The sequence below is a fragment of the Eschscholzia californica genome, unplaced genomic scaffold, assembly GCF_041429995.1.
Source record: "Eschscholzia californica isolate CP2 unplaced genomic scaffold, dmEscCali1.0.p SCAF_6, whole genome shotgun sequence".
NCBI lineage: Eukaryota > Viridiplantae > Streptophyta > Magnoliopsida > Ranunculales > Papaveraceae > Eschscholzia > Eschscholzia californica.
The window spans coordinates 5337712-5401039 of record NW_028238483.1 but is presented as its reverse complement, the minus strand read 5'-3'; the positions used below and the strand labels follow the sequence as shown (position 1 = coordinate 5401039).

At 36.4% G+C, this 63328-nt stretch overlaps 3 protein-coding genes and 2 long non-coding RNA genes across 6 annotated transcripts in view; 1 reads left to right on the top strand and 4 right to left on the bottom strand.

Annotated features, from left to right (window-relative positions):
* The window catches only part of KEA3 (K+ efflux antiporter 3), a 16111-nt gene extending 8245 nt beyond the window's left edge, over positions 1-7866 (bottom strand). The window contains exons 1-6 of the mRNA XM_086647882.1: positions 7580-7866; positions 5884-6270; positions 4613-4714; positions 4037-4117; positions 3671-3772; positions 2226-2303 (exon numbers count right to left, since the gene is read on the bottom strand). Coding sequence (XP_086504008.1) covers positions 2226-2303; positions 3671-3772; positions 4037-4117; positions 4613-4714; positions 5884-6270; positions 7580-7615 — 786 coding nt within the window. The 5' untranslated portion in view covers positions 7616-7866. The remainder of the gene's footprint in view (positions 1-2225; positions 2304-3670; positions 3773-4036; positions 4118-4612; positions 4715-5883; positions 6271-7579) is intronic.
* A 3336-nt stretch (positions 7867-11202) lies between these two features.
* Positions 11203-12887, bottom strand: LOC147530963 (uncharacterized). Its single transcript, XR_015227201.1, has 2 exons — positions 12607-12887; positions 11203-11600 (listed from the first exon to the last, which is right to left on the bottom strand). It is a non-coding gene; the product is annotated as an uncharacterized LOC147530963 (long non-coding RNA).
* Positions 12888-36970: 24083 nt separating this feature from the next.
* Positions 36971-38849, bottom strand: LOC147530962 (protein DETOXIFICATION 48-like). The gene is made up of 2 exons (XM_086647343.1): positions 38627-38849; positions 36971-38529 (listed from the first exon to the last, which is right to left on the bottom strand). The coding sequence occupies exons 1-2, from the start codon at positions 38738-38740 to the stop codon at positions 37012-37014; spliced, it is 1632 nt and encodes a 543-aa protein (XP_086503469.1). The 5' UTR covers positions 38741-38849; the 3' UTR covers positions 36971-37011.
* SUT4 (sucrose transporter 4) lies at positions 38399-55309 on the bottom strand. 2 transcript variants are annotated; one of them, XM_086647344.1, is made up of 6 exons: positions 54653-55309; positions 51540-52282; positions 50966-51029; positions 50835-50878; positions 42061-42220; positions 38399-38529 (listed from the first exon to the last, which is right to left on the bottom strand). In XM_086647344.1, the coding sequence occupies exons 1-5, from the start codon at positions 55170-55172 to the stop codon at positions 42062-42064; spliced, it is 1530 nt and encodes a 509-aa protein (XP_086503470.1). In that variant the 5' UTR covers positions 55173-55309; the 3' UTR covers positions 38399-38529; position 42061. The 2 variants fall into 2 exon arrangements, with proteins under 2 accessions (XP_086503470.1, XP_086503471.1); XM_086647345.1 differs by lacking the exon at positions 38399-38529 and adding an exon at positions 41809-41908.
* Positions 55310-56501: 1192 nt separating this feature from the next.
* LOC147530960 (uncharacterized) lies at positions 56502-57935 on the top strand. Its single transcript, XR_015227564.1, has 3 exons — positions 56502-56591; positions 56700-56775; positions 57806-57935. It is a non-coding gene; the product is annotated as an uncharacterized LOC147530960 (long non-coding RNA).
* Positions 57936-63328: the final 5393 nt, after the last annotated feature.

Below are 63328 nucleotides of genomic sequence, written 5' to 3'. Positions count from 1 at the left end.
GGATTGAAACAATCCCCTCGCCAATGGTACAAACGATTTGATTTTTTCATGCTAAAGCATGGTTTTCGCAGAAGTGACTATGATTGTTGTGTATACATAAAGAAGCTTCGCGAAGGTGACTTTATTTATCTCCTTTTGTATGTGGATGACATGCTTATTGCTTCTCGAAGCATGGTGGAGATAGATAAGTTGAAATCTCAACTCAGTCAAGAGTTTGAGATGAAAGACATGGGCGCTGCAAAGAAGATACTGGGAATGGAGATTAAGAGAGAGCGGTCAAGTAAGAAATTGTACTTGAATCAGAAAGGTTACATCGAACGAGTAGTTTCTTGGTTCGGGATGCAGGATGCGAAGGCGGTGTCAACACCTTTGGCACCACACTTCAGGCTCTCGGGAAGACAATCTCCCACTACTACGGTGGAGAAGGATCATATGGATCGTGTACCGTATGCTAGTGCAGTTGGCAGTTTGATGTACGCTATGGTGTGCACTCGTCCAGATATTTCACAGGCGGTCAGTGTGGTTAGTAGGTTTATGGCAAACCCGGGGAAGACACATTGGGAAGCTGTGAAGTGGGTCTTGAGGTACTTGAAGGGTACTGTTGATACGGGTTTGTGCTTTGGTGGAGACACATGTCAGGTAAGCGGTTATGTTGACTCAGATTATGCTGGCGATCTAGAATGAAGACGATCTACTACTGGTTATGTATTTAAGGTACATGGTGCTCCAGTTAGTTGGCGATCGATGTTACAATCTACAGTTGCGTTATCTACTACGGAGGCCGAGTATATGGCTATGGCCGAGGGTGTGAAGGAAGCATTGTGGTTGTGGGGTCTTCTGGATGATCTAGGGATTAAGCAGGAGTGCGTGGATGTATGGTGTGATAGTCAAAGTGCAATCCACTTGGCGAAGAATCAGGTTCATCATGCTCGCACTAAGCATATCGATGTCAGGTATCACTTTGTACGAGATGTCATAGAGGAAGGTGATGTTTCTCTCATGAAGGTACACACAGATGAGAATCCCGCGGACATGTTGACTAAAGTGGTGACGTGTAGCAAGTTTCAGCATTGTCTGGAATTGCTGCAAATCGGCTCGTGTTAAGTTGCCCAAAAGGGCGTAATGGCGACAAGGTAATCTTTATCTGAAGGGTTGGTAGAACTACGGTAGGCTTGATCCTGTAAAAGGGTACGTAGGCAACCATGGTCATATGGTGCAGTCGGATGAAGTTACAAGAGGCAGATATATCTTACAAGGAGTATCTTGGTGTTCGTCCAAAATTTGAAGTATATCAAATTGTGTACGAGGTGGAGAATTGTGAGAGGGTATAGGCGGTTTGAGAAAGATGCAATTGGCAGTTTATGGCAATTGCCGGTTTAGATTGGTTTCAATTTGAGTTTCTAATTGGTTTAATTTTTTGGTTTCTAAAAAAGTTAGAAACCCCCCATTATGGTCGGTGGACAAAAGCTATATATAGGGGGTTTAGTATTGGAACTCAATATCAACCAAAAACAACACCAACACAAGCAAGAACAACTCTTCTTTAGAGAGCTAGAGAGAGAGCAAGAGTGAGAGAAATTTTTCATAGTTTTTTGAGCGGTGTTAAATTTCTTGGTCGTCGAAGATTTAGTATAGAAGGTTAAATCTATACGGTACCATCTTGGGACGAACTTGCGGGTTGTGTTAGTCGTCTTCATCTATCCTTCAATAAAGATTTCTTGTTCGCCCGAGGACGTAGGCTTTAAAGCCGAACCTCGTAAATTCTGTTTGCATATTTAGATTTTGACTTAGCTTTTCGATTAATCTTCATAATCGGATCAATTTCTAGGATAGGTTCGATAGCTTCCGCGACTTTTAGTTATAACAAAGCTTATTATAATCTGAGTTATTCAACAGTGAGAGAGAGGCCTCATGAATAAAGACTCATGCGCAGGAGTTTTATATCCCATCCTCCTCCTCTCCATTAACCAGGAAATTTTACTGCTTTTCTCAGTTTGGTTGAGCTTAGAAGCAATTGCTTCTAATTCTACTGCTTCTGACAGTGACTACTAAACAAGAATGGACGTGAAGAAAAGATATGTATCCCTCAGAAGAAAAGGTACTCGTATGAACCTTATCATTCAAGATTTCCAAGCCTAACGTGTGTAAGGTCATATTTCAGAAACATCATAGCGCAGTAAAACAATCTCAAACTTAACTGGTCTATAAAGTTAATCTTCGTGTACCTGAAGAACAAAAGCGGACGAAGACAATGATAGAGCAGCGCCAATCACTATAGCTTCATCAATAGTTCTGATGTTAACCTGTATTCATGTACACCAAATGAAAAGGAAAAAAAATTGTATGAAGCCAGGATTCCAGAAAGCACATTGCTTTTCGCATGTGTCTAAAGGCCAAACCTTAAATGTCAATATAAACCAAAAGATAATAAGAACACAAATAGCAGTTCAGTTGATATAGGTCATACAAATTTTCACATACTTAGTGTCTGAAAGTAAAAGAAAAGAAATAAGAAAAACATATCCAGGTTTGCTTGAATTGGCTAATCATCTATGTAATACTAATTGGTAACTTGACTAGTTAATCTCATTGTTACAACCCATCTGTTAAATAATCAGACATGGACAATGATTCCTTTCAAGAGAGGCAACTCACGAATGTTTTTTTATGTCAATCTCCCTGTTAATATTCCGGCAAGGATGAAACGATTGGGCCAGGGAAAGAATAAATTATTTGACTAGGGTCATTTATGAATTTTTTCGACTGTGTGGTTCACACACGTTCAAAAAAGGGCATCCTAATTAGACATTAAAATAGGGGGCATCCCTAATTGGACATAAGCGTTGAGGGGGTATCGCTAAATTACCCCTTATTATTAAGGTCTAAATTTATTATAGAACAAAGAGAATACTACAATTCCATCAGTCTCGGATATAGTGATCTGAATGATCGTTCTTTCTTGTTTTTAATCCATTTTTCCTTCAACTACGCTTTTTGAACAACTTTAAAACCCTGACTAAAGGCTAAAACAAACAGATTGTTAGACTATTTGAATCGTGAGATTCAGTCTGATCCACAATCCAATTAAGCTTATGAATCCTACCATCCGGAGTAAAACACAATCTTTTAGGCGATTTAAATCGAATATGTACGATTTGATTCAGATTGCACAATCTGAATCGTAATTCGAACGATTTTGACATCAGAGAACATATGTGACTTGTGAGTACTCACAATTGACAAGTAAATTACACACTTTATTTCGGATGTCAGATTCAGATTTGAAAACAAAAAAACAGCACCTTAGACAAAAAAAAAAAACCTAAAATCAACCCGAGTCAACCCGTCCGAATTACTTTGTCAGGCAAACAAATGAACAATGTGGAGAAATTTGATTTACAAGTGGCACGTTATTTTCGAAAATGACCTAGAAGAGTTGGTTCACATTTTACTGGATTTATAACCAGGACGGACTTTAATATATGCAATGACCTCAAATCCCAAGAAAAACAAAGCAATTGAATCTCCAATACAAAGAAACCTCCGTGACACTCAAGTTTGCTTCACAATACGAAAATAAATAATGACCTCAGATCTCTATGAAAATCAAAAAAAGAACCAACAAAAATTTGAAAATATGATTGTTAAGAGGTAAGGTTCTATTCCTTACCAGGTCAGACCTTGAATGGAAAAGGAACTCCAAAATTCTTGTTCCAATGGCCCCATTTGGCGGAAGTTCAAAAGCTGTAAAAGCAAGGGTGGATAGCACAACCTTCATGGAGATAAAAATTTAAAACTAAATCAGCACTAATTTAAAAAACTGGCATGAGCATAAATGTATAAATAATTATTGGGTTCGTGCGCCCAAGAGCATGCTCGAGTTTAGCTTTGCACGGCTCACCATCAACTTGAATGAGGAATTGTAGCTTTGTATGAGATGGCACATACATAGCCGCTTATATGTATAGCTTTTTGTGCTTTAAGTGTATACGTATATTATATTAATTCCAAGAACATAATTTCCAAACTATAAAACCTGAGACAATCCCATGCCGAACGCGAACTTCGCAAGTGCTTTTAAACGCGCAAGTGACAGCTCTAAGCCCATCTCAAATAGCTGAAGACATAACAACATAACAGGCAATAAGTCAGAATAAGAATCTTCATATAGTCTGTATATTAGACAGATCCAATCTCCAATGTTTATTATGTGACTAAAGTCACTGAACAACGAGTTTAAAAACAAACGACCAATTATCATCTCCACAGTTTCAATTACACCTTTTCTTACAGTTGCAGGAGCTTTTGAGGCTCCTTAACACTACGCAAAATATTAATTCAAGAGTCAGGAAGGTCAACAAATGCAACAGCCATGATCCTCATTTCCCCAATATAAAAAATGTTTGAGGGACTTAGGACCCTTTTTCTATATCAGGGTGTAATATACTTTCTAAATTATCTGAATATTATTTTGGAAATAATCCGTGCAGGGCCAGAAACAAGATTCGCATGTCGGAACTTGAAGGAAGACCTGTGTAGGCCATGAAGACGTATAAAGCATCAAATTCTCTGAAGTTTATTTGAAAGCATAAAATAAGTTGGATGAGCTCACCAAGAAAAGAATCCCCCATTCAGAGAGAACCTTAACATCTGTGAGGTTTCTAATCAAACCAAACTGATTTAATACAACACCAGCAAAAAAGAACCCCAGTATCTGCAATGAATCAATATTAATGATAATTGCACAATATGAAACAAATTGTAAAGATATCAAGCCTAATTAACTTCAGGACAAGTTATCTGATAAAATTAAACTGCTCAATGCTAGAATGTACTCCACAATAGAACTTAGCACATGAACAAAAATTACCTGAAATACTAAAAGATTTCAAATAAGACAGCCAAAATCCAGGCATATTATCTACAATTTTGGCAAGGGGCCAAGACGTTCGGCAGGGGACAATATTTTGTATACTGACTAGGTTCCCTTATTGGCAAAGCATGGGAATTGGAAGGAAACATTATCCAGAATGAATTTGGAGTGACAAGTTGAAATGCTCTCTATTGGATCATGGATTGTACATATAGTCAACTGAAGAAAGAAGATTTTGACAAGAGATCAAATAGAGTTGTGGAGCAAAATGTTGGCCATGAAAAGACATGCTTCTTGAACGAGTACAGCTTAGTCAAGTTGAATTGGATTGACAGAGACACACAAAATTTAGAAGAAGGGATGGTTGTGATATATTAGCAAATCCTAACTCTCAATAGTAATTTTAATATGGAAAGTTGGTGTGGGTGGTAGGGCTTCTACAGCAAAATACTATTACAAATCTACAGTTCTAAGCTGCGTATTAATTGCCCATCAAAGACAAAAAGAGGCTTAAGTGCAAGGATATGCATGTGAAGTTGTGAACATATGTTCCAATAGAAGAAATGGCCCAAATATGGTGTTAGGGGCTCAGATGAGTTCATTCACAACATAGTCAAATGAGCCTTCAATAGTAGAATAATGAATACATATAAGTAAACTCTGATATTCTACTCGGATTTTGTGTCTTCGGTTTTGTAGGTCCAATGACGATTTTTCTAGGAGTTTGGAGGAGGAAAAAAGAACTCTTAACTGTGACTCCTGAGAAACCTCGAGAGCAATTTTTCATTCAATGAGAAAATAGATAATCAATATAAAAGGCAGATATAGATATATTAGTACTATAGATAATATTTTTCAAATCGACCGTATAAGATTTCGACGATATATCCAGAATATCAACTACGTAGGTAAAAAATTGCTTGTAATTTGATAACAAGAAAATAAGATTCAAACAGCAGGATTCATTATATACATATATATGAGAAGGTGGGGTTATAAGTAAGACTTACAGGGCTAGCTTTGATGATCCTGAATGCAGGGACAACCAAAACGGTCACTCCCAAAAACGTCAAAGTATCAAATCCTAAATCATTAATGACATCAACAGCACCAGCGACATCAAGTTCGGCATATGCACGGACTCTTCGCTGCTGGACCTGTTTACGGTGGTAAAAAGAACATTTCTGGCCAAAGACGTCAGGAGTTAAGAGAGCTCTACCCCAAGATCTATTCCCTGAGATAAAAGAGCAATTGATTTTTCTATGGTTTATGGTGTCTGGTAACCGGCCAATTTGCTGGTTAAACGAAGAATGAACATAAATAGAATGCCTGCTCAAATTTGAATGAACTTTCGGGCATGTCTTTATCGAGCTAATTTGATGCATTGTAGTGTGTCCCTGCAAGTTAAGATCATAAATATGCTCTTCTTTAGAATAAAGTAATAAATGTACCGCCAAGAATGACAACTACATGATAATTGCAAATGATACTAAAGTAGTGATTGTTTTTATCTGACTTGTGATGTCTAGCTCATCTCAATGGCTGATTTTGAGTCCATTTAAGTCAGACAAATCATATTCAGGCGAGTCAGATTCAGACAAGGAGAAAAAAATGCCACCTAATAATTGTAGGTGGAACAGATGAAAATCATACATAGATACTACTTAGAGAGATTAAAATTTACGCAGAAGATACAGAATTTACATACGAACCAACAAACTCTACTTAAGTTTCGACTATTCTAAGATTAAATTACTCAGGTCTCAGTATATACCAAAAACAATATTCTGCCAAAAGAAAACAGTAAATAGTTATGACCTGTGTAACATCGGCATTCTTTTTTATTATTTTTCTAATGGTGGATACTCATATACTTGAATATCCATACCTGTAACTCAGATACTTGGATACTCAGTACCAAACACTCGGATTACTTGGAAACTGAATACATGTCACCTGGATATTCCTATTCGATAGTGAGATTATTATGTGAATCCTTCCAAACTTGCTCACAGTCATGTTAGGACCATGGAATAGCTGTCCAAATTAACGTCTTTTATGTACAATGTAACAACTATTGATCACTTGATCCAAAAAGTAAAGAAAACATGTGGCGAAGGCAAGAAAATATAACGAGTATGGCTGTGTGCTCGTTTACCCGTACTTGCATTCTTTCACTTGTTAACGCATAAATGCTCTATACTTTGTAGTCGTTATAGACGAATGTGATCCTATTGTTGGTTGCTACATATATCTCACACATATGTGATACACTCACATTTACTATGACAGTAAAAAAAAAAAATTCAAGTGTTAAAAGCAAAACCTGGCTAACACAACACTCTCTCGCCGTACCCCTCCCCACAAGAAGTGATATTTTGTGGCATACCAACAATTGCTCGTCTATGTTGTGTTGCACCCCTTATTTTCATTCGGATATCTTGTGTTCAACTCTAATGGATTTTGGTATTTCGTATTAGATAATCAAACTTCTTACCTAAAAGCTTATGCTTGTAGAGCTTTACTCTTTTAAACCTTAAGTTCAATATCACAAGTCTAACAACAAATGAAAACCAAGAACAACTTTGAAAAACCCAAAATTTAATCTAAATAAATAAATAAAAATCCATCAATTAAGAAATCAATAGAATAGTTTACAAACTAATCTCTGACATTAAATTAAAAATAGGAGTTTAATTAAATTACCTCAAGGTATTGGGTGGCATAAGCCACTGAAGCCATACTGTTGTTAACTTAAACAGACTGATAATTCCAACAACTACTACTACTACTACTGGTAATTCAAATCTAAAGCTCTTGAAGAAATTTGAAGAAACAACTACTTCAGAATTGTTGATGTATCTATCTATAAAGATCAGAAATTTCATTTTCTGGTGAAAAACTCAACAGCATTTGGTCTTCAACTCTGAAGAACCCTAGAAAACAAAAGAAAAAGAATGAAGGACTTTTATCCACTTTAATTGTGTTTGATTGGGGAATTTTATTTCTGTTGTGGCAATTTGTATGGGTAGAAAAGGAGGGAGACAAGAGGCCACAAGTTCTTGGCAATTTTCATGCGGCTGTGGCGTGTGGGGAGGAGATACTGACGTCATATTTTCGTTTCCTTTCTTTGTTTTCTTAAAATTTATTAAACAAAGCTATTTACTCGTTAACGTTATGTTTTTTTTTTTTTGTTGACGGGAAGCAAAAGAAAGGAAAAAAAGAAAGAAAAAAGGAAAAGAAAAAAAAAAAACAAACAACACACTTTTCGGAATGGTCGAATAGGGTTACATTGTTCCGTGATTCGCGATTTTATCAGCTTTGAAGTTGCCCTCTCTAGGTAGGTGGGAGTATCGAATGCCTTTGAGTGTCGTTTCTAGAAGTCGAATTTGAGCTATAATTGCCATCGATTGCCATTGAACATGTTGGTGCTGAAGGTTAATGTAATCGATAATGTTTTTATTATCACTTTCGATGCAGAGATATTCCATTTTGTTTCTTGCCGCCCATTTGATGCCGCATAAAATTGCTTTTGCTTCACATTCTTATGCATTTCTTCCTTGATAGTGGCTGCCATAATTATGATAAATTTGCTTTGAGTGTCATGTGCGATAATTCCTATCCTTGCGAAAGAACAGTATAGGAAGGTGAAGAAAAAGCAGCACTTCATAGAGTTTTGTAGGCTCGTATGCATGAAATCAAGAAACTACCTCTGGAAGGAGATTCCATCAACATTAACAACTTTTTGAATGGCTTCCCAAGCATGATTTTGGACAGCAAACCATGCTCTTAAAGAGATAAAACAACAAATCTCTTCTTTTGATAGTATTAGTTTTTTTATGTTAATAGGAAGTACAATGGCCCAACCAACTCGCTTGCTATTAGCATAAGAAAATCAGGTCTAACGCACTCTACTTGTATTCTTAACTGCTCTCTCTCATCATAACATCCTTGTAACTAACTTTGTTTTTTAATCAATACTTGTGTTTGTCTTAAAAAAATCATTATGTTGGGTCTAATAACTCGAAAAATAGCCAACAACTGGTAACCTAGTTGGTCAGTGCATCTACTCTGCAATGCGGATGTCACATATTCGATCCCATGGAAGTGCAAATCTAGAAATATTGAACTTAGGTATAAATAAAGTAGTATTTGTGGGCTTTAAGGCCATTTCATTTCGTTAGTTTTAGGCCATTTAATTTCGTCGAATTTGTCAGTTATCGTGCTTACCACGTCGATACGATTTATCAATGCCTTTCTAATGACTATTGTAGTCAGTCTTTAAAAAAAACTCGAAAAAGATGTTTTTTTTTAAGTATTGTTAATAAATGTGATGTTAAAAAATATTATTAACTCGACGCTGAAAAAAATAATAATTATAAAATAAAATAACAATTTCTTTGGAAAAAAATTTAGCGAAAAATCTTTAAATAATAAATAAAAAAAATTTCTTCTCACCACAAACAAGAGATAAATATTTTTATCTCTTATTAGGAAGAAGAGAGTTTTTTTTTCTCCAATAGTTTACACTTATATTTTCTTGTTTATATATAAGTGTTATTTAGCAATTTAAGACATATTTTAGTTAGTTATTTTGTCCGATATTTTTATCAAGCAAAATGAAGTTTTTGTATAGTAAGATCTCTTTTTTTTTGTCCCTGTTTCGACGTAAGCAATTTATTCATGAGGTTGTGCCATGTGGGGAGGGGATGCTGACATTAGATTTTTGTTAAACAAGAAAATATTTCAGGATGTAAATTTTTAAGTGGAGTATTCCTATGTTACCGACAGTGTTATTCCGTCGGCAATAACCTTCATTTTTGCAGTTAATTCTTTTTGTCTTTTTTCAGCTTCCTCTCCTAACTGTTACCACCATATCTTCTCCACGTCTGTAAAATTCATCGACAAACTGTCGTTATCGGTGACCTTTAATTTTTTTTTTCAAATTTTTTTTCCTCCCTCATCCTCCGACCATTTCCATCGACAATTGTTGTGCACTTCTTTCATACTAAAAATGGACAATGGTGTTAATTATGAAATTGAGAGAAGTGCACTTGTTTTCCCGCAAGTGCACGGTGTTTAGTTGTAGTACATTCAATGGCAAATCCGGGTACGTCGAACCCAAGGGAGCTATGGTTAAAATGATGAGAAAGTGAAAACAATTTGTTAGTATATATATATATATATATATAATATATATATATATATATTATATATATATATATAATAGGGTACGTACTACTATAATATATAAAGGGAGAAAGTCTATAAAGCAATCAAATACAACATGGGTAATAATCACACTCCACTTACAATATTATTTAGGTGGTATAACTGACCATTTATAATAGATATAAATAAAGAAAGATAAGATTACACTAAAGAAAAATTAATACGACGTGGATAATTGCTATACTCCACCCATAGATGTTAGTAAGTTAGAAGTCCTTCAAATGGTCCAAGTAAATCTTCTTTCTTTGTCAATATTGCTTTGTAATCCATGGAGAAAGACTTTTATAGGCATTAAAGGAGTGTGCAAAGAAGGGGTGTTGAAGTACTAAAGATCACAAGCTAACTTGAGTCCAAAGAAAATTTTGAGATGTTTTTTTTTTAGGAACTTACCTTAAATTAACAACTTCTAAAGAGAGATTTATCTTTCAATGATTTATAATTATGATGTGGGTCTTGAAGGTATGGGGATCCTATACCATTGCATGGAATAATTTTCTATCTCTTAGTATTTCAAATTTTATTTTCATAAACAAGTTAAAACTGTCTAGTTTTCTTGTTTTGAACAAACCATAGTTAAATAAAATCTCTTGTTTCAAAAGAGATAATACTTTAGCGATTTTCGTACTACACGGCTCATGAGATACACCAAAATAAGGTTGCTCCACCGCATACTTTGACGGTTGAAAGGAACGTCAGTCAACTCTAATTTTAATTACTTTGACGGGTGGAAATTCACTGAAAGAGATGTTATTTGTATTGAGTTCAAAAGAGGGTTTGTGAAGTAAAAGACTTTGATGAAATGTGTTTCCAAAATATTGTACGGAAAGTTGATATGGATGCACCATAAAACAACTTTTCTTACATAAAACTTTTTAAAACCGAAACATGGAAAAACAAAATATTTATGACAAAATCTTAAGTTACTTGAAAATGTGAATTTAAAAGTATGAAAATTATTCCTTCATGATATTATCACCCCATAACCTCAAGTATGAAACTTAGCTTTCCATTAAATTGTAGAGTACTTCATTAATTTGACTCATGTTGTAACAAACTTGAAAGTAGCTAAAGAAGAAGAACTTTGGAAAGAATTAAACTTATGATAAGAGATTTTTCTTTCAAATGTGGTGTGTCTTACACATGAAATGAGAGTGGCTATTTATAGCCAATTTACAACAACAAGTAGTACAAATCTTACTCATCTCAATAGTATGCAGATAACACCTTATTTAATGCCATGTTTTTTTTACTTGATAAATTTACTTTTACTACTATTTTCTACCAGTTAACTCATATTCACTATATCTTATTTTTTTCACCAAAGTAGTTGTATTTTTACTACAACTTTTTTGTTTAAACTAAATCACCACCATTTGCGGTAATCTTCATTTGCTTATGATGAGCAATTTAATTCACTTGTCTATTTGGCGGTACAACGTCTTCATTAAGTAGATTTTTGGTAGATTTAACAACTTTATGTGTCTTCCGTTATTATCTGCAAAATATTCACTACAACAGAGCATTAATAACTAGTATGGACTAACATTAAGTATTTTTAGTTGTATTTTGTACACTTTTCAGTGTACAACACACCTCCAAACCTACTTTTTGGTAGTCCTCAAGCAAAATAAAATAAACCTAACTCATTTTCGCAGGCATCACGATTACACTTAGCATGTGTAATAAGTCGTTAAACCACTAGATTACCCAAGTGGACGAGTTGTGTCTCGTGAGGGTTTACAGCGAATATACCCACAAAATTCTAAATTTACATATATATACATGAATGCATTAGATGAAAGATCTACCAATAAAGTCAGTGTTATTAAAAAAATAAGAAAGAACTTAAAAAAATTCCTAACGTAATTCATAGAATTCATGCATGCATCATAAGTCAATCAGATGGAATAATTTATGAACAAGCTATCACCATAAACCTAACGAGTCTAATCAATACTTGATTCTAAATCTAGCTAACTGTCTAGGATTACGAGAGATGTAGATGTTCACTTTACTACCTCATGGGTTTTATCTGTGATGTTCTAGCTTACTCGTGTTTTTTTTGTAATGTCCGAAACGAAGCACCAATACAAACATGTTGTTTTTTTTATACAAATAGCCATAACAAGAGGCAACCCTTCCCCAACATACCTAGTCTAATTCATAAGTTGTTATTCCTTTTTTTTCGTCTTCTTCTTTTCAACAAACCATATGAACAAGTTAGTCAAGATTCATTTTTCTTTCACAAACCTTTCTGTTCATGGTAATCAAGAGACATACTCTGTTCGTCAAATGATTTAAAACATATGCATGGTAAAATTTCAGGGTCTAAGTTATGCATTTTTTTTAGATCTCTGATGAATAAATAAAACTACTACTAACATGAGATCTAGTTACGCATTCACGATATATATATATATATATAAGTTTAAAGCATTATTGAATAATTTGTAAATTTCCAAATGATAAATAAAAGCACGATGAAGATTAAGATAACGCACCAGGAAATTTCTGCTATGAATTCTGCAACATGATCTCTTGGAAGTGGTTCATCTTCTTGCTCATTTCTCTGACTTTGGATACTGTGATTTCTTCTTCTCTCCATCTGTTGATTATGGTCAAAAAATTTGAAATATTTTTGCTCTCTGAGGAAGAAGAAATTGTGAGAATGTCTTGGAATTTCTTCACTTAAATAGAGGAAAGAAGAAGGTGAGTCATAATGAGGAATTCAAATTCAAGATCTTGAATCTCTGCAAATCAATTTTCAACATTTTGCCTCTATGTGTATAATTTTAAAACAGGAGAACAATTCAGGGGTAATTCCCAGCAGACATGTGAGAGGCGTAATGAATAGAATTTTGAAAACTTCGTTGAGTAAGATTTTGAATCTTGATCCACTAAAACTTCTTGGAAACGATTTCTTTCGTATTCTTTATTATATATATATTATTTATTTATTTTACCACTGTTGAATACCTCCCCCAAACTTGAGTCTCACGTTGTCCTCGACGTGGAAATAACGATGGGGTTGTTCGTAGCTTTGTAACAATACATATGAGTCGTCGATTTAACTTAACGTTGCCTTTCCACATAAATTTAGCAAGAGTACGAACATCTTGGTGAATTCTCTAGAAGAATAATTCCTAGATCGTCATCAAGTTGGTGGTTGAAACCCAAATTTCCCTCTAGACTTGACGAAGAAAGAGGAATAGCTTGATGACGTGGTGGCCATGTATCTCGGATACAATTAGTGAGAGTGTGTGCCATTGCTATTAGAGACAACTTCTTCCACGATTCTTTTTTGACATCGAATGCTTGCACATGATTCAGAAGTTTTGTGATTAGCACTGGGAGTATTATCTTATGCTTATTAGTTCGCCATGCATCAATTATAGAGCGGATTAAGAAACAATTGATACAAATAGCACGAGTCTTTCTTTGTAAGTCAACTATAAATTCAACATGTCGGTTGAAGATTCGGGTTAACTTAGCAGTACCGAATACGTTGCTACATAACCATTGATGAAAGACAACTTGATTAATACACAACACTTGGGGGCTAAGACTTCTAGATGTGCTACAAATCGGTGTGTATGTTCCCGTAAGTTCTGTTAGGTTAACTGCGCTCCTGTAAGATGGTTCGTGAAAGTGAAACAAAGAAGGTATTCCGTAATATTTCCAATAACATCTGGTGTGATTATGAGTGTAATTCCCCGCTAATTAACGACTACGAAGTCGTTGGGACAATTAACTTCCGTAATTACATTGTAGAATTCTCTTACAATATTGGGCAATATATAGTGTCCTCATCGTAGAACAGAGCATTCCATCCTCGAGCTTTAAGTTCGTCGTAGTAATACGCACCAAATACAGGATCTTCGAACAAAGCGTGGAATGGTTGTTCATGAGTCAAGCTTGTGAAAGAAGTCATGAATAAGAAGCTGGATTTATTGCACGAGTATTTAAACAAAGTGAGAATCATCTCATACATAGATTGCACTGGGGGACACAAATCTTGCTAACACTGCAGTTCACAGAAGGTGACTATTAATTGTCATGTCATCTCTCTCTTTTCTCCTTTTCTTTTTTAACTTGTGATAATCACTTGGACTACTCTCCCAAAAAATTCGGGTCTGGATTGGTTCCCAAAAAGCGCTAAATTTAATGTCTTCGGCCAGACATATTATCTCAATTCCATGAAGGTTTAGTATCTCTTTGCCAAGTTCTTTTGGAGTCTACTTCAGCACGCGACGAACAATAATAAACATGGAAGGAACATATTTCAACCAACTGTAGCAATCCAGGACAGGTTTCAACTTCACAACGCTTACACCACCCTAGTCGCTTAGCTTTTCTGTGTCGGGCAAAAGAAGATTTTCCTTCCCCCGAATCTCGCATTTAAAGGAGGACATCTTTCTGTATATGTTGAGGTAATCGAGCCCAATAGCTTAACATAGATTGATTGTTGGGAACCCAAACCAACCTAGTGCCCTTCTGACCGGAGCTGGGTACTGGATCCATTTTTCTTCAGCCAGTAAGAAGTTTTGGGCTAGTCCTTCCTTCGTTTAAAACCACCAAAATAAAGAGCAGAGTTAACCGTCATTACTGGACAGGGCTAGGTTAGTCTGCACACAACACACAAAATGATTCAATTAGAAGATTTAATTCTTTACATATATGTTGGTTCTTCTAAGAGAATATCTTACACATCACGACTTCGTAGCTCGAGAAAAGGTTTAACCCGTTGACCATTGACTTTGAAGATGTTACCAGTGTTTGGATTCTCTAATTCAACAACTCCGTGCTCAAAGACAGATTTCACAATGTAAGGTCCCGACCATCGTGATTTCAATTTTCCAGGATGTAAATGAAGCCTAGAATTATACAAAAGTACCTTTTGAGCAGGTTCGAATGTGCGTCTCAAAATAGATTTATCATGAAATATTTTCATTCAATTTTTGTAAATTTTATTGCTCTAATAGGCTTCATTTCGAATCTCCTCCAGTTCAGACAGCTGTAATTTCCAGTGTTGTCCAGCTTTACTCATTTCAAAGTTTAAGTTTTTAATGGCCCAATAAGCTCTATGTTCTACTTCAACTTGTAAATGACAAGATTTACCGTAGACCAATCTATAAGGAGACATATCAATCGAAGTCTTAAATGCCGTGCAGTAGGCCCATAAAGCATCATGCAAATGCAGTGACCAGTCTTTTCGGTCTGGTCGCGCTGTTTTATCTAAGATTTGTTTGATCTCGCGATTTGATATTTCAACTTGGCCAATAGTTTGTGGATGATATGGTGTTGCCACCTTATGAGTGATGGAGTATCTTTTCATCAGTTTTTCAAAAAATTTATTACAAAAATGTGATCCTCCATCACTAATCACTGCTCGTGGTGTACCAAATATAGCAAAAATATTTTCTTTTAGAAATTTCAACACAACTTTATGATCATTGGTTTTTGTTGGAGTTGCTTTTAGCCATTTTGAAACATAATCAACAACAACGAGGATATAGTTATATCCAAAAGAGGGAGGAAATGGCCCATAAAATCAATATCCTAAACATCAAAGAGCTCCACGATTAGGATTGGGTTAAGGGGCATCATATTTCTACGAGTAATACCTCTCATTCGCTGGAACCTGTTACACGATTTACAATAATCAAAACTGTCTTTAAAAAGTGTTGGCCAGTAAAAACCACATTGTAAGATTTTTGCAGTTGTTTTCTTTGCATTAAAATGACCTCCACACGCGTCATCGTGACAAAAGGAGATGATGTCATAAAATTCTGCGTTTGGTACGCATCTCCTAATGACTTGATCGGCACAGTGTTTAAACAGATAAGGATCATCTCAGAAAAATCTTTTTTACTTCATGTAAAAACTTTTCTCGATCATTCTTATTCTAGTGAGATGGACTTTCTCCTACTGCCAAATAATTGACAATATCAGCATAACAAGGTAGTTCAGATACAACCATAAGTTGTTCATCAGGAAATGCTTCATTTATAGGTTCATTGACTATAGACGATCCAACTATTAATCATGACAGGTGGTCAGCTACCACATTGTCTGTACCTTTTTTATCTCGAATATCTATGTCAAACTCTTGTAACAAGAGGATCCATCTAATTAGCCGTGATTTTGCATCTTTCTTTGCAAACAGGTACTTAACATCGGCATGGTCAGTGTAGACTATGATTTTAGAACCTAGAAGGTAAGGGCGAACTTTTTCCAAAGCAAATACTACAGCCAATAACTCTTTTTCAATGGTAGAGTAGTTTAGCTGTGCATCAGAGAGAGTTCTACTTGCATAGTAGATGACATGAGGTCTTTTTATCAATTCTTTGTCCTAAGACAGCTCCTATAGCATAATCTGACGCATCACACATTATTTCAAATGGAAAATTCCAATCAGGGGGTTGGATTATTGGAGCAAATGTAAGCTCATTTTGAAGTGTTGTGAACGCCTTCTCACATGTTTCATCAAACACAAACAACACCTCTTTTGAAAGTAGATGACACAAAGGTTTTGAAACTTTACTGAAGTCTTTGATGAACCTTCGATAAAAACATGCATGTCTCAAATATGATCGAATCTCTTTTACCGTCTTTGGGCTAGGTAACCCAGATATAATTTCTATCTTTGCTTTATCGACCTCCATGTCTTTTGAAGAAGTGACATGGCTAAGGACAATTCCCCTTTTTACCATAAAATGACATTTTTCCCAATTAAGTACTAAGTTGCTTTCGTTGCATCTGAGTAACACAAGAGATAAATGATTAATACATTCATCAAAAGATGACCAAAAAACAGAGAAATCATCCATAAATACTTCAGAAAGCGTTTAACCATATTAGAAAAGATGGACATCATGCAGGGCTGGAAAGTTGCAGGAGCATTACACAATCCGAAAGGCATCCTCCTATAGGCAAAAGTGCCGCATGGGCAAGTAAAAGTTGTCTTTTCTTGATCTTCTGGTGCAATTGGTATTTGGTTATAACCTGAATACCCATCAAGAAAACAGTAATATGCATGTCCAGCTAATCTTTCTAATATCTGATCAATGAATGAAAGTGGAAAATGATCCTTTCGAGTGGCATTGTTGAGTTTACGGTAGTCAAGGCAAACTAGCCATCCTGTTTGAACTCTTGTTAGGACCAATTCATCTTCTTGGTTTTTGACAACTGTATTTCCTGATTTTTTCGGAACTACCTGAACTGGACTTACCCATTTACTATCAGATATGGGGTAAATGACACCAACATCTTATAGCTTAATCACTTCATCCTTAACAACTTCTTTCATGATGGGATTTAATGATGCATGGAGATTTTCTGAAAATCCTAGATATCATCAAATCAAGTTATTTTAGTAGTTTCTTATTTTTTAGTAGATAATTGTTAGTTTTAGCAGTTTTATATTTTTAGGGAACCTTTTGGGTTTTAGATTCTAGTATTTTATTTATTTAAAAGTTGTTATTAGAATTTGATTAGGTTTAGGAAACTAGTATTTTATTTATTAGAAATTGTTAAAAGGATTCCAACCTCTACTTTAAAAAATGAGTCTCTGTACTCTGTCTTATATAAAAGGATTCCAAATTATGAGTTATTTCGAGTGTTTGGTTGTCGTTGTTTTCCATTATTAACGCCGTATCGAAAACACAAAAATGATTATAAGAGTTTTCCATCTGTTTATTGGGTATTCTGGATCGTATAAAGGTTATAAGTGCCTAAATCCTATTACCAACAAAATTTTTATTTTAGGATATGTTTTATTCGACGAATATTACTTTCCCTTTCCTATTCCAAGTCTACAGAATCGAAAGAAAGAAATTTTGGTTGCTGAAGCCCCCAAATGGATGTTCTTAAATCTGAATACTTCGTCACCGATTAATAATGGTTCTTTGGAACATTTTTCTGATGTGGGTAACACTCTAAGGGTTACCTCTCCTTCGTCCTCTCTTGCTAACTCATCTATGGAACCCTTAGACGATGCAACTAATGCGGCAGATCCTACCCAAGCTATTGATTTTACCCCATCTTCATTGAACCATGCAACAACTAGTGACTCAGCTCGCTCGGTTCCTATGCAACATGGAATGGTTACACGGTCAAAATCAGGTTATCTCTAAACCTAAGCGAATTCTTTCTTTAGTTGCATCTCGACATCCTGTCTCTAAGGCATTCTTAGACTCTGTTGATACCCTACCCGAAGAGTTTTATTGTTGCCTCGAAAGATCGCAACTGGCAACTTTGAATCGAATATGAATTTAATATTTTCTGAAAAATCAAACTTGGAAATTCCTCGTGATGCGAAGATGAACTTAGTAGGGTGTAAATGGGTTTATAAAGTTATATCCAAAAGCGACGAATCCATTGATTGATATAAAGCGAGGTTAGTCGCCAAGGGGTATTCTCAGCAACATGGTCTAGATTTTGACGAAATCTTTTCTCTAGTTGTTAAACTAGTAACTATCCAATTAGTTTTGAGTGTTGCAGTTACTTCAGGTTGGAGAATTAAGCAATTAGACGTTAAAAACGCCTTTATGCATAGGTTTCTTCTGGATAAGGAAGTCTATATAGATAAGGAAGTCTGTATGGATTAAAACAGGCATTATTTAGCTTGCAAACTAGTAACTATCCAATTCAAATATATGCACTTCAGTCTACATGGGTTTCTTGATAAGGAAGTCTATATGCATCAGCCTCCTGGATTTGTGGACTCAGGTTTTCCAGACCATGTTTGCATGCTAAATAAAGCCTTTTATGGATTAAAGCAGGCTCCGTTGGGTTAGTTAAACTGTTTTACTACATATATTTTTTAATTGGACTTTGTTGCATCTCGTTCTGATAGTTCTTTGTTTATTCATCAAACTTCAAACTCCATAATTATTTTACTCTTGTATGTGGATGATATATTAATCACAGGTTCAAATGATATTGTAGTCTCTCATATTGTTTCTTCATTACACTGTCAATTCTCTGTGACAGACTTGGAGATTTGCATAATTTTCGAGGCATGGAAAAATCAAGTTTCTCCCGTGGGACTCTTAATAACACAAAACCGGTATACTACTGATACTCTACGAAAAATTGATCTTCTTGACTCTAAACCTGTTTCAACTCCAAGTCCGTGTGGAAAGAAAATGTCTTCTTTAGATGGTGAGAAGTTTGAAAATACTACGCTATATCGCTCATTAGTTGGCGCCTTGCAATATCTTTTTCTTACTAGGCCTGATATCACTATTCGGTTAACCAAGTGCGTCAACATATGCATTCACCGACAATTATTCACTTTGGTGCGGTCAAGCGTATTTTACGGTGCCAAAAGGCATACTTGGTCATGGTATTTTCTTTTCTATTCCCTAAGAATCTCATGCTAAAGAATTTAACGCACAACTTACCGCCTTCATAGATGCAGGTTAGGCTGGTGATCTAGACACTCGGCGTTCCGTTTTTGGTAATTGTATCTTTCTTGGTAATCATCTACTTTCGTGGGCTTCTAAGAAGCATCCGACGGTAGCAAGATCTAGTATCGAGGCTGAGTATCGAGCCTTGGCTATAACGACTGCTGAGTTAGCTTGGATTCAACATTTACTTTGTGATTTGGTATTTCAATGAAAAAGGCACCACAATTACATTGTGACAACATTAGTGCCACTTACATGACACACAATCCAATTCTCCATTCAAGAACAAAGCATATGGAGTTGGATTACCACTCTGTGCGGGAAAGAGTCCAAAGAAAAGCACTGCAAGTCAGTTATGTACCCACTCATCAGCAACTTGCAGATATATTTACCAAGGGTCTTGTCAAGGGACGTCATGAGCTTCTTTGTAACAAGCTTTCACTTCGCAATGCCAATAGTTTAGCTTTAGGGGGGATGATCATGATAAACCATAATCTTTACCGAAATCAAATGCTGCTTTATTTAAGTTATTCTGGGTATATTTTCAATTATCTTATAATCCATGCATGTATATCCTACAATGGTTATAAATATAACACTTGCCTATGTTAAAGGCGAGGAAGAATTCTCAAAATCTTCAGTTGTATCTTCAATGAAAAACTAAACTTATAAAAAACAAACTTCTATGACTAAACCTATTTGTAGAGAGATAAAACCCTAAAAATAAACCGTAGGATAACACTAGAGAAACTAACATCAACATTCAAAGAGCATCAGATTTACTTTCTTGGTCATGAGGGCGAAGAGATGAAGAAACCTTAAAATATGCTCAAGGAAGGAATTGGCTAGACGGTTGGGGGAAATTGTGTTTCCTCTTTCTGTTATGTTCTTGAGACAATTGAAGGAAAAATATAACACTTAGGGCAAAATCGACATTGTGGTATTTTACTCAAAATTCTTAGAGCAATTGTTCCGCGCCTAATTTTTACGGGAGTTTTCCTGTAATTATCACTCATTAACTACATAGTGGTCGTATCAGTTGCAACGCATTTGCTACGACCAAAGGGTCGTAACAAATAAATGATTCCTAAATTTCGAAAGAAGTATGCGTGTGAAACAACTACGACGGACAAAAGAGTAACAAGTGCACACAAAATTTATACCTAAAGGTCGACATTTGCTACAACTATTAAATAGTCATAGCAAATGCTTGCTTATAGCTACGGTTGGTATGGTCTGTAGCAAGACGGGCATAGCTAAAACTCTATTTTTTGTAGTGAGGGCTTGACACCGGAACTCACTTTACATCTAAAAGGATAAATTCAAGATAGCAAAAAGAACCTGCCAACGAAGATACCCCCTCAGTCCACGCAAGTCATGACAATAGTCGACGGACCTGTGGTAGGAGGCAACACGAGTAACGCTCATAGGTGGTATGTGAAAGAGGCAAGAGGCCCACCTCCTGTTTACAGATGGTCTGAAAGTGAAACAACACCAATAATCTTCACGGATAAAGATTTGTTGTAGATCATCACTCAACACGATAACCCTTTGATAATCACTACAACAATAACAAACTGAAGTGTAAACCGAATAATGGTTGATACGGGAAGTTCGGCAGATGTAATGAGCAGAACTTGCTTCTTGCAGCTCGACATATGCCCAAAGTTTGTAAAGACTTATAAGACGCTCATCTTAGGGTTTGGAGAAAGCCAAGTCGTTGTTGACGGAATAATCCCGCTGCCTTTGGCAATTGAGGATGGGAGGGCAAACCGAGTGGTTATGGTAGAATTAATTATTGTAGATCCACTCACATCTTACAACATCATACTAGGAAGGCGTATCATTCAAAACTCAGGGACTATTGCTTCTATCTCTCACTTAATGATGAAATTCTTAATCCCAGAAACTAACCTGGTGGAAACAATCAAGGGCAACCAAAGATCGGCCCGAGAATGTTATGTGCTTTCGACCAGAAGTGCGAGAAAATAAAGGGAAAAGCCGAAGATGCAGACCTTTAGGATGACTCTGATCAAAAATTTCGGCAACCCCGATAAGCAGGAGGAAGACCCTAACAAGAGTTGGACCCCTCAAGGTAAGATTATTAGTTTAAATTGATGTTCCTTTTAAATAAATAAAAAGAAGTAGTATGGTATATCTGTTTTTTTAAGAACTTTCAAGTTTAGTGTTATTGGTTTACAACATTTTTTCAAAAACTTTCAAATTTTGGGTCATTCGTTTTTTATAAAAAAAAAATTAAGAACTTTTAACTCAAATAGTCCAAGAACTTTTGGAGGTAAATTTCCTCATAAATTTGTTAAATTCAAGGTTCCACTTATGTTAGTGGATCTCTGAAATTGTAACTACGAGGGTGTACATAAATGATAGGGTTAATTCTATTTTGTCCACCTAGTTTTGGCTAACTCGTCATTTTGGCCCCATAAATGTTTGTAAGTTCCATTTGGCCCTTAAGAGTGATTTTTTTCTCAAATTTTTCTAGAAAAACCCTTATGGATCAAAATTGAATTAATCATAAACAATGTAAAAATATTAATTGCCACATCATTTCCCCTTCTTTCGTCTTGTGGCGCCCTAAGCCTTAGCAGTTGTCGATATTGTCCTCTCTTTGACCACCTAGGCCCAAGCCCACAGGTACAGAGTTTTGTTTTTGGCTAAGGCACCACGAGCCTACCTAAAAGGCCTCGGTACTTACTAAGTGTGAGCATACACCTATAGCCAGTCTGTAGCGCCCCAAATCCCAAATCTCAAGCTACCGCCTTGAAATCGAAGATTTGACACCTTCAAACTGGATCCACAAGCAACACCTACCATGAGTGCACAATAATTACCTGAAAAACAAAATAGCTGGGTTAAAACTCAACTGCAGTAGATTTCCTCAAACCTAAGTCTCGGGTAGGCAAGCTCAATCCCCAATCAAGGAAGCATTGCATTCATATTCATTATTGGCATTATCTGAAATTTAAGGGTGAATACTAACATAATATATCAGATTTCTCCAATCCCTCTCGAAACTAATAATTTATGTCCTTTGATTGACTATTAGGTTTTCCGGTTCTCGTATTATTTTAATCTAATACTAACCCTGATAATACAACGATCTTTCCTTTTTTTTCAGTAGATAGAAAATATCATGCCTTTAACTAAGGTAAACCTTTATGGCCACAAACTTGACATGTACGTCGACAACCACATTATGTCGAAAGACACAATCATCAAACTCTTGTTCAGGTATCTCAGACCAATACACAACAAACATTGACTCTTATCAAGACTTACAAACAAACTCACCAAACAATTCAAGTCAACAACACATGACAAGTCAGAAGGGATGATGCTCATAGTAGATCCTCACGTGGATAGCAATCTCAAACAAGCAAATAAAAATATTAATTAACAAATATAGGCTCACCACTAGAAGGTATCTACCTAGGAGATACATTGCCTAAAGAACAGAAACCATGTGAATTATCTCAATAAATTCGTCCATCGGAGACTGTTCTGACACCTTGTACGAAAACAACCATAACTTCTCACTCAAAAATCGGATTAATGAACCGTTTGAACTACTAAAAAGTAGACGAACAGAACTTTCCAACCATATAAGAATCAAACTTAGATTAATTATATATCTACACCAGATTTAATTTTAATATAAACCGACGTGCAGTAGACACTGTTCTGACACCTTGTACGAAAACTATCATAACTCTTCACTCGGAACTCGGATTAACGAACCGTTTGAACTACTAGAAAGTATACAAACATACCTTTCCAAACATATAAGAATAACACTTAGATTCATTATATATCTACACCAGATTTAATTTTAATATAAACCGACTGCAGTAGACACTGTTCTGACACTTTGTACGAAAACTATCGTAACTCTTCACTCGGAACTCGGATTAACAAACCGTTTGAACTACTAGAAAGTAGAAAAACAGACCTTTCCAAAAATATAAGAATCACACCGAGATTCTTCATATATCAATACCAGATGTAAGTTGAATTTAGACCAAAATACTGTCCTCTCTATATGTTTTATGAAATTTTAGATAAAACTAGTCTCTAAGCCATTTAATCGTTCTTTCATGTGATTAACAATACTATACCTATCATGGAATAAATTGAAAGAGCCTACAAAAAAATTAGGAGATAGGAAATATACCTCTTTTCGCCTTAGATGACTTTAAGACCACAACCATGGCTTGTTCTCTCACTAGAGAACTCTATTTCCATCACTTTCCTTCTTTATTCCTCATCCCTTCACTAAGGAGCGGCTGCACCCTCTTTCTTTTCTATAGGGTTTCCTCAAAAGTGAAGAGAAACATGGTTTTTAAACCCACCAGTATTTCATCTAAACAAAACTGACCTAAACTTTTATTATTTCCACCCAATTTGGTATATCAAGAAATAGGGGTGTTACACAGTCTCCGAACACTCTCGCGAGCGATGTGGGACTATCACAATCTCCTACCCCACCATTACTGCTAAGGTTTGAGGTGTTACACATCCACTTCGTCCCATCTCCCCTCCACCTAATTAATCTCACACTTTATCTACCTCACCCTTCTTCTCCGGTAGAAGGTCGTTGGTTGTTAACCTTCGACTGACGCCTTCAACCCTACTTTTTTTTAATTCTTTTTCTTCCTTTTGTTCTCATTCTTATTCTTTTTCTTCCTCTATTTTCTCTCTTTGTCCTATCTTTTCTCTTTCTTTTTCTTCTCTTCTCTTCTCATCTCTTTCTTCTTCTCTCTTTTCTCCAATGAAGGAGAAGATCTCCTTCGCTGGAATGGTCTAGTTTTGCCTAGAAACCATAATTTGACGAAATTAGATCTCGTTTCGTCTGGTTTCTAGACCTTGATAAAACCATATTTAAAAAAAAGACATTGATGAAGATGTCAAATATTTTAAATTTTAGGTCTTAAAATAATATTATAGCTTTTGTTTTAATCTCAACCATTACTTTAAACGACTTAGATTGAGAATGGAATCTTTAAAGTTCCAATAAGAGTTCCATGACTTTGAAGTTCTAGTTAAAATGTTGTCGGACTTTTAAGTTTTAGAACTTTCATCTTTCAAAACCTTGAAGTTTCAAAATTTCAAATTCCATAACTTTTATGTCTTATATCTTATAAAATTGTTGAAAACTTTGAAGTTTCAGAACTTTGAAATTCTGGTAAAAAGGTCTTAACAAGTAACACCCTTAAAGAAAAACTCTAAAAAATTTATGTGGCACTCGGAATTTCTAAAATTGAGCTTCGCATTGGAGATTTTTTTAGTACTTACAAGAGCAGCTTAGGCCTAAAGCAGCCAAAGAGGATGCTTTGAGCCCTAAATGACCAAGGGCCCGAAGATTGTGATGTTTGAAGGCACCGATAGTTCCAAGATTGTGGTGTTTGAAGGCACCTCTAAATGAACAAAGATAAAAAGAGAGTAAAGCATTGGGACTCAGGTTTAATTGGGCCCTAATATTTCCTATCCCACTGTTCTTCTACATATTCTATCTCCTCTTGCGTTTCCCTCTTTTACATACTTTCTCGCTTGTATTTTCCATCTTCTTTTTCTTGAATTTTTTTGTCATTCCTCTTTTTGTTCATTTCCTTTTTCCTATTCTACTTAAACCTTATCTGATTGTTAAGTATAGTCTCTACAATCTAGTTATTTCCCTATAAAATATTTTCCTTTTATCATGTCTCTCTTAATTTTATTTTCTTTCATTAACCACTTTTTAATTATTAAAGTAGATAATAAAAAAAATGTAATTTGGTCCATTTAGAGGAGAGAGAATGTCCCTGGTGGTGCGTTTTTCCTTTTGTCACCGGCTCCACCAGTTTGGGTGGTGAGTAATTGTTCTAGGCAGTTTCTAGATCTTTTCATAGCAGTTTCGAGTAGTTCAGCCGGTCCTCTTCATCTAATTCACATAATCAGACTTATTTTAAGTCTGATTTTCATTGTCATCTCGTCAGGAGATTCCATTCTCGAGTATAATACTCTGTTTGTAAGTTACTGTTTCCCTTGTTCTTAGTTTACTACTAGTTCACTTTAGTCTACGAGTTCAGACTTTATGGAACAATTTTTTTGTTCTCACGACAAAGGACCAGCCTCCGGTTATTGTCGATGGGGATGATTTATTCTCGGAGGAGCCGGAAATCATAAAAAATGGAGTAGCCTGGGTTCAAAGTTCAAAGAAAGTGGATATGGGTCAAATTATGATGTGATTATCCCGGGTTATCCATGGTCCTAACAAATTTCTTTTATCGGAAATAAATGATAACATTTTCTTACTTAAATTTGCTCTAGGCCCAGAACTTGATTTAGCAATGGAGAGTTCACCTTGGGTTATCTAGGAAGAAACGATCATTCTTCAGAAGAGTCTAAATGATATTACATCGGGGGAATACGTTTATGACTCAGCGGCTCCATAGACTCAGTTTCATGGAATTCCGTTGAGTCACTTCAACAACATTACTGTCAACCAGTTGGCGGGTTCGATAGGCAATTTTCAAAAGACAACTCCCAAAGAAGCACTAAAATGGTGTCTTTTCGGGAGGGTCAAGATCAATCATTCTCTGGACAAGCCTCCTCCAAAAAGTTTTTTTTTTAAGTCTCAATCTAAGTTAATTTCCATTGAAATTCGTATAGAGAAATTACCTAGGTTTTGTAACTCATGTGGTCTTCTTAGACACACTATTAGATTTTGCCCTATCCTTCTTGCGTTTCAGGATCTATTGAAGTAAAACTTATCGAAGGAGCAAAAAACACTTGTCTTGAAGGAAATATAGCCTAAATATCCCGACACATTTAAGGTCTTTTTCTCTGCAAGGACCCAAGGATGTGAGATAGGCTCTCTCGGGCTCGATCGACCAATCACAGTGGCTCCTACTGACCAGGAGAGAGATGGATCTAGGGGATACCCGGATAATACAATGCCTACTATTCAATTAGAACTAATTTGGGGACATACTTTCTAGTTTATCGCAGATTAAGAGGAACAAGATCCAGACAACATTCGGTGTAAGAGCAGTGGGGTTGGCCGATCCCATCATTTACGATCATGAACTAATCCAGACTAATCGGGGTGGCACATCAGTATCAACTCTGCCCACAACAACAACAACTAACTCAAGGGGATCATTAGAGTAAAGACCAAAACGCCACTGTAAAAGGACCGAGAGACAAGCCATCACTGACTCAATGGATGAATGGGTATTGGCAACCCAAATGTCGTAGGAATTATGAATCTATTTGCATGGAATTGTGGGGGTCTAGGGAACGCCACTACAAAATAGACTCTGTTTCAGTCCTAGGAGGGACTAGACCCTCACTGGTCTTCCTTTCCGAAACTAGATTATCTACTTTTACATTATTACCTTGTTTTAGTAAATATAACCTCATTAACTATTACCATGTACCTTCGGTTGGTAAAAGTGGTGGATTACTTTTTCATTGGACTGATGACTTAGACATTAAGGTCAACTTGACAACTCTTAATCTAATCCATATTATTTTAATCATGGTATCTAATCCAGACCCTTGGGACATTTTTTCACCGAGAGTACAAGACAGACAGTCAATCTGGAAGGGCCTTTCAACGAAAATACAAAGGATTTCTAATCTGTAGTGTTGTAAAAAAGAATTTAACGCTTTATCTAATAGATCTGAAAAATGGGGTAGGGGGAGGGTCAACTAATATTCATTTATGTCTTAATTTTAGAAATTTATTCAGGACACAAACTTAATGGGCTTGGAATTCAATGGCCCGGGTTACACCTGGACAAACTGCAAGGCCATCCATCATTTGACTTGGGAACGTTTGGACAGAGTTCTCTACAACGCTAATTGGCTTTGGAAGTATCCAGAGGCAGGGGTATTCATTTACCCAGATATAATAGTGATCATTCACCTATATTGCTTAAACTAACGGTTCTGGGACAACTATTAAACACCATCTCCAAATTCGAAGTGTACTGGACAAAACATGATGATTATGCCTCTACTTTTAAAACGGCTTGGGAGAACAGTGAAGGTAGATTTCCGTAAAAGCTTCAATTGGTGAAGAGTTCGACAAAATCGTGGAGCAAGAAAGCTTTTGGTGTCCTGATGAAATAGACTTATTATTCTATGGAAGAGACTTACTGATATTCAGTCTCTTACTCCCACCAGTGATACTCTTAACATTGAAAGTGACCTTCAAGAACAAATTCTAAATTTGGAGGAAATACAACGTACCAAAGCGGAACAGAGGGCAAAAACTAAATGGGTCGATAATGCAGACTGCAATACCAAAGCATTCCATCTATCAATGTTAACAGGAAGGTAATAAAATTGAATCCATCAAATCTAATTGCAGAATGGTCAAGTTACCACAAATGAAGAAAATATAGCACAAGAGTTCATTGGGTATTTTCAGTATTTTTTCAAGCAGGTTCAGTTATTGAGCCGCCAACTGAGATTCTTAGTGCATACAAGGCAATCTTGGAAGAAGAACTGGGTTACATCTCAAGAGTCCCGTCAGAAGAAGAAACAAAAGATGTTTTTATGGAGATGGGTTCAATCAAAAGCCCAGACCCAGATGGACTTCCCTATTTTTTCGTTCAATAGAATTAGACTATAATAGGAGAAAGTTAGTGACTTACATTCAGGCGGCGTTTACCTTAGGTTCAATTGACCCATTTTTAATCTAACAATTGTCGCTTTAATTCCTAGAAAACGAAACTCGAGTATGGCCTCAGACTTCAGATTGATGTCCCTTTGCAACTCAGTGTACAAATTCATCACTAAATTAATTGCAAATGGAATTCGACCATACCTAGAGGACTGTATAATGTGGATTCAAAACGCTTTTGTTCCGAGTCGACAAATTATGGATAATATTGTAGCCACCAAGGAGTTGCTGCAATCCATGAGTCATTCTAAGGCTAAGATGGGTGCATTCTCACTAAAGATGGACATGGCTAAGGCCTATAACAGAGTAAGTTGGACTTTTATGGAAAAAGTTCTAAAATCCTCAAGTATTGAAGGAAAAATGCTCCAACTTATCATGCCATGTATATTTACCTCTCGTTATAGGATCTAGGTTAATGGTAGATTGGTAGGTGATTTTACGACCTCTAGAGGCCTTCAGCAAGGTTGCCCCTGATCACCATACCTATTCATTCTATCATCCCAGTCTCTCTCACTCTTTACCTGTTATTACGAAAATTAAAGAACGTTTACAGGATATAAGATAAATCAAGTCAGTCCTTGAATATCAAATCTTATATTTACGGACAACTTGATTATCTTTGGAAGAGTTACCATACAAAATTTAAATACAACAATTATAATGATGGAGCATTATTCTTCCTTCTAGGGACAGTAGGTAAACTATGATAAATCTTCTCTGTTTTTCAGCTCTAGAGTGACAAACACCATTAGAGAACAGTTGATAAACTAGTTGAATGCCTCTTTAATGACTGACCAGGCCAAGTATCTGGATTCCTTAATTCTTAAGCTAGGAAACTGAATCCAGAGTCACCAATGGTTGCTCGAGAAATTCCAAAAGTCTCTTGTTGGCTGAAAACAGAAATTCACATCCCAAGCAGGTAAAACGGTTCTTATCAAGTTCGTCCTTGCGTCTTATTGTACTTACCCTTTCAGCTACCAATTATTGCCCAAACATGTAATTAATTAGTTAGAAAAAACGGAGCGTAACTTTTTGTGGGGACATGCGGACAATGAGCATATAGTACATTTTATTAGTTGGGATATTATTAGCAGCCCCAAAAATCATGGTGGACATGGCATTTAAACTTTACTACATGTAAACGAGTCATTACTGACCAAAGTGACTTGGAGGTTCCCCACTGACCCAAAAAAGGTGTGTCTTAAGCTCCTAAAATCTAAGTACATAAAAAAAATATTATTTTTGGAGCTTGGAGACCCCTACTGTTATTTCCCCCTTTTGGCATTATACACTGAAAATTAAAGCTATTATGAAAGAAAATGTCATTTGGCTTATTGGTGATGGCACCTCAGTCAAAATCCTACCAGGCCTCTGGTTGCCTAATACAACCACCAATTTACCAACTGTTATACATAATTTTCCTTCTAATATTTTCTGGGTTTCAGATCTCATGATTTCAGGCTCTAATATATAGAATGTTCTGGTGATAACCCAATATTTTGATGCAACCACAGTAGAAGCTATTGGCAATATTACTTTCCCTCAGACCCCACAGAGGGACAAACTCATACGGAGCCTCACAAAGGGGGTAAGTACACAACTAAATCATATTATACACAAGTGAAGAGTTTGCCAGAACTATCATATAATGCTTAATTATCATTTTCCTTGGAAGAAAAGTGAACTAAAACCCACTATACAGAACTTCATTTGGAAGATAATTCATAATGGGATCCTAACACTTAGTAATATAGGCATCAGGGTTCACAATATACCCCTCACTTGTCAAATCTATGGAATTGATGAGCTAGAAACAGAGTTTCATCTATTTGGTGACTGTGTTAAGTTCATAGAGTTGATATCACTCACAGGTATAGTAGATCTGCAACAAATTAATACAAACAGATCCGATAAGCAGACTCGAAAACATACTGTTAGAAGAAGGAAATAATAGTCGAAATTGGTATATATCATCTTATCTTATATGGGAATGGTAGAATACCATAAATGAGCTAATTTTTCGTCAAACTCCAGTGGATCTACATCGTTTCTGGTGGAAGACAAAGGAAAATTTAAGGTATGTATCACTATTACTTGAATCAGGAACCACTAACCCCTATTTAGTTGCAGTGCAATGGATTCCCCCTAATCGAAGAACGATTAAGATAAATTTTGATGGAGCTTATACAAAAGATAGAGCAGCTTGTGGAGTAATCGCTCGAGATTCGGAAGGAATGATCATCGGTACCAAAACCCTAACTTTCAATTCGATTTCGCCGTTGCATAGTGACGCACTAGGGTTTAGACTCTCTTTGGATCTGGTGGAGGAATTCTGTTTAGAGGACTTTATAGTAGAAGGGGATGCTAGGGTTCTCCTAGACTTAATCTTAACCGATGATCTTGAAATACCTTGGCAAATTTACTACGAGATCGACGGCTAGAGACAACGCACGTGTGACTTACACGCCCGAGTTTCTTATTGCCCCAGATTGGCAAATTGGGGTCCCATGATCTGGCCCGCTCGACCTAGATCCACCAAATTGTGATTAGTGACTTTCAATCCTTATTGTCAACTTTATTACAGTTTAGTATCTCTTTTGCTTTTAACGTCTTTACATATGGTCCCAATGGGAACTGAACTTTGTAATCTTTTCTCGTTTTAATGGATTTTCTTCTAAAAAAAATATATTATTTTCTTTCATCTATTAAACAGTTCAAATACTTATTACCTCTGTTACACTAGTTTTTGTTTATTAAAGTTTCTTTGACAATATTTAATTTAGGCAATCCTAGTATTTGATAACTATTACTGATTTAGATTTAATTTTTCTATTTTAGGTCTAAATTATAAGATGATACTTAACTTATTTAATTGAAATTAAACATTAATGAAACATATATGCATTTTGAAAGAGAGAAGACAAAAACCAAGATTCAATATAAATTTTATGTGGTAATGTTGGCCAAAAACAATTAGTAGTGCATAAAGGCAAAAGCATTGGAAGCTGAGCAAAAGCGGCGAAGTTGGCGATAACATTGGCGTCTTCTATTCCTGAAGACGACTGTATACTGGAGGGAGATGCATTATCTATTGTGAAAGCATGCTTAGGAAACCCGGATGATGGTCCTTGGAGAATTAGATCAATATTAGCAGAGATTAAAAGGGAAGCTCAAATCCTTAGAAATTGTTCGTTTTTATTTTGCCCGAGAACGGCAAACCAGGTCGCTCACTTGTTAGCGAAACATGTTTTTAATTTAAACTTATTTAAAACTGAGGAAATCACCACGACTCCTAGCTGCATTGTAAGCCAATTGGCGGCAGATTTAGCCAATATTCCTTTGAGTTCTAACAACGAATAAATAATGGCAATTACCTACGTTCATTGAAAAAAAGTTAGTGCATAAAGGCCAACTTTCTAACTTCACTTTTAGGCATCCTAAATTTGGGTCGGCTTGTATTTAGTAAGGATTTTTACACTCAGGTGCTGTTTGTTTTTTTAAAATTTCAGATCTGAAATCTGAATTGAACTCGATTTCAGATTTCAGATGTTTGATTTTTTATTTGAGAAAATCTGAAATGTAAGCTGAATTAAGTTCATGTCTGAATAAGCTGAAAATTAGTCCATATTTTTCAGACTTCAAAAGAAGTCTGAAACAAGGACCCAACATCTGAAATATGGTCAATGTCGTTTATACCCTCGTCATTAAAAATGTTCTCTTGTTCAACTCTTTCACCACCATTAGTAAGCAGACCACCACTAGGCCGCCACCGGACCGCCGCCGCCGCAAAGCAACAACAACAACAACAACAACACCACTAGACAAGAACACCCCCACAAAATAACACCATCACCACCACAAAACCACCTCTAGACAAGAACACCAAACATCACCACCACAAAACCACCACTAGACAAGAACACCGCCACCACCACAAATCCACGACCAGGTAACAACACCAGTAGTCGCACCAGACAATAACACCCTAACCCACGAGAAACCACCACCTTAAAACTTTTTAACTTCCCCGATCTTTCGTTAGAGAAAGAAAGAGATCAAGAGAGAGAGAGAGAGGTCTTGTCAGATCTTAGTAGAGAAAGGGACCGAGAGATCTCACAGACTATTCGATTCGAGAGAGAGGATGAAAGAAAGATCCAGTCGGACCTTTGTTACTGTTATAGAGAGAGGAACTTACCGGATATTGTTTACCGTCAGAGAGAGAGAGGGGCTAGAAAATAACTCATCGGATCTTCCATTACTGCCTCGCCGGAGAGACTAATATAGAGAGATTGGGAGAGAGAACGGTTGTAGAGAAATGGAGGAAGAGAGAGAGGATTAGGGTTTCTCATTTATGCAGAAGAGTTTTTTAAGGGTTTTTTGTTGTAAAAGAATTAGGGTTATTTTGAGAAACGTCTTTTTGCCTTATATATGTCATTGAGGGTATAAATGTCCAAACCTTAATTCAGACCTAATAATTCAAATTTAGAAAACAAACATCTGACTTGCAAAATAATCCAGTTAATTCAGATTCAGCTAATTTAGTTCAGCAAATTCAGATTCAGCAGTTTCAGATTCAGACATACAAAAAAAAACAAACAGCACCTCACCCATTATGTTAAGGAGAGATGTCAATACATTTGCTTCAGAAGTAATAGTGTTGGCACTCACTAATCTTATTACGTGGCCTACTACCCTCAAGTAGTTCCAAGGAAGATAAGAGGAACAAATACCTTACCATTTTAGGTATCTATCCCTCCAAAATACATTCCCTAAAAAGTGCATAATTATTTGACATATCAAGAAAATATTATTCCATTTATCTTTTTTCTTTTTCTACACTTTTTTTTTTTGTTGTTAATAAATTCTTTTTCTACACTATAATGCAACTTTACTTCAATCCCTTTAAGTTTATGGAAATTTTTCAACTGACGGCTGAAGTAAATATGGGTAAATCTTAAAGGCTATTTTCAAAATGTTATTGGCGCCTTCTGTCTTGACATTTCACTTTAAAATTTGCTTTGGGCCAATAACACTTAGGTAGTGGAGCAAGACTTTCGCGGACTCTTGAGAGTCCGCGAAAGTCTGAGGCATTCAAATCCAGACATTTGAGAGTCCACGAAAGTCTGAGGCATTCAAATCCAGACATTTGAGAGTCCACGAAAGTCTGAGGCATTCAAATCCAGACATTTGAGAGTCTATGAAAGTCCGAGGCATTCGATTGTAGACAAAATATGTCCCAGACTTTGGTGGACTTCATAGTTTGATGAATTTGTGAAGGATTTGAGACAAATTTGGAAGCCAAAATGTCTTTCAAAAAACAAGAGACATTTGAAGTCCATCATGTGATCAAACAACAATAATAATATTAAAATAATAAATGTCTACCAAATGTCCATCAATGTCCACAAATATTCACAGATGTTTACGAAAGTCGAAAAATATATTTTTGAAATGTTAGTATAAATATATTATTTCATGTGATTAAACAATAATAATAATATTAAAATAATAAATGTCTACCAAATGTCCATCAATGTCCACAAATATTCACAGATGTCTACGAAAGTCGAAAAATATATTTTTGAAATGTTAGTATAAACATATTATTTCATGTGATTAAACAATAATAATAATATTAAAATAGTAAATGTCTACCAAATGTCCATCAATGTCCACAATATTTACAGATGTCTACGAAAGTCGAAAAATATATTTTTGAAATGTTAGTATAAATATATTATTTCATGTAATTAAAAAATAATAATAATATTAAAATAATAAATATCTACCAAATGTCCATCAATGTCCACAAATATTCACAGATGTTTACGAAAGTCGAAAAATATATTTTTGAAATGTTAGTATTAATATATTATTTCATGTGATTAAATAATAATAATAATATTAAAATAATAAATGTCTACCAAATGTCCATCAATGTCCACAAATATTCACAGATGTCTACAAAAGTCGAAAAATATATTTTTGATTAGCACAAATATAATATGCATTACACATTTTGTCAATGGACTCAAGATCTTAAAATGTCCCCAGGACATTTTGTCTATGGATCAAATGTCTTGAAATGTCTATAAAGACATTTTGTCTACAAACTCTCAATGTCTTGAAAATGTCTATGAACACATGTTGTCTATAATAACTCATCCGAAATGTCTTGAAATGTCTACGGGACATTTTGTCTATGAAAGTCTGTGAAAGTCCCGCTCCACTACCCCCCCCCCCCCCTAGGCAGTGGGTCTTTCAAGTTAAAAGTTAAAACCCCACGTGTCACTGTATGTGTTGGTAGCCTTGTCATTTTTTTCCTTGCAATGGTAGCATTGTCTCTCACTAGGAAACTAGATTATTTGGAGGGAAATGATAGAGTGACTTAGAAATTGGTACTTAGAGGGTGACATATTTCCTCATTTAGAAACAAAAGCGGTCCCCACCGTAGTCAAACTTTGAAAAATCCTTGTCTTTTAGTGATTCCACATCAGCTGGGCATTAAAATGCCCAAAAATTTGGGCACTCTAGCATCTCCCTTATTTGGAACTCTAAAATTAGGGTAGATAAAATTCTTACCTGCTTTTCTCTGACAGTGAGTCATGATCATTTTCATTTGTGTAATCAGGCAAATAACATTAAGTAATCCTCATTAACAACAACATTCATATTAAAATCATTTACATAAATAAGAGCACTCGTACTCTATATAGATGCTAACAAATGTAAATGTGTTTGACTTATCAGAGCTATTCATTCTAGATTGAATAGTTGCGTGATCAGGTTTCTGAACTAAACCAAATTGATTAATTGAAGTGCATTTAACCACATGTGGTATAGGAGTTTTGACGTTATTATTAAACTTTTTTGTTACATTTTTATGTGAGCATGAATTTTAGGAGACGACCCAATTTTTTGTTGGTTCTGGTGAAAAATACATAACAAGATCTTGAGAAAATCAATCTGTGCAAAGGGATGCGAATCCATGCAAATCATGCGCAAACCAGTCCAAAACCCATGCTAACTTTCCATTGAGAGATGAAGAAATTGAAAATCATTTTGGAACAAATGTTGTCTCAGGAACATTCAACCAATATCTCCTAATATTAATATCAAAAGGTATTGAGCCAAGTGTATAGAAAACCTTATCACTATATAGTACTGTAAGAATAAGGAATACAATCCTTACAATGCCTTTTGGGTAGAAAAGAGAGAAAGAAACGTATAGACATGTTCCTCCATATCAATGTCCCCTGTGTGCTCACAAGTGCATTGTTCCTCATTTTGGGAAGTTATTGTGAAAGTTTTTCTAGAACTTAAAAAGGACTGTTTATCGTCCAGTCTTCTAATTACTGATTAGTATCCCGTCTGGTCCTCTAGTTTACACAAAATACTTACCTGGCCCATTTTATGTTTTCAATGCATTGACTAATGAGTCAAGCAAATCTTTTTTCTATTATGTTGTTATCTTTTTCTTTAAGGAGTTTTGTTTTAGTCTAACTTTTCATCTTCATCATCGTAATTATCATCTTCTCTTTCTTTCTCTGTAAGCGGTTTCAAAAGATATTAATTCTTCAAATTTTGAGTTTTTTCTCTCTCCCTCTTCTACTCTTTTTTGGAAGATTGATTTATTCACAAGGAACAAATCCCATATGTTCGTCACAGACAAATTCTTATTCTTGAGGAAATATCAGCTTTGGTCTTCACGAACAGACCTCTATCAACGAGGAACAAATTCAAATTTGTTCCTTACGAACAAATTTATGCCCATGAGGAACATGTCAGATAGGTTCCTCAATTTTTTTACTTTTTAGGACCTCCAAAATTCAAAGATGATTTTTTTTCCTTTGCCTACTTTATGCCACCTTTCTTGGTTTTTGGGATCCCAAAACCGAGTCTGAAGTTATTTGGATTGAAAATTAAGAAAGAGAAACAACAACTAAATTTTAAAGGAAAAAAAAAATAGAAGAACAATCTTGTTTAGGATGGTGGACGTATGCCGTTTATAAATGCATCTGTCCGTAATCGGCCCCTGAAATAGGTTGAAAAATATCGATAAGGGCCCACTATTTTCAACTCCAGTAGAGAAGTTGAATTCGATGCACTTGAGACGAGTTTCCTTAGGATATTCAGCACGAGACCACCGATTCAACTTCTCAAAAAGAAGTAAGTTACTGGAGTTCATAATTTGGGGGTTTAGTTCGGTTTGGTCCCACCGAAAATTACAACCTAATTTAGCTGAATCAGACCGAATTTTCCTTCGTGCTCCACCGTTTCTGTTTTCGCATAACCAAAAAATAATTCATTAAACATCTTAAATGTGCTAGGGAATGCCCGCCATTTCTTTTTTCAAATAACCAACGAAGACACCTCTTGAACTTAGAGTTTCGTGTTGTGATGTCGTTCCTAAAGCTCGCATGCATTTGGTGAGCTTAGTTATTCTAGTGAGAATGAGAGAGGTATTATGATTTTAGGTCTCGCAGGATTCAAATGTTCTCATTTTTGGAGAAAAAAAATTAATGTTAGGACGATAAAAACTCCCAAAAGCTTTTTATGTCCATAAAAGGGGAGGTCCCTATAACCAAGCATGGTTAATGATAATGAACAAAGTTGAGTGGGTCGAGGGAGGTCTTTTTACAACAACAAAAAAAGAAAAGAAAAGAGAAAAAGGTTGGCTCCAAGAAAAAGAGGGTCTTCTAAGAGAGATACTTTCACGACCAATTCCATCACAAATTCACAATTCAAGACTTTACCAAGTTAATAATAATCAAAACAGATCTTTAAGATAATAATTTAAAGTCTCAATCATTGACAATAGGAGTTCTTTGTGATATAAGTGGGTCAGCTTCCACTGAGAATGATTTCACAAACCCATCATTATTACTACACAAAATCTCATCCAGATTAACCATTCTTCCTTTACCTTCCTTGCAAACAGATCCTGGTTTTACAACTACTAGTGACAAAGATGAAGAAGAAGCTTCTGTTAGTTCTCTTGCTCTTTCTACTTGAGCTACCCAATTTGTCTTCCTCAATACACATAACATTAGGACTACACAAGTCGCCTGTGCGGCGAGCAATCCGATCCATAACCCGGCGAAGCCCATCTTAACAACAAAGCCCATAAAAATGGAGACAGGCAGACCCACAATATAAAAAGAACCCAAGTTGATATTTGCACCAGTTGTAGGCCTTGCACTTCCTCTCAGCACACCACAACCTGTTGTTTGTGGACAATTCCCTAACTCACAAAGTCCAACAATAGGTAATGCCACTGCAGTTAATGACAAAATTTCGGAATCTTCTGTGAACAACCGACCCCATCGATGTCTCATAAAAGTTGTAAACAACATAGCAACTAAACCCACAAGAATGGCACAGACAAGAGAGACAATCATGGCTCTACGGGCCTTGGCGGGTCGGTTAGCTCCTAGTTCGTTCCCAACCCTTGTCGAAACTCCAAGACTCAAAGCTGATGGAAATACATAAACTAGTGAAGTTGTTTGAATTAGGATACCCATGGAAGCAACTGTTGCTTTGGGATTAGGAAGAAGTCCACAAAGAATTATCATGAGTTCATACCACCACCATTCTAAGCAAACTGAGACACAAGTTGGTATAGCAAGTTTTAGTAGGGAAGACCAACCTCTGATGCAATCTATGGTAGGTGAAACCCAAGAATCCTTGTAAACACCTGAGCAGAAAACGAAAGCCGATAAAAAGAGAAACATATTCAGATTAGTCCAAACCATGGCTATGGCAACTCCTCCTATACCCATTTTGAAGTGAACAACCAGGAGGAAATTGAGTGGGATGTGAATAATAACAGATAAAGCTGAACAATATGTTAATGGTATAGTGATGTTTTGACTTCTTAGGTAAATTCTAAGTGGATGTAATAGAGAGAGAAAGAAGATGTCAGGTATAGAGAAAGAAAGAAATATATGAGCTACCGATGAGATTTCTTCGTCTTGACCAGTCCATAAGAGGATTCTTTTCATGTTTAGCCAAAGGAAAGAGATGGGTATTGAAGCACAGATTAAGAGAAGAACTGTTCTTTGTAGAGTTAAGCCAAGTAATTTCCATTGTTTTGCTCCAAATGCTTGTCCACAAATGGGTTCCATTCCCATAGCCAAACCCGAGATAACCGAGTATCCTGTAATGTTTGCGAACCCAATCGAAAGTGATCCTCCTGCAAGTTCAAGTTCTCCAAGGTACCCAAGAAAGAGCATAGATATCATAGTTCTTGAATATAAAAGCAAACCAGTGAGAGCTGTTGGACCTGAGATCTTACCCATGGCTTTAATTTCCTCCACAACCTGTAACCAAAACAAAACCAACACATAAAACTTAGTTCCATTTTGGAGGCAGAAATCGAAAAACATATACAGGAGTTGCTCTTATATTAAGTAGTACCTCAGATGGAGTTGGCCATCTATGTAGTTCATCTTCCGTTTGAAGATTTATCAAGTTAGCAGCTGCCTTGGGATATATTAATGAAGAAGGAGAAGATGAGTTTGGGTTATACATAGAGATATGTATGATTTTATTCAACAAAGTACTTGTATATAATTATTTAATGAGGTTCAATCAACTCAGCTCTTTTGTCTCAATTTAGCTTCTAGTTTGTCTCTCAATTGGGAGATCAAAAGAGGGTATATATATACAAAAACACAAACACAAAGTATAATGCATAACAAATAAGTTGAAACCACTTGTTGGGTTGTATGAAACACACATATATAAAGAATATAAAGTGGATGAGTGGAGTAGTACACTTTTGGGCTATAACCCATTTGGTACTCATATCTTCCTCTATTTATCCGGATTGGTAAAAAAAACAATGATGGATGGGATGGTTTTTACTTGTAGAATAGTATCCATCTTGGACAATATTTCTTCGTAAAACGGTAAGAAATTCAACATCCGCATAACCATCACCAACACCGTCATCACGAAAGAGTATAAGAAATAATAATATTATTAGTTTGGTGAAACACAAAATAGTGGAGTGGTATCAGGTTCCTCACTTTGAAAAACGAGGCTTGACTAAAACTCAACTATGACAAGATGATCACCTAGAGGCCAGTGCGTCCGCGAAATCATAATTAACAGAACGAAGAGTTTATTCCTACGGAAGGAAAAAGACCCAAAATACAAATCGACGAAAATATTGACAAACCTAAAGAAAACTTTGGCATCCCTTGCCCTTTTTAAATTCATGTTGGAAATGAGAAAGATGAACAATGGTTAAGTGCTCCACTATAGAGATTTATTAGGTCATAAAATAACTCAATTTGAGTACATTCTTGTTAGTGATATTGACCAAATGACATCACTAAGTGGGATTGGATTTTCTTGAAGGGTTTTCAAGTGCAATTTTATCCTACTTTTCTGAACTTTCACTTTGTTGGTAATTAGGAGGTAGTGTTCTATGGGACCACAGTGGTTGTGTTTCTAGTGAGAGAAACTGGTCGTGTAGAGACCCAACAGCTGGAGATAAAGAAACACAATTACATAGACCAATTAAAGCAATTTGATTTGTACAACCTTCTTTCTCCCAACACAACAACACTGGTGAGAGTGAGTGAATGAGTTTTTCATTGTCTCTCTCTCTCTATCTATCTTCCCTTGAAACTTTGGCTCTGACTCTGACATAAACAGAAGCCCACTTTCCCAAGCAAGCAATTTTTACCTTCTTTCAGTTTCTGAGCAGCTGAAAAGAATCTGATTTCTCTTTGTTTCACTATAGCAGAAAAAAATTACTTCCCTGAATTTCATAACCCTATATGTCAGAGATTCCAAATGTGGGTCCTATCTTTACTCAGTAGGTTAGATCAGATCTGTATTGTGATATCATCAATCAAATAATTTAAAACAGATGAAGCTAAGATTTCACATTCAGTAATCTTTGTCTTCTCTTCTGCCACAAAATACAATAACTCTTCTTCTTAGGTATTCAAAATCAACTTGTCAAATTAACAGATAATCTATTCTAATTCAAACTAAGCAATTATGGCAAAAATGGGTTTATCATCTTCTGATCATATCAATACAAACTTTACTTAAAAGAGTTCATGAGGATAAGAATCCATGATTAGTTAATCAAGATTTTTAATGACTGAATAGTAGGGGCCAGTAGTACCACAATTCAATGTATTCAATATTCTCATACATGAAAGATTTTTACTGCAAAAAATCCATGAGGATAAGATTCATGCTGCTAGTTTGCTCTGCTTATCCATTACTGGGAACTCAACCAAATCCGTGTACGAATCTAAGAGCTATGACATCAACTTTTATCTAGTTAACCCATATGAACTTGACTATTGTGTTGAAAATTTGTGGTTTTATTATATGTTATGACGAAGAAGAAGCAATCACACAGAACACAAGAGATTTACGTGGTTTGGCTTATTAGACCTACTCCACGGCAAACATTGGAGATGATTTCCACTATAAATGAAAGACAAGTTACAAAGATATCTTTAGAATTTCAGTTTATAACTGAGAACCCTAATTCCACCGACTCGCCGCCTCTCTTTCTAATTCTGACAATACATGGATACCCCTTACATTGATTACGGGCTCTGAAGGCGGTTTTTGCGGCTCACAAACTGGGCTGGATATCATATTCAAGACACTTTCAACATTATAGCTGGCTAAAACGTTAGCATCTTGTTTTGCTGTACAAATTTTCACACCCTTTTTGCCAAGTTCAAGCAGCTACTAATTAGAATTTCATCCATGTAGCAAAACAGAGTAAGCACTACAAGGTCATAAACGGAATGTAAAACATATTCGAAAAGCACGATACTAAGTGGAGACAATGAGAGGCTGCCTCTCAATATTACTCATCATATAACCTATATTACTCCTGTCAACTAACTGATTAGATTAGATTTTAGTATATTTATGTAGCTGAGTAGCTCATTCGATAACAGATCAGATAGAATGAAATATATCCAAAAGTACCTGAGGGTATTAAGGACAAATCAGATATTTGTCAACAACAAAGAATGCAATAAGCACTAAATTTATTCCAAGATTAAAGCAGAAGCAAGAAAAATGAGAATAAATGTAATAGTGACAGCCTGTCAATCAGTCTCACATAAACTGACCAAACACGCACGTCTATATCGAAGTTTATATCAGCATAATAACGCACTAACCATATTCATATATCGATTAGGTGCATTACAGTTCGTAAGATTAGATACCAATCAACATTATGGTGGGGTGTAATCTTCTGAAGAATCGATTCATTTGTAGCAAAATATCTGAACGTAAGGAAGTTGTGCTTTAGAGAAATTGTCGAATCGACAGTAAAAAGCGCATATGATTTTTAGTATGATTAGACGTAAAGCAGCATATGCAAGTGATAGAAATGCTCATTATCAACAAATACTTGCTAGATACAATACTCAAACCAATCTGATAATAATGTTGTGAATAACGTGGCATATACAACGTCGACCACATGGTTATTCCGCTACTTCATGTGGAACACATGCCCATCATAAAAATACTAAATGCTAAGAGCTCTCCAATATCAATAAACATAAAATAAACAATTAAACGCAAAAGAAAACAAAAGATTGCACACCTCAATTTTCCATTCCACGGAAGTACAAGTTGATATAGAAACGGACAACAAAAGTTGCAAACAACTAGGAGAAGGCCTTAGCAAACTTCTTCCTTCACTCAAAATGATATAAAAGATCACACAACTATGTAGCTTTCTTAGCTCAATAGAATTAAAAATTATTATTTACAATTCTTCTGGATCCGTGATCGTTTGCCTTGGATACATGAATAGATATAAAACAAAAAATATACAACAAAAATACCTCAGAGGGTGATCCTGGGTTTGCTAACACTCGAGCGTGGAAGACCTAGTATTGCTACGAGTCCGCTGCCGAAGGCTGCAGCTGCTGCTACGGCAAACGCTGGTGAGTTTCCACCACCAAATAGCTGATCCCAAGGTCCACTTCCTAGTGACACAATTACCTGACATCAAAATCCAACCTCATTATATGTCACAGCTAAAATGTATATACATCATGCATTAACTGAATAATTGGTACACAGTTGTTTCTTTCTTTTTTACAGGGTTCTCTTTTTGTTTCCAGGCAATTGGCACATATCACAATTGGAAGTGAAAAGATTATAAGCTTATCTTCTAAATTATCAGATTTAGAGTTGAACCTACTGCATTACAAGTGTGTGTATATATATATATATATATATATTAACATAAAAAATATGATTACGTGAATTATTTTAACCGACTGTTTCTCCTTAACCTCAACATGAATGAAATAAAATTGAAGAAAACTGAACCAGCTAAGTCAACCTCTCCGGCCACCTCTTGGTCAATTTTTTTTTTATCAAATAAACCCTGGAAACACCATTTTAGTTCCCGGCACCAACTTACTCGATTTTGTCGTTTTCTAGCAACGATTTTGACCAAACCAGTAGAGAGAACACCATTGATTTTATCTCTTTAGAAATTCTTCAAATCCGACGAGTTTCCCGCCAATTTAGTAACTGAGATCCTTTAGTAGGCGCGTCACATACCTTAATTAGTTGTAATCTGACCTTCCCTTGCTCATTGTTTCACCAATTTTGCCGCTGCTTACCTTCATACCTCAGTGGAAACTCTAGTTTTATCACACTGCCTCTTTCCAACAGTGACGATCCGTCTCTAACTTCCATCCTTTTTCACCAATGTTGAGAGTGACAGTCTCTTGGTGTGACGGTGCAGCTGCGACAATATTCAACTGTCGCTACTATCACCAAGAAGCAAAAGCTTATTTAACAACATTTTGCTTTATTCCTAATAACCCTAAAGCTATTTGCAACATAATAACTTTTTCACGATAGACTGGTTTCTCTATTTGTTATCTCTCGCAACAGTTCTTCCATGGCCACTGATTTCCCATCTATGGCGCCTGGCGATGTCTCTGACATGACTGCCGGTGTCCTCTGAACACCTCTGCCACATCTCACATTGTTCACCCGGTATACGATGAATACTACGTGCATCCTTCGGATACCGCAACTTCTGTCGTCCAATCTGCGGCTCTCAACTGACACGACTATACTACTTGGGCTCATAGCATGTACAATTCCCACGTCATCAAGAACAAATAGGGATTCAAAAATGGCTCTTTAACCAAACCAAAGGATACTATCCAGCTGCATGGTTGGATTAGTTGTGACACATGGTTTTGAGCTGGATCCTCAACTCCGTTAAGCCCGAACATCCGCAATAACATTACGCGCTCAACCTCAGTATTTGAGATATGGACTGATTTAAAAGACCAATATCCCAAATCCAACACCCCCTTCACGTATCAGTAGCGAAAAACCATTTCCTCGCCAAAACTCTGACTTTATTTTACAACTGAAGACTTATTGGGGCAAGTACGATTCCTCCCCCCAAGTCATGTGCCTGTATTGCCGGGAAGGCAACCATTAGTACCATCACTCTGTCCGGACAATGGAATTTCTGATGGGAATACATGACAAATTCTCGGCCATTTGCAGCCAGATCTTGCTTATCCCTTGCCCTCTCTGGCCAAAATTTAAAACATGGTGCTTCAAGAGAAGAAAAAACAGGACATTGCAGTTGGTGCACTTTTTGACTATTCTGCTCTCAGTGCTAAGGTAATCAAAACTGCAACAAGGGTGTCCTTCGCGACCATTGCCATAAACCAGGACATGCATAGAACGACATTTCCAATTACACGGCTGTCGCAGAAAAAAAATGGCACTCGCACCTTTAGCTGTTTCTGGTCCATCCACCGCCAACACTACTGTCGCTCTGATCTTATGCCGAGAGCATTATAATCGTCTTATCACCCTTCTTGAAGCCATCGCTGCTCTTGGTTTTAAGGCGACTTCAACAATATATACTAATTGTTCTTCTTGCATTGCAGATAGTGGTGCTTCCAACTACGTTGTTTTCCCCCAAGTATTTTTAGCTCTTACGACTTAGCCCCCCAATCATGGTTTGCGCATTAACCTGATGGAACTACCTATTTGTTAAAACACATTCGCAGCGTAGTTTTTTTAGACTTTCTCACAATCGATAATGTTTATTACATTTCGAGTTTTAAATTTAACTTGAACTTTTTTAATCAAATAAGTAAATCTTTAAACTTGGACGTCACTATTTCACCAATTTAATGTGTTCTCCATGCATACTTGACGACTCAGAAGATCGGTCAGGCCCATGAGGTTGATGAACTTTACGTTCTGCATAAGACTTTTTCTGCACTAGCTTTCAATAAGCCACTTGACAATTGGCATTGTCATCTTGGGCACCTCAGTTTAGGACGTTTTAGACATTTGGCTGAAATTCTTAATTTTATTTCTTCTAAAAAATCCAATGCTATTTATGCTCTACGGCAAGATAATCCAAGTTATCCTTCAACAAAAGTGTTTTATTTAGCAAGTCCCTTTTCAGTTAATTCATGCCGATATTTGGGGACATTTTCTAGTCTCATCTTTATCCAACAAGCGATACTTTCTCACCCTTGTTCATGATTTCTTCAGATATGCTTGAATATTTCTTATGGAGCCCAAAGCTGAAACAAAGATTTCTTTCTTAACTTCACTATCAAACAACATCACAAGACTATTAAGTTTATCTCTTCCAATAAGGCGTTTTCATCGGTCATCATCCCGGTAAGAAAGGATATATCTACGATCTAGAGTCCAAATCACTCTACGACTCCAGGAATGTCACCTTTTTTAAAGACAAGTCCTTGTCATGATAAGACACGAGGTCGCTCTGACTCCCCCATTTTACTCCTTTAACCTAGGACATTATACCCTCCATTTTTAAATGGCCACAACTTTGCTACGTCATGACATATATCACTCTCCAGCTTTGATGTAGAATGTGGTTCCACCAATCAATAGCAGTACAGACCATTTCCCTTCTTTGTTTCCCCTGAAGTAGAATTCCCATCGTCTTCTCCCGACTCTAGTAACCCCGTCTCGCCCCTTGTAGATAAGACCGAACCTCCACCGTCTACCTTTTCCTCTTAGATGGAGCCTTAATCGACTCCTCCATATCTCGACTCCACACCTGCTTAACCGCTTCCGCACACTGATATTAATTCTTCACCAATCACCCGACCAGAAGATGAACAACACTTCTTTCTCGACCATTTCATACGCGAAATCCACCCCTTTTACGTGGTTGACTACCTTTATTTGTGTACTATTACACCGACTTCTCGTATATCGTATTTGTTACCTAACTGTATTGGTTTCAATCATTTTAGTCCTTCCCATAAGGCATTTCTTACTTCTATCATCACTACAGAAGAACCAAAATCTTATATGGCATCCAAGGAATTCCTGCACTGGCGTGACGCTACAGCTGAAGAAATCTTAGCCCTTGAACAAAAAAACACTTGGTCTCTAACTCTGTTTCCTCCAAGCAAGAAACTCATCGGTTCAAAGTGGGTTTACAAGACAATCTGATGGTTTGACCGAATGTCATAAAGCGCGACTTGTTGCCAAGGGCTACACCCAAATTGATGGTATCAACTATTATAACACTTCTGCCCTAGTTGCCAAATTGGTCACTGTTCGTGTCTTATCCATTGCCACCATTCGAGGATGGTCGTTCCACCAGTTATCAACTATCATAACTGGGTACCAATCAAGTATGTCGCTTGAGCAAATCCCTATATGGATCAAAACAAACCTCTAAACAATAGTTTGTCAAGTTTTCCGTTGTTTTGAAGGCAGAAGGCTTCAACAGATCTTCGTCGGATCATTCCCTTTTCTACTTTTCTCGATGGTTTAATTGTAATTTACATACTTGTCTATGTTAATGATATCATCCTCATAGGCAATGGCGAGAAGGCTATCATTTCCCTTCACAAATGTTTCGTACAATGATTTTCTGTAAAAAACCCGGGGTGCCTCCAATACTTTCTTAGAATTGAGATTTCTAGTTTCTAGGAGGAAAAATATATCAACGGAAGTACACCGTAGACATTTTTCGCGATCTTCGCCTCCTCGGGGCAAAACTTGTTTCGTTCCCGCTTGAACATTTAAAATTGTTGGGGACGGACGGTAAACAATTAGATGACCCGACACAATTCCTTCATCTGATTGGTCAACTCCTTTATGTCACTGTTAGGCGACTTGAAATCGCCTTTTCAATCCACTACCTCAGTCAATATATGCAACACTCACGCTCCACCCATATGGACGGGCTATTCGTGTTCTGTGATATTTGAAAGGTGCCCTAGATCATGGGATCCTCCTTTTATCATGTAAGTCTCTAATCATTTCAGGTTTTCACTGACTCTGATTGAACCAATTGTCTCATTACTCGACATTTTACTACTGGTTACTTCACCATGTTAGTTGAGAACCCGCTATCTTGGAAAACCAAACAACAACCGACTGTTTCTCGCTCCTCGCCCGAGAAAGAATATCGCGCATTGCCTTTCTCACCGCCGAACTTCAGAGCGAAATGGGAGCAGCCTAAACCGTGAAAACGAGGTTGCGGCAGGGCCGTCATTAGGCCTAGGCAACCCAGGCAGCCGCCTAGGGCCCCCAAATTTAGGTAAAATATATATATATATATATATATAGTATTATTATATGTATTTTTTGCACATAAGTATCATGTCTATTGGGTAGTAGAGTTGGTAGAGTAGGTGGTTAGAGAACCTAAGGTCTAAGCTACGACTCAGATTCATCATTTTCTAAATAATTCTTTCCTTTTAAAAGGGACACTAAAAGAACAAATGTCTCGTACCAATACGTAGTTTATCAAAACCAATTAAAGTTTGAAGTGTTCTTTTCTTTTGAGAAATCGACTACGATCTACGTTAGTCGTTACAAGGCATTGATACAACATGAAGATGTGATAAGCACGATAACCGCCTAAGTTAAAGTGTTAAACTAATAATGAAAGAGGCCTAAAGCCCAACAACATGAAAGAGGCTGGATACCCGACAAACGACAAACTTATTACATTATATATACCTTTAATCAAGGAATGAAACTTCGGTTTCGGTGGAAATTTCGGTCGGTCCAAAAGTGGAAACGTTTCGTGGAAACGTTTCGGTCTGTGTGGAAATTTTGCAAATCTACGGAAATGTTAGTATCCTTGATAACGTTTGTTTAGTATGAAAGCTTAATCTCGCAGGGGCGTAATATGCAATACAACAGTTGAGTTAGGGGGCTAAATTGATTTTACATCCTAATAACCCTAAAATGGTTAAGTTAGGAGCTAATCTGCAATAAAGTAGTTAGTTTAGGGGGTAAATTGTGTTATATTTTGACCATTCTGTTAGTTTGAGGGATTTTTATTCATTTAAGAAATAGTTTAGGAGTTAAGTAAAAAAGATAATCTTAAATAAATAAATAACAAATTCAGTTTTCAGTGGTTCTAAAGGTGCCCCTCCAAAATGTTATTGGCACCCTCGCAGGTGTTGGGACAGTAGGGGAAGGGGCGCCAACAACATTTTAAAGGGGTGCTTTCAGGGTTATGCTTTTTAGGCATTTGAAACCCTAATCTCATTCCGTCCTTCTTCTTCAGCCGCAACTCACTTTCTCTCTCTAGGGTTTCAATTTGACCATCAAATCTCTGAATATTTTCACAAAACTTGCTAGAGTTTCAATGGTGAAGACCGAAATTAGTGCAATCAACAAGAAATGTTGAAGAAATAATCCAAGAACTTTGAAGAGTAGGGTATTTGTTTCGGTTCTACCTTATCCATGTTCGTATATTTGGTTAGTTTTAGATTTCGGCTGAAATTTCGTAAATTTCGGCCGAAATCTTGCAAGAAATCTTTGTAAGTTACTTTTCGTGTAGGTTATTGGTAAAACCGAAAAAGTTCGTCAATTTCAGTCGACATTTTTCGACATTTCATTCCTTGCCTTTAATAACTCAAATTCAATAACCATGGATTCCACCTCCTATGGGGATCGAACCTGGGACCTTCAGGGTTTTGGAGTTTATGTCAGCACTATCAACCACTTGGCAACTAGTCCTACTTCATCCCTTCTATGAAAATTTACTGGTGCATGCCTAACTCGGTTCCTCATCTGTTCGAGCAATGGCAAGGTATTCCAAAGCCAAAAAGTAGGAAGGACATTTGGGACTTAGTTCCAGCGGCGATAGTATGGAGCATTTGGAAAGATCGTAACAACAAGATTTTCAAAGAAGCTAACGCGAACACTAGTTTAGATATGGATGATGTAAAAGCAATAATTTTTTGTTGGGCTAAATGTCTGCCTAAGTACAATCACTTATCTTTCTTAGATGTAGTGAGAAATTAGGAGGCGTGGATATCGTGAATGATCCACTGCCCTCCCCAACCCTGTATAGTTCTTTTTCCTCTTTTAATATTAATTCAAAATTTCAAAAAAAAAAAAAAAAAAAACTCAACCACTTGGCAACCAAGTGTTGACTAAAGTTAAAGAGTTAAACACACCCTCATTAATCAAAAAATTTAAAAGACAAAAACAAAATCATAACACAAACAATGATATGTGGCGTAGGGGACCCCATCGATAGTTCGCCTAAGGCCTCCCAAAAGTGGGTGGGGGTATTAGGTTGTGGGAGAGCAATACAAGCGTTGTGCTGCTAGGCGAACCAGTGGAGTGCCACACCCTAGATGGTGAGAGTCCAGTAGCCGAAAGCATCACTAGCTTACGCTCTGACCCAAGTAGCATGGGGCATGTGGAGTCCCGTGCGAATCAGCAAGGACCACCTTATTGTTGAAATATCTATTTCAAGACTTTCGCATTCCAATTCCTAAACCAATTCAAGTTTATTGCGACATCATGGCAGCAATGTGCATTGCGGCAAATCCAATCTTCCACGAAGGAATTAAACGTATCGAGCTTGACTCTCACTTTTTTCGTGATGAACTTGAATCCGATCTTATTCAGACAACTCATATTCGCTCTTTTGATCAGGTTGACAATGTTTTTACCAAACCACTTGGTTTAGCCCTGTTTCACTAGTTAGTTTCCAAGTTGAGCTTGTGTTAGATTTCTTACCCTACTCCAACTTGCAGTGGGTATTAGAATAATATCCACACCATATATGTTATATTGGATAATTTCCAATATAATATACATTGGCACAATGTCTTTATATATGCATCATAGAGTATTGGAATATTAAACAAATCACATATATATTGTATTTGTATATTATCACAATATATGCTATAACGGTATATTACATCAAAGAGAAATCAAAAAGAGGAATGCATCCCAAAGGAATGAAGAATATCCAACGGTGCACACGTCTCAATCAAACGGTTATTTCTCAAAGGCATTTCATTAAACAACTTTAGAGCTATTTCAACCAACTCAAATATTGTATAACTAACTAACATTGCATTCCCAACAACAACATTTTTCAAGCATTTTACCAAACACATTCCTTGCATCAACTATACTTCCATAACTTTCATATAAATTCAACAAATAAGTCTGAACATAAACATCAAAACTAACAAAACATCAAAACTAACATAGCAAAAAATTTACTTAAACCCTAAAGATTCAAAACTTGGAAATTGCAACTTTCTCTCTCTAGAATTTTTCACCAAAACTAACTCAAACCCTCGAAATCATCTTCTAACAACAAGTAAAGAGATTCAATCACAAAAACCTAAAATAGATTGATGATCAAAACACAAGGAGATCGACTCTATAGAATCAGCTCGGCAAAATTCACCAATGTCCCACATTCGATTTTTTCATCGGTAGAAAAAAACTTCTTAGTTTATTAAAAATGACTTTTTTGGTATTTTTCATCACACAAAGGGTATTTTTTACCATGAAAATGTGAGGGCCTACAAAATTGTCCTCCAAGAACATTTTGAAGTGCAAATATTTATTTGGCATAACCAAGCAACCTCGTTTTCACGGTTTAGGCTATAAATATTTGCACTTTCCAAGTTTCGAATCTTTAGGGTTTAAGTAAATTTGGCATAACCAAGGGTATTTATGTAAAAAAAGACCTATGTAGAGCCTATAAATATTTGCACTTCTAATTAGCAGTAAGTGCATTAACAATGGTCAGTTAATTTGGCATAACCAAGCAACCTAGGTCTAGTGAGGTAACGTGGGCGCTAGAGAGAGAAAAGTTAGGGCGTCGGGTGCCTACAGATTTTCCGGAGCCTATAGAATATCTAGATGTTGGGTCCGGTGCTTATAGAGCAGCCCACTTACAACCATTAGGTCTGGCACCTTTAGAAGCCACCTTCTCAATTTCTTACACAGATTTTAATCAATGAGGCTGCACTTCACAAAGAGCCTTGTTTCTAGGAAAGTAGATATTTGTTGCTCGAAAATGTTTGAGAGATGCCAAACATCAAATTGATTAACAGCTTTGCGAATTTTAAATAAGGAACTAAGTTAGGTTTCATTATTGATCTTTAACAAGACTAACGTGCTTAATCATTGTACGAGAATAAGTCGATGCTTTGTGACCTGTCAGAGAACAGATAACCATAGAGAATCTTTCTCGAAAAAGATATAATTACACAAAAGGACCATAAAATGGTTTCCTTTATTTAATATTAAGAAACGGAGAAGTGGAAAAAGACCAAATTCATACCTGTGGGATCACAATAGCTATATTTAAGACACCCATTGATAATCCTGCCAGATTCCAAGATGAAAGTCAGGTACATATTAAAAAAAAAAGAGAGAGATTAGTAAACTTAAGAATATAACACAAGTACCAACCTTGGCCAAGTCCTAAAGACTCCGTACGAGTGGCAATCATAGCATAAGGAACGCTATAGGTTACCTGTAAGTATATAAACACAACTCAGATGGTTAAGCAATGTAAAAGAAGAACGGTTGCCATAAAAGTAACAGGACCGATCTATTTTATTGTCTGTATTCAGAAATGACAGCAGTTATTATGAAAATGACCTTGCTTCTGTCAACCATATTTTCTCCGTTGTTTACAAATTTGAAAAACAAATACTTGCTTGCCCCAACATTTAAAGTTGTAACGCCCCTCTCCTCTTTAGAGGTCATGGACTCAAGTCTCATGCCGTGTAGTATTTCATGTGAGAAAAAACACCCATATATCCTAGGAAGTTATAGCTAAGTAGTAGATAACTTGCACTACTTCCGTATGTAGCAGTTTTGAAAGGTATAATATGGGTACTTTGGCGGTCATTCGGTGACTATCTCATTCATCAAAAGCATCATCTAATGAGTACTGAAGAGGCAGTTTTTTAATTTTATCTTTAAATATGAAAACATGGAATTGTGTTAACTGTTTGAACACGAGAATGAAGCAACTTACAGCGAGTGGGATGCCCAGGATTGCAAAAGCAACTAGTGCGGCAATCACAATGCCACCAGGAGGTAGATTATCTCCAGAAAATTCCATACCCTTGACCACAAAGGATATAATAATCATCGCTACAAAGCATAAGGACATGACGAGGTTTGAAACCCCCCAGACAAAACCACCACCCCACTTTTTGCAGAATTTCTCTATAAAAATAGAAGTTAATCCGAGAACCACGGAATTCAACATCAAGCCAAATGAACCCATTCTTACACCCATATGGTAGTTCTGCCCTTCATTTGGCTCCCCTCTGTAAATATCCCGGCCCATCCAGTCTGTATCGAATAGAAGAAATGGAAACCATCCAACCCAAGTCAAGGAAGTAACGACCAAAATTATCCATATTGGCCCTGTAAGGTACCTAAATATGTCAAACAATTCCCAGAAAAAAGCTTCTTGGGCATGGTGGGATTCTTCCAGGCCTTCATTTGTAGAGCTTGTGGGTCTGGTAGAACTGAGAGGCAACTCTTGGGCAGCCGATATGCTCACATATGTAGTTATAGCAATAAAAACAACGTCTAGATAGAAAGCAGCTTTGAGATTGGCGCAGTTAATGCTGCAAGAGGAGGTGACAGTAAAGGGGAAAATGTTGCACCATCCACTGTATGATCCAGTTGCAAATCCGAGGATATTACCGACAGCCATGAAGAGTGAGAAATATGCATTTGCAATGCGGCTCCTCCTCTGATCCTTCCCTAAAAGGAAAAATATGTGACATTAGCTGCTTGTCTCTCTAATTTCTAGTAAGAGATTGCATCTATCAGTTAATGATTTTATGCACATCGTATTTCCCCAACACTTTTTCATCATGATTTTTTTGCTTCTCAGAAACTGCAAATGCCGTCATATTTCCGCAAACCATAAAATATTTAGTATAATGAGAAAAGAAAACACAAAGCTGGAAGAAATTTACGTTGGTCAGCCAATATTCCTTATGTAAGGAGCCAATTGTGAGATGTTCTCTTCATGGATGAATACAAAGAGCTGCAAGATTCCTCTCTGCAAACCCAAAACCCTAACTACCCAAACCAGTGCCCTAAAGATACTTCTATAACAAGCCCCAACACACATGTCTGGCAATAATGCTACATCCTGTCCCGGCCCTAAAGTAAAAATATTAATTATTATGCTTTGAAGCTTACCATAATAGGGAAGTACTAAACACAAACATGATACCAAATCTCTACCTTCTGGTGCTATAGTACACATATATATCAAAAACTGGGCAACATGCAGCAAGTCTTAACTGTTAGCATTAGAAGATTTCAAAGAGTATCCATGGGCTCTAAAATCTCACAGGCCTACGAAACCAAACAAAAATTTAAGCATGGTTTACGAGAAACACTATTCTTTCAGTCATTCAAGACAGAAGGGAAAAAGATCTACTGATACTGATGATTGTTACTTGATGGCAATCTTCTAATCATCTGAACTGATTGGAGAAAGTCAGGAAGATACTTCTGACAAAGATGCATATATAAGTTAAAGAAAAACCAGTAAGATCTATGACGCATGGGTTTTTCCTACATCTTATACGCTACTTGGTCTGGTATAAGTGAATGCAACCATCTGTTCTATCACAATATCATGAACTTCATTCTTCTTGGTCATTCAAATGAAATAGAGCACTGAGCATAATCAGGAACCACATCGACAAACAATAGGTTTCATATTGTACCAGTAGAGTCAACTTGGGACCAGATGTGTTGAGTAGACCTGCATGAGCTATAGCAGCACAAAAATGAGGATCTGTGTTTCTAATGCACAATGGAGCTCCAGCCTGGGGTAGCGTAATCCTTAAACAGAATTACAGATGCAAGTAACAATGATTATCTCACGCAATTTAATAACTAAACTAAATTATGAACCACAATCTGACCTTTCACTTTTATCCAAAAGTCATTGCATGAATGAATTCTAATTGTTCTTTAAGCTTGTTTACTATGCCAAGAACGTCAGCTTGTCTCGTTGCAAGTACTAAACGCAAATACTAGCATCAATTCGCAGGGTTCAACATAAAAACCAGATTAAAATGGTCTGAAATTTCCTTCACTTATTTGAATTGCAAAACTACTGCTACCAGGAACCTCCCAATTTGGAAATTTCAACTATTTGCATTGCATTAATCATTTCAAAATAAGATTAGGTTTAGGCCCCTTCGACTTTTCATGGGCGAACTTTATATAAAGAATTACAAATTTATCCCATCAGACTAACAATTCTCTTTGTTTGAATTCTGAGACGAAAAATGTGAGTTTGTATGTAAAATAAAGTTATCAACTAGCCAGTAATTACCCTTCTTTAAGTCTACCCAGAAAGCTAAAGTTCAGTAAATCTCAAATCAAACTTTTTCAAGACGACAAACACAAATATCTTCAATCTTTTGGGAAATGACAGCAAAGCTGAATTGTCCTAGAGATGTACCTCCTCCATTTATGCCGTAAAGAGGGTGAAATTGTTATTTTGAATTTATTTACTTGAACTAGTTTAAGCACATAGTCTTATCCAAACATTTCATATCTAAGATCCACAAGTATAAAATCCTGCTACATCAGCTCTTTCGTCGATTTCCCCCTTTTGATCGCCTGAATCGTCCCATCCGTCATTGCATCAAGATATGTTTAATCAATCTTGAAACTATTCCTTTGGCTTAGATAAGGGAGTTGATCTAGTCATCTACCTTTTTCCTTGTGATAATTTCTCCTCCAACACATTGATTGCCAAAAATTAAAAATATACCCTTTACAATAAATCCTAATAGAAAACAAGAACCACCAACTTCCTTCAAAAAGAAGTCGCCGAAAGAGAAAAGCAAAATTATTTAAAGAAAGAAAATGATGCCCTACCACATTTCATGGATAAAATCACAAGCTGGTCATTTTCGTCTTTAATTCTAATGTTCTTCCAAAAAGAACCATAAATAGTAAATTACTTGAAAACTACTCCTCCCTAGGGTTTTAATTACGGTTTCTAAATTCTCCATTTACTTGCTGATAACAACTCAAAATTTAAAAAAAAAAAAAAATTACAAATAAATGAAATGGAAATGAGAATCGAAATTTTACCAGTAAGATCGGCGAGAAGAGCTCTACAAGGACCTTGAGTCATATTATTAGCAACATCAAGTAACCAAAACCCTAATACGAAAGCAATAATGGCTCTAGGTTTTGATTTTGATGCTGATTTATCACCTAGTAGTCCACCAATATCAGCCGAGTGACCGATAATTAATACAGCGATGATGATTGAAAGAGCTCCAAAAAGAATAAATGGTCGGCGCCGGCCAAATTTACTGGTACACCGATCACTCATATGACCAACAAGTGGTTGAACTAAAAAACCAGAGAGTGGACCAACTAACCATACTAGACTTGCCCAAACATGAGGTATTCCTAGTTCTTGTACATATGGAGTTAAAAGAGAGAGTTGAAGTGCCCAACCAAATTGAATTCCACATGCCATTGATGAAACCCTAAATATTCGTTTTAATGGAACTCTGGTTGGTGTTGTTGTTGTTGTTTGGGTTCGATGATCTGACCGGCCCCTGTTTCTTCCTCTCTGATTTTGCCTCTCAGGGACCGTCATCCTCTAGTTTCTCACTCTATATTCTAGCTCAATTCTGTCAATTTCCTCTCTCTAGTTTCTACTTTCTCTCACTAGTTTCTCTCTCTAGTTGCAGGTAGAAGAGATGGCGGTTTCTGATATCGGAAGAAGGTGAGGTCAGGTAGTTAGATTTGCTACAAATGATATTTGAAGTATTTTTCAGTACAAATAATCTCAACCGTACGCGTAATCTCCTTTAAATGGGCTCATGCATTTCTTGTGGTTAGGATTGTGTTTTGGGGTTGGAGACTGAAAAGATAATCCTGAATTTTAAATAAATTTACGGTGGAAGGACCTGATTCGACAAAACTAACTTTAGGATAAAGGTAAAGCGGTGGAAAGTGGGGTTTTTCGGTGATTATGGAGGACGCTGTAAGGTGTTGTTTGTTTGTTTTTTTTTGTTTTTTTTTTTAAGATCTGAAATGATGTATGTTTTTCTTATTTGGGAAAATCTAAAATGTTAGCTGAAGTAACTCAATGTCAGAATTGGTTGAAAAAAGACCCACATTACTCAGATTTATTCAATGTCAAAATCTGAATTGTGTTAATTTACACTATAATTCCATGAATTAAAAAACTTTCACCACCACCACCACCACCACTAAAACTTCCACCACCACCACAGAACCACCACCACCACAGGACCACCACTAACCACCACCACAGAACCACCACGAACCACAAAACCACCACCAACAGTAATCAGATCGCCACCACCACCACCACCACCAACGGGAACTACATCATTACCACCACCACAACAAACCAAACCTCACCACAACCAATGCGCCACCACCACCAACGGGAACTACACCACTACCACCATGTAACATCCAGATTTTCGAGTCGGAGAATCGGACGAGTTAGAGCGTCTAATAGAGCTAGTGGTTTATTTTGGGATTTGGTTTTGAATACTTCTTTCGGTTGATTAAGAAGATTCATCAGATAAAGCTCGAGAAATCATAAATTTTGACTGGTCAGACGTATAGATAGGACATGGTTTTAGGTTATCGTTATGTATTCGATGATTTTCTTCGTTATCGAAGTAATAGGGGTCATATAGTTTCTTCATGGTTTGATTTGGATGAAGAAGAAAAGAAAAGGTTAGATGAGGGGTCATTTTGAGTTTAGAGCCAGACAGAATAGGGGCAAAATCAACAGTTGTTGCACAATATAGGATGTTTTCTGCAACCAGGAAAGATTTAGGGGTTGTTTAGCAAGTTGATGGAAGTTGAGGGACTAAATTGTAATTTCGAGTGGATAAGAGAAAAACCAAAAATCAGATTTTTCTTCTTTCTCTCGTGGAACCGACTGCAACTAGGGCTTAAGCTTAATGGAAGTAATCGATTAAATTGGAGAGTTTGAGTGAATCTGATAGAAAATTTCGATTTCCATCAAGAAGTAAGTATTGTTCTTAAGGTTTTTGTCTAGGTTTTCGATGGAAATTTGATTTTGTCTCTCTATGATGTTAAATTGAGTTTTAATGGAGGTTTTCTTTATGATTTGAAGAACTTGGCAAATTGAGGAGGAATTGGAAGAGATTAATCAAGAGAAACCTATCTAAATCGAATTCATGGGAATCAAGGTAAGAAATTTTGATTTCTATGGTTTTATAATGATTCCTTAAGGGGTTTTTCCTTACCTTTATGTGCGATGCTATGGTGTTAGTTAACTTAAAGAGTTATGAACTTATGTATGAAGAATCAAAATAGATGATTAGGTTGAGACTTGATGGAAAACAGTGAATTGAGAATAAAACCGCTATTGTTTTTTAGTGTTTAGACAGTCGTAGAGGCTTCAGAAGAATTTCAAGTCTTCATAGATATTATGACTCGTCTTGTGACGATTCTAGAAAAATATTATAATGGTTGTTTGGAGTTCGGATGAGGGTGATATGATTGTTAGAGTATGCAGCGTACGGGCAGTAAAACTCGTGGACTGCTGCGTATCTTTTACGCTTTTCGGTTATGTTGTAGTTGTAACTAGGAGAAGCCACCTGAGAATGAAACGCTAGGAATGAGGTTAACTTTCTGAAAATTTAAGAATCGGTTGAATCCGATTAAAGACTAGGGAGTATTATTTGTTTAAGTACGTAGTACGCAATTAAGACTACGTTATGTGTTTATGCTATTTTGGATGTGGTTCGTTCGGATTTTGGCAACGAGGACCAATAGAACATGTTAAGGGCATAAATATCCTTCAAGCAATGTATGATTCAACTTAATTGGGCATGACAACGAAAGTTAGAGAATGATCTAAATTACTCGGTATAGTCGATTTCTTTACGACGAACAACTTCAGAATAGTTTTATCTATAATGGGTACCTATCATATGTCGAACTCACTGTTGTATTGAGGGTGTGACTAAGATATTTAGGTTTTCAGAGTCAACATTATACAGTGACCTCAGAATTACATAATAGACTTTACGGAATTGTCCAGTGGTTTAGGACGTAAGCTAAGTATTTGGCGGAGCTCTTTCGTGAATCTTATACCGTTCATAGGTTCCTCTGAGTTCATTCCCATGCATCTTGATGTCTTCTAAGTTTACAAGATCTCCTCTTACAGTTTTTCTGACTTTCAATTAACCATCTTGTTTCTTTTGTACTTCATAGCTGGAGGGGAGTACTACATAGAAGATAAACTCGAAGAAGGTGAGTCTTAGGTGGACGACGACAAACCGGAAGTGTATTACATCTGAGGTAGGATCCTATGAATCTTACTTGGAGCACGGGTATTCCCCGTTTCACCATTTTATATATATATATATGTAATTATTATCTTTTTTTTATCTTTATCTAAATCAAATTATGATATGATATGGCATGACGTGAATGTATGTGGTGTGCTCTATGTTATGGATGTTTATCTTTTCAAAACAAATTGGTTTTTCTGAAAAAAAATCACATGGTGGCGGAATCGCTTGAGTTGTGTGATCGTTTTGTGTGAATTGTAAACACGCGCGTGTTGCGGAATCGCTTGAGCTGCGTGTATAAGATGGAGGTTGAATCGCTTGATCTGTGTTACGTGTATTGATTGTTTGACGTCGGGCATTGGTTGGTCCCCTTATTTATATTTCTGTTATGGATTAGCCATGAATTCATGTTAAGGGTTACACTCGGTGTGTGTGGCCAGCCGTTTGGTAACGACCATTCTTGTTTACCCGGAATGGGGTCCGAGAGAGATTGGGAGTTGGGGTATTCCGATCCTTGGAGTGATTTGGGGACTGACCAGTGCCATGTTTGTTTATTTATTCTGCTAAGCCACTGGTGAGTGTGGTTTGAATTCTGTAAAGACTTGTGGTTGATATTTACAATATCTTCACCGAACTGAAAGAAGGTGTTTACCCAAGTTTTCTTAATAAGAAAATACTTAATCCATGAAAGTGGAAACTTGTAAAAGCTTGGCTTTAAACATGGTTTACCCTACCTTGAGACACAAGAACGCTCTACTCCTTCGGTTGATGGGACTTGTTAGGAGGGCTCTGTTCTTGTAGCTTTGGGAGCCACTCAGATCATTTAATATTATTATAGGAATCGAGCATTGCACTTGTTCTAAGTCCAAGTGGGAGTCTGAAGGAGTTGAAAGAGATGTCCTTCGACCAAGGTGACAATGCGAACAATTTGTCGGATAGGACAATTGATGTGGAAGATCATCAAGTCCGATTGATTTAGGGATCGTAGAGTTGTAGCTAGATACCAACTACGATCGTCGAACTACGAAGTAATTCGCGGCTAACTTCAATCGGATCCTACAACGGGTTACACACAAGAGTGTCAAATTGATCTAGGATACGACTAGTGGGAGTGAGATATAACAATGGGAATATCCCATAAACATATCTCATAGTCCTAAAAAGGAATTAGGCAAAGATAGTACAAAAAGGCCAAAAATAGGGTTTTTGGGCCTTGGTCGATTCGGGCACTTTTAGGGCTCGGATTGGGCTGATTTTTGGAGGGACGGTTTCTTATATTATAAAAATTAAACCTGCCAATTTTGGCTGGGTTTGGACGTCATCTCCTTAGGGAATTGAGAAAATATCAATAGTTGCTATTTTCGACAATTTCCTTAAATCTTATTCTAAAGGGTGTTTTAGGAAACCTAAAAGGAGGTGGATTCTTATTAGGGTTCTATATAAACACTCTTAGTGCAGAGAATAAGGTGTGAAATTTTTCTCTAAGCTTTCTTACTCTACCACATCAAGTAGAGAGGAGAAAGTGAGCTAATTCCCATTACTATCTATCTAGTCAAAGAAGAAAGGTGTTCTTCTTCCAACCACCATTGGTGTGCTAGCTAACAACAAGGTGGCATATAAAGTTGATTGCTCGTGTCCGAAGTAGAGGAGCTACGCTTGAAGCTCTTGGTCTTCTCAAAAGCAATTGGAAAGGTTCGAGAGAAAACTAGCGAATAAGGTATTCATCTTTCTAGTTTTACTTAGTATTATTATGGGCTTATGCATGTGATCCTGAGAATAGTAATGTAGATATTAGATGTCTTATTTCCGCCATAGACATTAGTATAAGGGTGTAAAACCCAACAAATCATGCCTTGTTCTCTCTCTAGAGAACTCTATTTCTACCTCTTTTCTTCTTTATTCATCCTTCCTTCACTAAGGAGTGGCTGCACTATCTCTCTCTACTATATGTTTTCTTCAAAAGTGAAGAAGATTAGGGTTTTTAAACCCACTAGTATTTCATCTAAGCAAAACTGACTTAGACTTTTGTTATTTCCACCCAATATGATATATTAAAAAAATTAGGGGTGTTACATGTAGTTAGGTTTCTCACAGGTCCCTAATTGATCGTCTTTGATTTGGAAAATTGCGTCCTTTGTTCAACACAAATGCCGAATTTTGAGAAATCGGTTTGGTAAGGAAATTAATTCCTGTTGTGTTAAACCATGTTGTTAACTCACACACCTCAGAAGGTCCGCTTCAATAGATAATTGGCTTGAAGGAAGTGTTCCAACTAATCATCCGTTGAAATCACTTATCCTCGCGGGTTTGACGCCGGAAACTAGATTTACTCCAGACTCGAGTATATCATGAATCTTTTGCCCTTCTTCGTTGCAAATGTTTCCCCACAACGTCAACTCCACACTAGTAAGAAAGAAAGAGATAGAATACGATACTAGCGGATGCTCCTCTCGTTTCGTTCTTCCTTCCGATTCCTTTCTGATTCTTTTGTTCCCCTTCGCTCCTATGTTCCTGTTTTTTTTTGGCTTTTCTCTTAAAGTGGTACCTGAAAAAAAAAAAAGATAAGAAACTACGAAAATAAAGAAAGAAAAACGTCTAAGTTAACAAATAACACTAAACTAATGAACAAAACAAGCAAACAATATCCGAACTACTAAACCTATCCCCGACAGCGGCGCCAAAAACTTGATAGGCCTAAAATTAGGTCTATTCCCGCAAGTATACGGGGTCAAGTTATAGTACTTCTAATAAGTCGAGTTTCGTTCCAAAGGACAAGCTATTTCATCTAAATCTCGAATTACACCCCCTTTCAAACTTTTGATTTGATTTGGAAACTACTATGAAAAAAAGAAAGCAATACTAATAGACTAATGAGAATGAAATCAAGATGAGAAGAAGAATCTAGGGTTTTCGATTTCACCACATAAATGGACTACTTAAAACATGCATTAATTAACAAATCCCTTTTCTCATGTATAACTCAAAATCTAACATAATAAACTATTTAGATTTCGGAATATATTCTTTAATAACACAATTCAAAATCAAGAATGTATGATTGACTACCATATAAAACTAATTTCCTACACTATCATTCAAGATCTAAAAGGCATATCTCATCTAATAAATCAATAAAAGCATGAAATATCTAATTATAATACATGAATGATAATAAGGTTATAGAATCAACATGAAATGACAATCAATAGGCATTGAAGCTCAAAATAAGGATTCATTGATTTATAACATATCTCAAAATAAGCCCAAATATGGGTTTCCTCTACACCCTAGATACAAAATTTAGCTACTCATGGAATCTAAAATAATATTCATTGAATTCATAAAATAAATGGAATTACAAAAGATTAATGGAAAGAAATCACCAAGAATGTTCACAATCCATATTCCCATGTATCTCCATTTTGATGTCCAATTTAAGCTCCAAGAATCTCAAGAATATTGCTCAAAACTCCAAATAATAGCTTATTAGAAGATAAAAGAAGAGAAATTTAGAAGAGAGATAGAAGAAGAAGAGATTTTAGAGAAGAAGGTATGGAGAAATTAGAAGGTTAGAAGAAGAAATTAGAAGGAGAAAGTAAATCTAGAGAAAAGATGAAGGTGGTAGAGAAAAGAATGGTGGCTAGGGTTTTTAGTTGAGAAGAGGTAGAGAGAAAAGGAGGAAAGAGAGGCTAAGAGGGGAGAGAGAGAGGCTAAGAGAGGATTGAGAGGGTTTGCAAGTCTAGGTTTTAATGGAGGAGCAAGTGTTATTAAATAGGGTTAGGGTTTGTGTAGGGTTAAATGGTAGAAAAAAGTAAAGGAAGGGCCATTTTAGGAATTAAAGGGTTAAAATACAAAAAAACCCTAAACTAATAATGTTCTCTGGCGGCTGGGTAAATAAGGGAGTTGATAAAGATGCCACGTGTCGGCCTATGAGAGGGGTACTAAAAGTGGCTGTAAAATACTACTATGATGTACCAGGGAGCAAGATATTAAATGCAGCCCGTCTCAGATGTCGCCACGTGTCTAAAGATGTCCCGTGTGCCCAACAGTGTACCGACTTTGTCCCGAATTTGACCCCAACTTTGACTCCGCATAATTCCTTCGTCCGGACTCCGATTTAACTTCCGTTTTCTCCTACGGGTTCATCTCGGACTCTACTTTTCACCCATAAACTGAACTTGGCCAAATTTACCAGAATATCCTTGACTCCCAATGACCAAAATACCATTCATGCATCTTTTTTCTCATTTTTAACCATTTTCGCACCTAACTCTGCAAAACACACCTAATCAAGAAAACCAACCATTTTATTATAATAAAGACTCAAAACAGACTAACTCAGCCAAATTAAACGACTTAGATGGGACATTTTCATGACCCATCAAACATCCCCAAACTTAGATTTTGCTAGTCCTCGAGCAAAACAAAACAAAAGAAAAGACCTAACTCACTTTCGGAGGAATCCCGGTTGCATTTAGCGTATGCAACAAGCCGTTAAACCCCTAGGTTTCTCTAGTGGACGAGTGTGGTCTCGTGAGGGTTTCCATAGATGACACCCACAAACATCATGGTTTCAAATACACAAGGGTTCAACAACCACATCATAAATAAGCATGGTTCATATAGTGAAGGGTTTAAGCATGTCAAAACATAATGAATCAAGTAAGCAAGTTCATGTGGAAGCTAAAGATCTCTTCACTAATGGTCTTACCCTAAAATGCAAGTGTCATAACATAATGAGCACATCTATGTTCCGAAGTCACAAAACCTTGATTCCCAAGTTAGTACATTTCGCTCGACATCGGCCTCACGGACATACACTCCAAAAATGAAATCACTCAAGAATGGTTCGCTCGTATGTGTGAGTGTGATCACTTAACTAGGACTCAACACATAAAAAGGGGTGAGGACAACATTTTGGAACAAATGATCTTCGAAAAGGAATTAGCCACTAAATAGAGTGGGGAAGCTCACTCGCCCTTCTCACCCATTCTACCCTCTAAAAATGCCTTCTAAAGTTTAGCGGATACTAGATATGGATGATGATGGTGGATTCCCGAGAATGTCGAACTCTTCATGATAGAACCTCTTAAGCATTTCGACATTCGTTTCTTGCTTCGAATACTTATTCATGAACAAAAACACCAACACATATATACAATCACATCACTCACACAAAAGAGCTAACACATGCTCAAACATACACAAAAATCACTTTATTTCACTCTTTTTCTTCTTTTTTTTTCTTTTTTTCATATCACTTTTTTTCATTTTTTTTCATCATTTTTTTTTCTTTTTCTTTCATAACACAAATACAAACAATCCAAAACAAAATACAACACACACAACTCTATTCTTGCAATCAACTTTCATTTCATACTTGCTTTTGACATTCTTCATTCTTTTATCTCATGTCTTCATTCTCGGGATATAAGATGATGGA

Bases quoted from the DNA above. Each gene is read 5' to 3' on its own strand.
- SUT4 (XM_086647344.1), bottom strand. From the start codon at position 55,172: ATGACGGTCCCTGAGAGGCAAAATCAGAGAGGAAGAAACAGGGGCCGG. The intron at 52,283-54,652 runs GTAAAATTTCGA...TTTTCCTTTTAG, and splicing joins TCTTCTCGCCGATCTTACTG to GGAAGGATCAGAGGAGGAGC. The intron at 42,221-50,834 runs GTATGAATTTGG...TTTTGATGTCAG, and splicing joins TAGCTATTGTGATCCCACAG to GTAATTGTGTCACTAGGAAG.
- LOC147530962 (XM_086647343.1), bottom strand. From the start codon at position 38,740: ATGTATAACCCAAACTCATCTTCTCCTTCTTCATTAATATATCCCAAG. The intron at 38,530-38,626 runs GTACTACTTAAT...TTTTGGTTACAG, and splicing joins GATGGCCAACTCCATCTGAG to GTTGTGGAGGAAATTAAAGC.